The following is a 72,089-nucleotide window of genomic DNA, read 5'->3' as shown; positions in this document are numbered from 1 at the left end:
TGCCAACCGACGCAGTTCAAGTCAGACAAAATGTTCTCTCAGCTCAAGTCTGTTTATCTGGGTGTGAGGTGCCTGGAGTTGTATAGGGTAAATAATATATCGCTATTTGGTACACATGCATTTCATATGTGTTCCATGTCTACAACGATCTGTGTAAATGCAAGATGACAGGAAATGCGAGAAATGCAAGAAATGTTAAACACATACCTAAAACAAACTTTTTCATGTTATAGTGCTAACGACAAAATTTTGACTTGAACTGTATAATGTGAGAAGACTTGAAGTCCAAATATCAAATAAACACTTTCACAATAGGTTCAAGTTATAACAAGTGCACTTTTATTCAATAATATAACCAAAGAAAAAGAAATCGGATTAGGGTACGAATCTGACACGACTGCTTGTCTGGTGCAGAGGTAAAAACTGCTGATTTGTAATCAAGAGACTGCAAGTTCAATTCTGGGGCATTCCTAGATTTACCGTTCTGATTAGTGAACTGCTCTTATTGTTACTATTATAGAATAAAAACATACACTTGATTTGTATCTGGAACAGCCAATGTAAATGTATGGTACTTGTAAAGGCCCAATGACATCACTTCCGAGTTCGGCCCTGATGACGTCAGTTCTGGATCCAGCCCTGATGATCTCACTTATGCTTCTGGCCCTGATAACCTCACTTCCTCTACTCTCCCCTAAAACCGCCATCTTTGCCTCATCAAGTTCTGTTTTGGACTCGAATATGTACACCTATGTACTCTTTTGCAGCCAGGAAAATTTATACGGGTGGCTGCCCCAAACCTTTTTACAACTCTTTTGTCTCATCTTTGGCAAAGTGCAGAAATAACTCAAACAGAACACAATTCTAAACTTTTAATAAAATCTTCCTGTATAACAGAATCAGTAAACTTCACATTAAAATTTAACATTAACATAGACTTTTAAAATGAACTGCCTACATGAAATATTTCAACAGATTAGTTCACTTAATAAACACAATCCCATATTCCTTTTTCTCTTGTAGGCCTGAGGTAGTGAACAAAATGAGTTTTTTTTTGTTGCAGTTGTTCAACAATGCCGGTCTGGGATGCTGCTTGGGTGAAGTAAGGCAGCCACCATTTAACAATGTCCCTTCACTTATACAAAGTAGACCAGTTGTTTCAGATATACAGTCATCACAGAAAAAGACAAAAGACACCTCAACGTTAAGCTCTCCAGCACAGCTTCTTCCACTCATTGGTATGTCAGATGAGCTGGTGTCCTCCTCCTTCTGTATTCCTCCACCTGGTACAATGCCTTCCATCCAGCCGCCTGTCATACCCATTTGTCACTTCTCTCTTGGTACTCTCATAATCGAGGTGGTGAAATCGGTCAGCAAAAGTCTGCAGGGTTAATGGACAACCTGGAAGGATATTACTCCAAGAACTATGACATGGGTCCATCTTTGGAGCTTCCTAATCCCTCTCAAGTCCAGCTAATGTGGCCCAGTGGTTCATCTTGGAAGAGAAGCATGGCATGTGTGATGCAACTCAGGCAAACCTCCATCTTATCCTGTGTGGCTGCAAGGTCAGTTTGGTCCAGGATCAACACAAATGGTGACATAAACAGGACTTAAAGAAGCTAACAGAGCAAACTTGGGGTGGATGGTTTAATGTTACTGGTGAAGGGGAAATGGTTGATATGGTTGCAAGTGCTGGGGCTTGAGCTGCACTGATAGGTTCACCTGGCATAGCCATAGATAGATGTATTAGTGGCTTGATAGCAGCAACGGCTTACATTGGCCTTTGTGATGTAAAACCTTCAACTTTTACCTATAGCATGCACACTGTAGTGGTCACACAGGACACTGAGATTCACACTGTCTGAGGAGGGTGATTTGTTTATTTTATTACGGGGACTTCAGGAACACACCCAGCCTTGACCCAGCACACACACACACACACAGGGACACTGATAAGCAACACAATGGATCACTAAATAAAGAATATATTAATCAAATAATGCAGAAAAAAAAATGATATCAAATATGTGTATGCAATTGCCCTCCTCAGTTCCCTGTTGGTGATAATTATTTACATTCACTACACAACAAACAATAAACACTGACAACAAGCAGATGAGTGGAATAAAAAACCCCGTGAACAGCCCTCTGAAGGAAATGTAAAGTTTTGTCCTACCAGGTTGCCTTTGCAATGTGAAGATTTGATGTAATTGGGAGCTCTCCCCGGACAAAGCCGAAGCCAACCAAGACAAATCCACACCCGACAAGCAGGCACAGGAGAGCACATACATTCAGATGAAACTGAAATCCAAGGTATTTGCAGTTGTAATCCAATGGCTTGAATGATGAATAGAATCAAAAACAGACAGATGATCACGCTCTTCCCTGTGTCTTTTTGACTCCTTTTTAAAGAGCCTTCTTGATTAATCTTCTTCCCAGCAACCCCAGGACTTGTCGAATCTGCCCAGTAGGATGATACTGCCAAGGCTGCTGGGAGACATAGGCAATTTTAAGTAGCACTGCCGCAACACTGCACCAGCTACTCTAATGGTGGTGGGTGCGGTGGTGCTGTTCTTTCATTTCTCAGCAGCACAGGCAGCATATTGTTCCAATAGGTCTATAACTTCAGTCTCATAATGAAATACAGTGGAACCTCGGTTCACAACCATAATTCGTTCCAAAACTCTGGTCGTAAATATCCCCCATAGGATTGTATGTAAATATATTTTTTTTAAAGATTTTTAAGCACAAATATAGTTAATTATACCATAGAATGAACAGTGTAATAGTAAACTAAATGTAAAAACATTGAATAACACTGAGAAAACCTTGAACAACAGAGAAAACTAACACTGCAAGAGTTTGCGCTATAGCGCTACGAACCGCTCGCTAAAAACACTTTTTTTAATGAGTTTTAAGCACAGGGAAAAAATGAACATTTGAAAAATCCGTAATTTAATAAACCACCAAGAAAAGTAACATTGCAACAATGCACGCTACGAACATATCGCTGTAAACAGAAGTGAAGTTGAGGTTAAAATCCAATAGTAAAAAGTTTTCATTAAATACAAGGTTAAAACAATGCTGGAATTTGTCTCTTTAAAAACAAGCCCTTATGTGGCCAGCCCTCTCTCTCTCGCTCATGTGCGCGCGTGTGTTGTGTGTGTCTCTGTCGCATGTGCGTGTGTCTCTCTCGTGTGTGTCTGTGTGTGTCTCTCTCGCTCGCTGCACAGGGAGAGACTGAACACTTGCGGAAATCATCGGCACGCACAAACCGAAAGGGAAACTGGCAGGACACCAATTGCCACACAGCATACGATTTATTTACATAATCCAGCTCACACAGTAAAGCACTAACACAGTCCCTTTGCCACCAGTCCTTCCACCTCCACTCCTCCTCAAGAGCTTTGTCTTCCTCCTCCTGACTCAGGGCTTGAGTGATGATGACTGGATACTTTTATAGGGCACCCAGAAGTACTCCAGGTGCCCAAAGAGTTTCTTCCGGCAGTACTTCCGAATGTGGTGGAAGTGTTGCCAAATAGGGCCCTGTAAAAGTCCAGGCACCCCCTGGCGGTGCCCACGGGCCCTAGTAGGGTTGAGCTTCCAGGTGTTTCACAACCTTACTTCATAAAGATTTGTCGTGGCCCTTTGGGTTTCTAGTCAGGTTTTATGACAGTGTTTTCTCCCTCAATAGTGGGCAGCTTTTCAAAGTATTTTGTACCTGTGCTTTTGGGACTTCCCAGATCACAACAATGGAAAGCAGGTAATCAAGAATCTGTGAAATATTCACAGAGGGACTTGAACAGCATACAGGCTTGGGCAGATATGTGGCAGATGAAATTTGATGTAAGTAAATGCAAAGTATTACATGGATGTAGTAAAAATGTGTGTTTTGAATATACAATGGAAGGTGTGAAAATCAAACGTACACCTTATAAGAAGGATTTAGGAGTCATAGTGGACTCGACACTATCAACTTCCAGACAGTGTTCAGAGGCCATTAAGAAGGCTAAGAGAATGTCAGGTTATATAGCGCCTTGATGTGTGGAGTACAAGTCCCAGGAGCTTCTGCTCAAGCTTTATAACACACTGGTGAGGCCTCATCTGGAGTCCTGGGTGCAGTTTTGGTCTCCAGGCTACAAAAAGGACATAGCAGCACTAAAAAAGATCCAGAGAAGAGCGACTAGGCTGATTCCAAGGCTACAGGGAATGAATTATGAGGAAAGATTAAAGAGCTGAGCCTATTCAGTTCAAGCAGAAGAAGATTAGAAGGTGACATTATTGAAGTGTTTAAAATTATGAAGGGAATTAGTCCAGTGGACGGTAACTTTAAAATGAGTTCAACAATAACACGAGGACACAGTTGGAAACTTGTTAAGGGTAAATTTCACACAAACATTGGGAATTTTTTCTTTACACAGAGGACCACAGACATATAGAATAAACAACCAAGTAGTGTGGTAGACAATAGGACATTAGGGATGTTCAAAACTTGACTTGATGTTACTTTAGAAGAATTAAGTGGATAGGACTGGCGAGCTTTGTTGGGCTGAATGGCCTGTTCTTGTCCAGATTGGTCTATTGTTCTAAAGTGATTTGAACCAAGGATTCAGAATTGGTGAGCGACTGTGCCACCTTTTATTATATATCACACTTGTTCTTATTTTTTATTTTTTTTAAGTGTATCAGTGTGCTTGTTTTTCTTTTCCAGCTATAGTGAGCTGATCTTTAATCTTTTATTGTTCTGACTGATTTTTGACAATTGTTGATTCCCTTTAATGTCATTTCCAAGATGCAGGTGCTCCTACCTGTCAAGCCTCTCATAAGAAAATCTCTTGTTCTAAAACTGACTTGTGGTAAACCGAAACTAATTGTTCCGCTTTGTTCTAATTGATGTGAAGTCTGAAGGAAATTGATTTTTTTTTCCTGTCATTCATGGGTGATGTGATTACTTGTAAAGCTGCTGCCATCCTCAAAATTCTGAAACACACAAACATGCAGGTGCGGCTGTTTTGCCGCTCCTGTCTCCTCATCTTATTGAATTCCCTATCAGTCACTTTTTTTTTCAGCAGCCAGATGTTTAGATCTTTCTTAATTCAATTGTATGTCAGCTGCTCTAAGTAGTAGGCTGTGTGAAGGAATGACAGAAGTCTTTCCTTTGTGGAAACTTCATTTTATTGAATACATTCAAAATTCTATTTGTAGTTTCACTGTACCTCATTCTGTTAAATGATACTGAAGAGTGCCATTGATTTGTAAATTTAGACAAAAAATATTAAATTCTACAGTGACAGAACATTTTGTTACCTTGTGTGGCCATTGTAATGGTATTAGGTGCTCTTGGAGCAATTATTCAACACAGAATGATGCCAAAATTGTCATTTATATCATACAAGGCCATCAGAAACTATTCAGACTTTTTCACATTTTACACATTTAGCTACATTGCAGCCTTATACGCAGTTAATTACTACAAGAACCAGAAAGTACAAACACATAACTCCAGTCCTCACATCAGTACACTGGCTTCCAGTTAAGTTTACGGCAGAGTTCAAAATCCTACTTTTAACATCCATCCATTATCCAACCCGCTATATCCTAACTACAGGGTCACGGTGCTCTGCTGTAGCCAATCCCAGCCAACACAGGGTACAAGACAGGAAACAAACCGCGGGCAGGGTGCCAGTCCACCGCAGGGTGCACACACACACACACACACACACACACACACCACATACTAGGGACAATTTAGAATCACCAATGCACCTAACCTGCATGTCTTTGGACTGTGGGAGGAAACCAGAACACCCGAAGGAAACCGACGCAGACACGGGGAGAACATGCAATCTCCATGCAGGGAGGACCCAGGAAGCAAACCCGGGTCTGCTTACTGCGAGGCAGCAGCACTACCCACTGCGGCACCGTGCCGCCCTACTTTTAACATATAAAGACTTAAATGGGCAAAGCCGTGCTTACTTATTTGAACTTACATTTACTTAATGCTAGAATCCCTGTAGCCTATGAAAAAACTTGTAATCCCAGGCCACCTTAAATTCCTTCATACCTCTCCATTAGCGTCATTTGTTTTGCAAATGTGTCGATCAGCACGAGCAGCCTGATATCTCATCCCCGAAAGAGCTGAAGCCAGTCGCAAACTTCTCCCAGCTTAACTCTCTTTATCGTGGTGTGAAGTGCCTGGAGTTGTATTGGGTAAATAATATATCATTATTTGGAACACATGCATTTCATGTGTGTTCCTTGTCTACAATGATCTTTGTAAATGTAAGATGACATGAAATGCAAGGCAAGAAATGTTGAACATATATCTAAAACAGTAACGTTTTTCATGTAATAGTACTAACAACAAAATTTTGACATGAAGTGTATAATGTGTGAAGACTGAATTCCAAATATCAAATAAACACTTTCACAAAAGTACATCTATAACAAAACAAGTGCGCTCTTATTCAAGAATATAACTGAAGAAAAATAAATTGGGTTAGGGTATGACACTGATACGACTGCTTGGGTGGTGCAGCAGTAAGAACTGCTGACTTTTAATCAATAGGTCGCTGGTTCCCAGAGTTAACATATTGAGTACCGAACTGCTCATATTGTTACTATTATACAATAAAGCATACGTTTGATTTATTTGAGTCTGTAACTCGAATTATGTAAATGTATGGTACTTATAAAGGTTAGCGTAAAGACGTGCTATAACAGGTGAACTCAGATGATGATGAAGGTTCTACATCGAAGAAAGAGAACAGAAGCCAGGCCCGCAAGAAACATCCACTCACATGTAAGAACAACGCAACTGCACCAGGCATTAAGGTGAAAGATGGCACCGTTTGGAAGCAGCAACACGTCGGCCGTCATCCAGCCAGTCAGTCTGCCCCACACCTGTCCTTCAACGAAACAGCACGGCTTACAGAGCTTACCAACATATCATGCAAAGTTTCGTTTGCTATTATATTTTGTAATGGTTTTTACATGAAAAACATTTATAGGTTACTTATATAAAAGCCACATCGAATGTTGTTTACCTTGATTTATTTACTTATCTTCCTACAGCATAAAGCCATAAGTAGACTGCAGAGCTCCTGTGTTTGATCGACATGGGCATGCTGACAAAGTACATGTGCAATGCTACTCCTTATTCAGGGAAAGATCCCAGTCATCCCACGGGAGACTTTCGGAGACTTATGGAGCCGTTTCTGGACATCAGCAGAACTGTAACAACAGCTGAGTAAAGTGCGATAGGAACTTCCACCTGTGTTAAAAACCTGAGCACATGTTAAGATCTCAAGACGCCAGGCTGCTTATGATTCCAAGGACTAATAAAATAACAGTGGGAGGTTGTGCTTTTTAGTCACAGGACCCCGAAGCTGTGGAATGATCTACTTGCTCCTCTGAGATGCCCCTTCAGTCTCAGCTTTAAAATCAGGCTGAAGACTCACTAGTTCAATTTAGCATACCCTGAGTAGAGCTGCTCATTTGCTGTGCATACTGCATCTCTGTTGTTGGTCATTAGTACTAAAATACAAGTAATACAATATTGTGACGCGTGAGTCACTGTCTTGCACCCAAAAGATGAGGCTGAGTCTCACGACTTCAAGAAAACAGGCTTTTATTCAACTCAAAACAGGAACAGCAAGGGTATTTATTGAAGCAGGAGCTACCACTCTACTACACACAGACACAACAAACGAGCAGGGACATGGCCAGGTTAGATTGTTCCCTGCATCACCCATTGTGCAACAGACGCATTATGCTGGGAGGCAATGAGCTTGTAATTGCCTTGGTGGCGCTGCAAACCTGCAGTTTCCTTGGCGACCAACAAGCAGCCCTTGACAGATGCATCAATCGCGTTTCGGCATAAAGCCCTGTTGAGGTGCTCAAAAATCTCACAATATGTATAAACTGTTACTATTCAGTTTCTCTTCTCGGTATCCTCATATGGCACTTGGTGCCACTGCTCTACTGCCAAGTAGTTCGCTGCCTAGGGAAAAGTCATCTCAGATAGAGGTGCACTGGAATCATCAGGTGGAAGGGACCTTTAATCTGATTGGCTGGCCCAGCGCTGACTCAGCTGAAGAATGGCCAATAGGAGCGAGGTGGCTTCTTGGCCGAGGTCTCCAGGACTGTGACTGTCTTGTCTCATATCTAGCTGTGGTTCTACAATGAGCTGATGGACACATCTTCTTGTTTGTCATTTATATTCGTTAGTTTCTACTTTTGGTTTTGATGTATTTGAACAAATCTGTATCCTCATATGTGATAGTTCTGTATTTAGTGAACGGTAACATCTTTTCTTGCATTTTTCCTTGAGAATTGTCACTTGGTGACTCACTGTGCAAGAACAAACTCATTTGTACTGTTGTGTTGTATTCCAAGGTGGCCATGTACAGTAGCTCTGAGAAGAGGATTACTTGTATTCTTTTTTTGTGTGTGGTATTTTATCCTATTTTTGACACCCACTGCATGCCCAACCTACCTGTAAGGGGGGTTTCTCTTTGAACTGCCTTTCCCTAGGTTTACTCCATTTTGTTTCTGGGAGTTTTTCCTTGTTTTCTTAGAGAGTCAAGGCTGGGGGGCTGTCAAAAGGCAGGGCCTGTTAAAGCCCATTGTGGCACTCCTTGTGTGATTTTGGGCTATACAAGAAATAAATTGTATTGTATTGTATTGTCTCTGTCTTTCTCTGAATTTCCCTTCCCGAGATTTCTTCCATTTCGTTTTTTGGGGGTGTTTCTTGCTTTCAACTGTGAAGACTGGCAGTGTTGTCAAAAAACAAGACCTGATAAATCCCATTGACACATTCCCTGAGTGATTCTGGGCTGAACAAGAAATAAATTGGGGTTGCTGTTCTTATGCCAAATTTGTTCAAATTCATTTTTTCACCAGACCATGCAACACTCAATATCCCAGAATGACAACGCAAAAATAGGATATTAGAAATCTCTGAAAGTTTTTAAAAATAAAAAGAACTGATATATCATTTTGACACAAGTATCCAGACCCTTTGTTATAAGAGTTGAAATTTGGCTCATGTGATGTACAGCCCTAAACTTAATTAGTATATAAGGCCCTGACGTTAAAGATTGCTTTCAGGGCTTTTATTTTAACCATATTTAATTGCTTTTCAAATGTTTTATAGCACATTATTGAAACTATTTATAAACACTTCACAACCTTATTTTTAATTGTTTCTTAAAGTTTAGTTTTAACATTATTTTAATTATATATTTATTTCATTTTTAATGCACTTTTTAGTGTGACCAGTAGGGGGCATTCTATTTGAACCCTCTATGTTAATTGAGAAATTGACTGCAAAAATGATGACATTTGATAGAATTGTATTAATACTTATAGGTAAACAATGTTTAAACAATAAGAAATGGGCTTTAGAGTGTTTATGTGGATTTAATTGTAGAGGGTGCATATACAGTGTGTATTGAAAAGAATCACCCCTCTTTGAAATATTCCCATTTTTTTCATTTACAGCCTTAAATGAAAACACACAAACCAATATTTTTCCAGCTTTACTTACTCAATGCCATCTATAATATCCAAGTGAAAGATATCACAGCTACAGTTCAGAAATTTATTTAAAAATCTAAAACAAAAAATACTGAGATAAATAATGGATCACACACCAACCTTAAACTCCATCAGGTGTAAGTTCCCCCCATTTCCATTGCGGTTACTGGCTTCCTTCCACCTGTGATCAGTTGTAATCCGTGTGATTAGTGAAGCTGTTCCTGGACCATTCATTCTCTTGCTTGGTAGTGCAACTGACAGCAAACAACTGACTATGGGTGGCAAGCCACTTTCAAAAGATCTCAGGGATAGAGTTGTGGATAGACATAAGGCAGGAGATGGAGACCAAAAAATCGCAAAGGCTTTATCAGTCCCAAGGAGCACAGTAAAGTCCGTAATAAAAAAGTGTTTGGTACTACTAGGACCCTCCCTGGATCTGGCTGTCCCACCAAACTGGATGGAAGAGCAAGGAGGAAACTGGTAAGAGAGGTTACCAAGAGGCCAATGGCCACTTTGAAGGAGTTACAGGATTTGATGGCAAAGAGTGGTCATTGTGTGCATGTGACAACAATTTGACAAGCGCTCAACAACTGTGGATTGTTCAGGAGTGTCGCAAGGGAAAAAGCCACTTCTCAAGAAAGGCCACATTAAGGCTCGTTTGAGCTTTGCCAGAATGCACCTTGAAGACTATCTGGCCTCAATACCAAAAGGTACACCAATGCAGCTCGCCATCCACAACACACCATACCTACAGTAAACCATGGAGGTGGCAGCATCCTGTTGTGGGGGTGTTTCTCTGCCGCAGGGCCTGGGGCTCTTGTTAGGGTAGAAGGAAAAATGGATGGGGCAAAATCCTGTCAAATTCTTGAGGAAATCATGCTACCCTCTGCAAGAAAGTTGAAGATGGGTAGAATGTTCACCTTTCAACACGACCACAACCCAAAGCACACAGCAACATTGACCACATGGTGGCTAAAGGAGAAAAGAGTGAATGTCCTTGTGTAGCCCAGTCAGAGCCCAGACCTAAACCTCTCCTCAATAAAAAACATGAACACTGGCTTAAAAATTACAATAAGACCCCTAAAGGACTCTCAGACTATGAAAAACAAGTTTCTCTGGTCTGATAAAACCAAGATTGAAGTGCTTAGCGTCAATTCTTAATGTCACGTTTGGAGGAAATCAGGCACCACTCAGCACCTGCACAATTCCATTCCAGCGGTGAAGCAGGATGCTGGAGCCACCAGCTGTGTGGTTGGTATTTTTAGTGGCATTGTTGCCTTCATAAATCTTAGGAAGTTTGGAACAACCACAATTCTTCCTAGAGTTGGCCACCTGGATAAACTGAGCAATCGTGGAAGAAGGGTCTTGTTAAGAGAAGAACCTGATGATCACACGGGCTGAACTCTAGGGAGCCTGTGGGGAGATGGAAAGACCTTCCAGTGGGGCAGTCATCACTGTAATACTCCATCAATCTGGACTGGCTAGATAGAAGCCTCTCCTCAGTGAACCACTTGGAGTTTGCAAAAAGGCACATTAAGGACTCCCCCGACTATGAGAAACAAGATTCTCTGGTCTGATGAAGCCAAGGAAACCAGGCACTGCTGATTTACATTTATTTATTTGGCTGATGCTTTTATTCAAAGTGACTTACAACATTTGAGATAGTTTTTTCAAATTTGACCACAGATGGGCGATCTGACTTGCACAGGGTCACACGGTATCAGTGGTGGGATTTGAACCCGCAGCCTCATGGTTTGAAGTCCAAAGCCTTAACCACTGAGCCACACTGCCTGTACAGTAGCACTCCAACAGTAAAACATGGTGGTGGCAGCATCACGCTCTGGGGTTGTTTCTCAGTGGCAGGGACTGTGAGACTAGACAGGGTTGAAGGAAAGCTGAATGGAACAAAGTGAAGTGATATCCGCAACGTAAACCTGCTCGAGAGTGATCTGGACCTCATTCTGCTCCATAGGTTCACTTTCCAACAGGAAAAGGTCAATAATAATAATGCACCTGCACAGGGCACAATTATTTATTTAAAATCAGTGCAGCGTCACGGACCATACGTCACAGTATAAAGGACCCCCCAGTCACGTTTCTTGACACACTTCTGCTGAATGATTAAATAAAAGTCTTCAGTGTTGGTGTGTCACAGAGTGGTTGCACAGAGTTGTTCATAATGGCACACAGTTTTGTTTTAATTCCGTCCTTTGCTACGACCTCCATTTCTACTATTCTGGTTTTGCTTTGTCATTCTGCATTATTGAGTGTTACCTTATGTGGAGGAATGAATGAATATAAATAATTTTAGCTCAAGATTGCAATATTATTAAATGTCAATGAAGTATAGTGGTCTGAATACTTTCTGAAGGCACAGTGAGTGTAAGAATCCATCTGACATGTGTGCTTAAGGAAGGAAGATGCTGCCATTAATGAAAAGAAAACAAACATTTCTGAAGTATGAATGTAAAGAAAGTGATATGAAGCATTTGCTAATTTACAGTAAGTCAGTCAGTCAGTCATTTCCCAACCCACCATATCTTAACACAGGGTCACGGGGGTCTGCTGGAGCCAATCCCAGCCAGCACAATCCCAGCCAGGAAGGAATAAATCCCCGGGTGGGGCACCAGCCCACTGCAGGCTAATTTACTTTGATTTCCAATTTCTAAGCAAAACTGCTCAGTAGCCGGTAGGCAGATTTGGACACTTCATTCCTGTAGAAGAAGTAATAAAGGAAGTGGCAGAGTGAATGAAGCAAGCAAGAAAGAAAGAAAGAAAGAAAGAAAGAAAGAAAGAAAGAAAGAAAGAAAGAAAGAAAGAAAGAAAGAAAGAAAATATCAGGCAGATGAACAGGCATCACAAATGGATATATTTGTAGTACCTTCCCTGACCAGGATGAAAGGGAAGGACAGGGAAGGACTGTCTCAAGGGGATTTTTATTCCCCCAGGACGCTAGATGGCAGCTTCCCTGCATATTGGTGCAAAATTGTAGACCAGTAGGGAATAATGCCAGGTATCATAGTCCAGAAGTGCAGCCCTGGGTACTGCAAGAGGGTGCTGCAGTGAGATGCACTCCCTTTTATTTGGGCCTTCCATATGACCAATGGGCAAAAGCCCTGGCCTGCACTTGAGGAGAAGAGGAGGAGAAAAGTAGCTTGTTTTGGCTTTGTACAATGTACTTTATGTAATAAACACACTTTACTTGAACCCGGGACTGTCTTGTGTGTTTGTGTTTAGGGTTTGAGGCTCACTGGCACCCCCTAGCCTTCACACTAGTCAGATGTTGGACAATATCCAGTAAAAAAAATGCCTAATCACTGGGCAAACTCCACAGCAGAGAAAAACTTTCATAGAGTCGTACACATTGAGGAAAAACAGAATATCAAACTAGGAGGACACAGAAAGAGTTCTTAGATGCAATGCAGCATAGAAGAAGCTTGCACCATCTATTAAAGCACCATTTAATTACCAGTAGCGTTGCAGAACTACCAACTGCAAGAATCTGTGGAAGAGGAAGAAAAGTGGGAACTAGAAAGGCAATGATGGGGTCGTGTATCAGAGAAAGAGCACTGCCACTGGCATGGAGTGAGTAGAGCCTTGAATTTGAATGTCTGGAGATCCAAGCTCCACCTGGTGATGTGCGGATTTGACTCTTCATATAAGGCCATCAACATGGAACATAATACAGGCAGCTTACAGACAAGATCAAAAACCAAGAACAAAGCACATCATCAACAAAAGCAACAGTAACATAAATAAATGGCACACAAATGAACAAACGAGACTTTCAAACTCCAGCCTGATGAGGAACCGTGACTGAAACATGACATCTGGTTGCTTTTGGAATTGTCTTCTGCAGACATGGTGTGCCTTTTGTGTTGTAGCAGAGCCTTTTGTGAATGACATCTTAGATTTTATAGCAACCCTGTGTTTGACTGGGTATGACGTTAATCTACAACCAGCCCTGCATGTAGGCCCTACAACCTGCAGGGAAAAACCAGGGGGTTGGAAGCAGAATTGGCACTCCAGCCACCATAAAAAACCTCACACTGTTCCATTCCATCTGAACTGGTGTTGTGCTGAGGTGCCACCCATTGTATGGTGGCACTCAGGTCCTAATCTGGGATCCTAAGTTGGTTTTTCATGTGGTGGGCATGGCAATGTGCTGTATCAGTGCCTGCGCCTAACCTCTCCTCTGTGCTTGCCCATAAATCTAGCCAAGGCTGGATGGTAACCCCCAGTGGGGCATGTTGAGCATTTTCTGGACCTCTTTAGTGTTTCGGGACTCTCAAGACATGAGCTACCTGGATGGTATGGTGTGAGTCTATCATTTTAGTTGGTCTCATCTCAAGGATTCCACGATGTGACCCAGTATGAGTGACTTTGTGTGTGAGTGCCTCAGAGTTTGGCCCTCAAATGACGGGTGCTCCATCCTTGGCACTGCCTCCTATGAGCATAGGTTGTTTAATTTTTTATGTTTTGTAATACAGGGTGGTGCAGGGAAACAGGAAATTTTGGAACTAGGTGTTGGTGACCCTGGGGTGTCAGCAGTTGTTTGGGAGCAATGTGAACTCATTTAGAACCCCTTGCCATTATTTATAATGGAACAGTGGAGTGGTACACAACGAGCATTGGCTGTGAAAGCCTCTTATAAGAATGGTGATAAGAAACGGGTAAAGCCTTAAAAAAAGAAATCCCCAGGTGGAGCCACTTTGCGTTCTGCCCGACAGTTGATGGCAGCCATTTGACGATTGTTTGGAAGGCTCGTCGTTTCACACAACGGTGACATTCCATGGCCTCCGAGATCCCCAGATCTCACTGTTTTGTGATTTTTGTTTCTGTGGGGGCATCGTACCGCACATGTCCTCCAACCATTGCTGAACTAAAAATGAAGGACTGAAGAGGAAACCACTGGCGTTTCTCTTGACGTGTTACGTTGAGCAATGTAGAATTTTCATAACTGGCTGTCAGAATGTTGTATGGAGAAAAGGACAACACCTTCACGATGTTTTCTTCAAAACATAAAATGAATTTTGATTAACATCATTAATCGCATATCCTGTACAATACATTTCATCATTAAATGTATTTTGTAATGTGTTTATTCGTGTATTGAACGTCAATTGAAAATTTCCCATTTCCCTACAACATACAGTAAGTTGAATAAATGGCTGAATAAATGCACAGATGAATGACAGCCTTACAAAATTAAAACACATAAGATATTTTGTACTTTATATAGTACTTTATATATATTGTGAATTTCCCCTTGGGATTAAGAAAGTATCTATCTATCTATCTATCTATCTATCTATCTATCTATCTATCTATCTATCTATCTATCTATCTATCTATCTATCTATCTATCTATCTATCTATCTTATAAACTGAAATATGTAAAATGTAACATTGCTTTAACATGGCGCAGCTCTCCACTAGTCCACATGATTTTCACTGGATGTCTTGATTGTTTAACACAAACGGCCCGAATTTTATTGTACTGATGTGTTTTGTAACATTTTCGTCTCACTAGGAATATCACGAGCAAAACCTCGACGTGCTGTTTAGGTGGCAGGGTATTGCAGCCTGATGTGCGCATGAAGTAACAAGCACATTTTTGGTTCCATTGGAAAGTCATTAATGCAATACTGACATTTTCTGAAATGCCATCACAAGGGGCACATATGGGTCACATTTCAAATGATCAGAAGAAGTGGTATAGGAATAAAAAAAAAATGAATACATTGAAAATGTAATACATAATGCAACATAGCCGATAAGCCATTCTGTGACAGGCCGCTAAAGCTGAATTTTTTCAGTTTTGAACGGAAAAAGGCTTTGTGGACACCTAATCCAAGTCTGCAAAAATTGACAGAGGCAATCATAAAAAAAGTGTTTCCAGCAAAAAAAATTCTTCTAGTAAAATAGTGAATGGCATATCACTCTCAGATTTTGAACGTGGAGTGGTGGTAGTGTTGAGGATTTCAAATAAGGATCAATATGCTTTATCATTCGTTTTAATAGTATTAACTATGAAAAGTCCAGGCCTGAAGCAACTTTAAAAGGACACCATTCATTTTGTCAGAAAGGCCCTAGCCAAGCTGTGAGCCAAAGGTCATCGTGCCCTCTGAAGAAGCAAGCGGGCAGATTGTCTTTTGAGCAAGCAGTTGCTGCGCCTCTCACCGACAGAAGACAAAACAAATCTGCGTGCAGGGCCTTAGCCTGAGTGAACGCTAGGCAAGCTCTCAAGTTAGCACATCTCTATATACAGTCATATGAAAAGTTTGTCTTTCATTTCCTAGGAACATCTGAGTACTGCGGTGTTTTCTGAACAAAGATTTTTAGTGACGCAGTATTTAGTTGTATGAAATTAAATCAAATGTGAAAAACTGGCTGTGCACAAATGTGGGTCCCCTTGTAATTTTGCTGATTTGAATGCCTGTCACCGCTCAATGCTGATTACTTGCAACACCAAATTGGTTGGATGAGCTCGTTAAGCCTTCATAGACAGGTGTGTCCAATCATGAGATATAAAGGTATTTAAGGTGGTCAACTGAAAGTTGTGCTTCCTTCCCTTTGACTCTCCTCTGAAGAGTGACAGCATGGGATCCTCAAAGCAACTCTCCAAAGATCTGAAAACAAAGATTGTTCAGTCTCATGGTTTAGGGGAAGGCTACAAAAAGCGATCTCAGAGGTTTAAACTGTCAGTTTCTGTAACTGTAAGGAATGGAATCAGGAAATGGAAGGCCACAGGCACAGTTGCTGTTAAACCCAGCAGGTCTGGCAGGCCAAGAAAAATACAGGAGCGGCATATGAGCAGGATTGTGAGAATGGTGACAGACAACCCACACATCACCTCCAAAGACCTGCAAGAACATCTCACTGCAGATGGTGTATCTGTGCATCGTTCTACAATTCAGCGCAATTTCCACAAAGAACATCTGTATGGCAGGATGATGAGAAAGAAGCCCTTTCTGCACTCACGCCACAAACTGAGTTGCTTCTTGTATGCAAATGCTCATTTAGACAAGTCAGATTCAATTTGGAACAAAGTGCATTGGACTGATGAGAAGAAAATTGAGTTATTTGGTGATAACAAAAAGCGCTTTAGAAGAACACCGCATTCCAAGAAAAACACCAGCTACCTACTGTCAAATTTGGTGGAGGTTTCATCATGCTGTGGGGCTGTGTGGCTAGTTCAGGGACTAGTGCCCTTGTTAAAGTCGAGGGTTAGATGAATTCAACCTAATATCAACAAATTCTTCAGGATAATGTTCAGGCATCAGTCACAAAGTTGAAGTTACACAGGGGTTGGATATTCCAACAAGACAATGACCCAAAACACAGTTCAAAATCTACAAAGCCATTAATGCAGAGGAAGAAGTACAATGTTCTGGAATGGCTGTCACAGTCTCCTGACTTGAATATCATCGAAAATCTATGGGTTGATTTGAAGCAGGCTGTCCATCAAATTGAACTGAACTGGAGAGATTTTGTATGAAGATTGGTCAACAATACCTCCAACCAGAATCCAGACACTCATCAAAAGCTATAGGAGGACAGCGTCTAGAGACTGTTAGATTTACAAAAGGAGGCTCAACTAAGTATTGATGTCATATCTCTGTTGGGGTGCCCAAATTTATGCACCTGTCTAATTTTGTTATGATGCATATTGCATATTTTCTGTTAATCCAATAAACTTAATGTCACTGCTGAAATACTACTGTTTCCATAAGGCATGTCATACAGTATATTAAAAGGAAGTTGCTACTTTGAAAGTTCAGCCAATGAGAAACAAAAATCCAAAGAATTAAGAGGAGTTCCCAAACTTTTTCATATGACTGTATATAAAATCCAATGTCTGTATGTCTGCCCGCTTTTCACGAGAGAACTAGGTCTTGTTTTTGTCTATAATTTGCTTGAACATTCTGGTTAATTTTGCACCTTCTCTCATTGCGCTAAGTATCATAGTTTGGTTGCGGTACTGACTTATTTGTGTGAATCCCAGAGACATGGAGAGGGGCCCTACTCACTCACGTGCCAGCCTCGGGGCTTTCCTTAACTCCATTTACCTAACGAATGAGACAACTACTTAATGGATTTAGATCGGGCTTTTTTCTAGAATTTGCTTGAACATTCCGGTTGATTTTGGGACTTCTCTCATTGCGCTAAAAATCATAATTTACTTGCAGGAGCGATATATTCATGACAGAAGGGGGAAGTATGACCTCAGGAGTGAGGAAAAACTGTCCTGTTTCACCACTATGTGAGCAGAACAGCGGGGGACAGCTAGTATAAAATATATACGCACTTATTTGACATTTAGATTTATTAGGGCTCATCAATACCAAAGGCAATGCATTATGATATTAGTTAGTCTGAGTGATATAGAGGCTGTCAAATAAACGAGTCACAGACATCATAAAGGTTTGGGGCAGCCACCCATATATTGTTTACCTGGCTGCAAAAGTTGATTGAATAGCGAGAGATGTTCATAGAACTAACTGGCATTGAGACAAAATGGCATTTTTAAAATAGAGCAAGGGAAATGACATCATTGATGCCGGAACTGGAAGTGACATCTTCATGACCGGAAGTTATGTCATTGTTGGCATCGAAACTGGAAGTGGCGTCATCAGTGGCGCCAGAACCAAGCGGAATTTCCCAAGAACGATCTGCAAGAGACTGAGAGAGACAGTTACCTTACTCCACCACCCCCAGTCTGGTGTAGAATTACTATTATTTAGGCCCTTTCGTTGTTTTCCATGCACACATGTGTGACAAGGCTTAAGAGTTGATTGTCAAAAATTAGGGACCGTTTCCTGCACATGTGCCCGTGAAGTAATCAGCAGCTTGGCCTCTGTCAGACCAATGAGCAGCTGCATGACATGATGTGACAGTACGACTGTCTGCAGCCATGGGCTCTTATATTAGCGTGCACATTTATATTTAAGCTAACATTTAAGTTGATATGCGAAAGCTTCTTTATACAGTTAAGTGTTAATAACAAAAACATACAGTAGCACTTACAGTGCATCCGGGAAGTATTCCCAGCGCATCACTTTTTCCACATTTTGTTATGTTACAGCCTTATTCCAAAATGGATTAAATTCATTTTTTTCCTCCAAATTCTACACACAACACCTCATAATGACAACATGAAAAAAGTTTACTTGAAGTTTTTGCAAATTTATTAAAAATAAAAAAATTGAGAAAGCACATGTACATAAGTATTCACAGCCTTTGCCGTGAAGCTCGAAATTGAGGCTCAGGTGCATCCTGTTTCCCCTGATCATCCTTGAGATGTTTCTGCAGCTTAAATTGGAGTCCACCTGTGGTAAATTCAGTTGACTGGACATGATTTGGAAAGGCACACACCTGTCTATATAAGGTCCCACAGTTGACAGTTCATGTCAGAGCACAAACCAAGCATGAAGTCAAAGGAATTGTCTGTAGACCTCAGAGACAGGATTGTCTCGAGGCACAAATCTGGGGAAGGTTACAGAAAAATGTCTGCTGCTTTGAAGGTCCCAATGAGCACAGTGGCCTCCATCATCCGTAAGTGGAAGAAGTTCGAAACCACCAGGACTCTTCCTAGAGCTGGCCGGCCGTCTAAACTGAGAGATCGGGGGAGAAGGGCCTTAGTCAGGGAGGTGACCAAGAACCCGATAATCACTCTGTCAGAGCTCCAGAGGTCCTCTGTGGAGAGAGGAGAACCTTCCAGAAGGACAACCATCTCTGCAGCAATCCACCAATCAGGCCTGTATGGTAGAGTGGCCAGACAGAAGCCACTCCTTAGCAAAAGGCACATGACAGCCCACCTGGAGTTTGCCAAAAGGCACCTGAAGGACTCTCAGACCATTAGAAAGAAAATTCTCTGGTCTGATGACACAAAGATTGAACTCTTTAGTGTGAATGACAGGTGTCACGTTTGGAGGAAACCTGGCACCATCCCTAGAGTGAAACATGGTGGTGGCAGCATCATGCTGTGTGGATGTTTTTCAGCGTCAGGGACTGGGAGACTAGTCAGGATAAAGGGAAAGATGACTGCAGCAATGTACAGAGACATCCTGGATGAAAACCTGCTCCAGAGCGCTCTTGACCTCAGACTGGGGCGACGGTTCATCTTTCAGCAGGACAACGACCTTAAGCACACAGCCAAGATATCAAAGGAGTGGCTTCAGGACAACTCTGTGAATGTCCTTGAGTGGCCCAGCCAGAGCCCAGACTTGAATCCGATTGAACATCTCTGGAGAGATCTTAAAATGGCTGTGCAACGACGCTTCCCATCCAACCTGATGGAGCTTGAGAGGTGCTGCAAAGAGGAATGGGCGAAACTGGCCAAGGATAGGTGTGCCAAGCTTGTAGCATCATATTCAACAAGACTTGAGGCTGTGATTGCTGCCAAAGGTGCATTGACAAAGTATTGAGCAAAGGCAGTGAATACTTATGTACATGGGATTTCTCAATTTTTTTATTTTTAATAAATTTGCAAAAATCTCAAGTAAACTTTTTTCACGTTGTCATTTTGGGGTGTTGTGTACAGAATTGTGAGGAAAAAAATGAATTTAATCCATTTTGGAATAAGGCTGTAACATAACAAAATGTGGAAAAAGTGATGCGCTGTGAATACTGTCGGGATGCACTGTATTAGTTAGCTTAAATAAGTAATTGTTAAAGGCTTGCCTTTTTTCTTTGTTTCTTTCAAGCGTACTCTGTCAAGCTTGTCCGCAGCTTGGCCCTTATCAGTGAAGCTGTGTGCTGCCGCTCACTGGTGCAGTCGCCTATTATTTTAGCCTTAGCCTTAAAGGATGCTAGTTCAAGAAGTAACCATTAATTGAATTATTAATTAGGCAGTCCAGTTTTCATATAAGGGTTCCCTTGATCCCAACTTAATTGTTAAGAATTGAAAGGCCAGCGATCTTTGATAGCTCAGGAATAGGCTGTGAGAAAGAAGAAAGGTGTGATGCTCACCTCCAGATGGCAAGAATGTCCTTCCAGCCAAAGTAGTTGTTGTGAGAAGATGGACTGGGAGGGAAATTTTGTTATGAGAAGGTCTACTGAGAAGAAGATTATTATGGGGATGTCTACAGCGGCAAGGGTATTGTTATGAGAAGGTCTACACCAGGGGCCTCATGTATAAACGGTGCATATGTAGCGGCTTTAGAATGGCTGCTGGTGATTTGGAAGAAGACAGACACAGCAATACCCAAATTCTGCCGTTTATTCTACAAAAGCGTCATCCACTTTTTTCTACAAGACAAGCAGTAAAGGGCACAGTCAGCACATGTAACGTCAGGCGCTCTCTGTCTCCTGCAAAAGCGTCCTCCAGCTTTTTTTTTTTTTTTTTTTTTTTTATTTAACCATATATACACAAATATGATAAATACAAATTTAACAATTGAATATAAACAGCAACAATGAAGGACAATAATTAACGTTGCAACATACCTACAAGACAAGCAGTAAAGGGCACAGTCAGCACATGTAACGTCAGGCGCTCTCTGTCTCCTGTAGCAAGCCAAACAAAATACCAATGAGGTTGGATCTCCGCTAAACCAAACACTTTTAAAATCCACTTCTGCCGACCAAAAGTGACAACAGACCCTCAAAACACATCAACAACCACGTGGTGTGATGTTTCCACTCGGTTTCAGACAGAAAAACACTCATTTAAAACTTGTCAGCTTATACAAGAGACGGAGAGCATTGAGAAGCACCTTACCTGCAAAAGCGTCCTCCAGCTTTTGCCAGGAGCCTGCTGTACGTCACACGTGCGTCCTATGGGTGTTACATTAATTAAAGCCCCCCCCCTGCTACAACAGACAAATAAGAACTATATACAACAGATACAATGATTACATTCACATTAAACAAAATTCACAATATATAAAACAGAAGAATTTCAGTATAAAAAAATATAGTTTTGAGAATGTTCACAATAAAACAAACTAACTCAGCCACACATACACACAATGTTGCGTACGCCCATTTCCACGCACACATCATAATGTATAAAAACTAACTTGGTGTAAAGCCACACACATTCTCACTCCAGCTCAATCCATTGCGTATATAAGTTTTTCGGCTCAGTTTTGCAAAGTGGCGGCATACAGCATCAAAGCAGTGCTACTGTTTCTGTGTGGTTTCCCTTTATTTTTTAGATTCACATCCCTAATGCGGTTCTATCAAATACACTGAAATGAACCTCATATCATTTTTTAGTTCAAGGCATTTGATTGTAATCAATCCTATAACCATGTAATGGTGCACCAAATGGCCAAACTATTCCAAATACCATAGCCACTTTAGCGTTGTTACTCTCAGTGCACCACTCGGAGTATTTTAACCCACCATATTGAAGTGTGGAGTCACAGCTCTACAGCAGCTGATCGGAAAGCTCTACAGCAGATTGTGTCAAGAGTGGGAGAAATATTGGGATAGAACTTCTAGCACAAGATGCTTCAGCCATGCGCACAGTCTATTTGAACTTTGCCCATTCAGCAAACACTTCAGAGTCTTTCCTGTATGGATCTTGTGGTTCAGAAACAGCTTCACCCCAAGAACTATAAATGCACTCAATCAGTCCATCAAGCACTCCCGGTAGAACTGTTTGTACTTGTAAGTACAATGACCAAACTTTGTATTGCACAACCGGAGCCACTTATGCTTTCATATTGTATATTTTTCACTGTTTTAATCCAATTATTATTATTGTTGTTGTTGTTATTTTACCATTTTATAGGAAAATAAGTTTATGGAGGATTTGCATATTGAATCTCATTGTACCACACAATAACAATAAAGGAATTCAATTCAGTTCAATAGAACAGAGCACGTATTTATAGATGATGATGACTAGCTTCTAAGTTGAATTAGATTTCCAGGCGCTATCTTCTTGGAGCTCTTGATATGATTTTTAAGATGAAATGCAGTAAAGTATATATATTACATTATACAGATACATTTTTAACTTCATTTAAATAATGTATACTGTTAAAAATTAAATATGCGAGGATTCAGTGGGCAGCAGTAGCGATGAACTGGCTCCCCTCCCAGGGATTGTTCCTGCCATGCGATGTATGCTTGCTGGGACTGGCGTGACCCTGGATGGATAGATGGATGGAATATTTAAACATGTACTATGAAGATATTTCAATTTTCCTTAAAAATTTTGAAGAATCTGCATTCTAAACTTATAGATGGCTTGACATTTATTAAAGAGCTGATTATGTGGTGATTGGTTATTTGGAGAAAGAAAAGGGAGGACAGGAATTGGAGGTTAGTATGCTTGAAAGAGACAGTACTGCTGCAATAAATTATTTTATTGAGGGTCGCACATGGTTCAGCAAGCATCTTGCGGGAGGCAGGAACAATCTCTGGAAGTTGCGCCAGCTCGTCGTTACCACTGTGCCAGTGTGCCTCAATGTTTTAAACATGCTTTAATTTCTATCATCATGAAAATGATATCAAGTATATATCTTAGTAATATGTAACATCATGAATGTCATGTATTCTGTGTCCTGTCGGTGTATGAGAAAGCCTGTTTAAAAAGCATGTAGTGATTCACACACATAGGAGTACGTAGAAGAACACATAGAATAAGAAGAATTTAATGTGTCACTTTAGGTACGATGGGATTTGAGAAACTATTAACTTAAAATGATTTTAAGATGTCGTTTATGGCGTTTTACTTTAATGACAAAGTAAACTACATGATTAAAGTGGAAATTTCGACCTTTGTTCACACTGTGTCCCAGTTTTTTTAACTTTTCTCCGTTTCCTAATATGCTTATGACACCATGTGCATTGAGATAACTGATAGAGAAAAACAGAAAGGTTAACATATAGCGTATAATGATTTAGCAAAGCCTTATGATGGAGTGCCATGTCAAGAGGTCTGGAGGTGTGAGAGAAAAAGGAGGACCCAAGAAGTGTGTGAGGATTGTCCTGGAAATGTCTGAGGGAGTGAGGACTTGGGTTAAAAGCAGGTTTGGAGTAACAGACAACAGCAGTTCTGCACCAGGGATCTTCTTTAAGTCCTTAGCTATTTGATCTGGTTATGGGGTCACCAAAATGCACTGAAATAACTTTTCTGATCATTTCTTTTTTATTTCGGGCACTGTGCGACTTTCTGAACTTGAACTTTTGAGTTTCTCTGTCACTCTGTCACTTGATCAACTTCCTTTTGTTGTTTATATCACTGCTTAAACCAACAAATAGTACATTTTTCCTTGCCTCGAATTGATATGCGATGAAATTCTTCTTTTTCCCCATGCTTTTGCCATTGTCTTTTCACAAAACCCAAAACATAAGGGGCTATTTATATTTACTTGCATATTCAAATAGGCTTAATTCCAGGAGAAGCTGGGATGGGGAAGTAGGCACGTATGTTACTTTTCTCACTGACCGGGATTTATGGAGCGGAAGAACATGGAAGTTGGCGTAGGCACAGATTTATGCATCTGGATTTTTTTGTGCGTACGCAAATTTCCGCTTTTTTCCATACGTTAGGTTTTAGTGTGAATTCTACGCACGGTGTTATGCATGAGAGCCCAGTTGACTGTTAAGGTCATCATCACAAGAAACCTTGTACAGTAGATGTTGAAATATTGGTGTGAAAGGGAGGCATTGCATGATAAGAACTGTAATAAAATCTGTGGCTCATTGAACACTCAGGGCTCACTTCATGAACTAAGACAGGTTTTATGTGCTCTGGAATTGTTTTCTATGCTGTGCAATAAAGTGTAAATTCTGACTGCCCTTCTGAAGACTCTGCTCGTCTTTCCTGAAGATTTCTCCACAACAGTAGCTGATGAACCCAAATGCTGTGTTAACTTGGAGTTGTGAGTCGCACGTGGAAAGTAGGAGGAAAGTCAAGGCAAAGGCAATCAAAGGCCTAAATCCTGACAGCAAGAGCAGGAGAAGGAACACATTGATGTTCTCAACTGCCGTGATGACAGAAGGAGACTGCAATGGAACCATGATCTCCCCATGTCTTAGTGGTTCCCATTTGTCATGGATTGGGAAATCTTCAGTTTTTGAACTGCAGACGAATTATATTACATTTTTATTATTTTGCTCAGATGAACCAGGATGAACTGAGCTTACAGGACTTTAATTACAGGAATTGCAATATAAGGAGAAAGACGATATTCAGGATCATGGAAACTCTATAGAGGGGTAAAGCTGATTTCACACACAATGAAAATTTGAGAAAGGGTTACAGAGAATAGGCTCAGGGAAGAGACCACCATAGGAGAGGAGCAATTTGGTTTTATGCCAGGGAGAGGAGCAACTGATGCAGTCTTTACATTGAAAAACAGAATGGTTTACACACAGCGTGTATTGATTTAGACAAGCCTTGTGATAAAATGCCATGTCAAGAAGTCTGGAGGTGTGAGAGAGAAAGGAGGACCTGGAAAGTGTGTGAGGATTGTCCTGGATATGTTTGAGGGAGTGAGGACTTGGGTTAAAAGCAGATTTGGAGTAACAGACAAGAGGAGCTCTGCACCAGGGATCTTCTTTAAGTCCTTAGTTATTTGATCTGGTTATAGGGTCACCAAAATGCACTGAAACAAAAGCAAGCTCAGCAGAACACAAAAAAAGCAAAATGGAGTTGCCTAAAAGAAAAAGAAAATCAGGTGAAAACAAAGTCCCGATCTAGAACTCCAGAAACAGAGCAATCGGTCAAAAATCCTAAACAAAAAGCAGAGCAAGACACAAGTAAACTCACCACTACAAGGCACATTTGAAATGAACCACCAGGAACTGTGGGAGACCCTCCAGACTTATAAGGTGTAGGGCAATTACTGTTAGTTACTGGTCACCTCTTTGAGGACAACCAACAAAACACACAGAACTTAGAGAAGGCAACTGATATACATAGTATAAGTGCCAAGGAGAATGGGCAGGCATCCCGACTGGGATGGAAGGTGAAGTCTTGAACAGCCAGGTGACCACACTAATAGTAATAATATTAATTCATTACATTTATTTAGTATTTTTCTCAATACTCCAAGCACTACCACACAGGGAGGACCCGGGATGTGAACCCATGATCTCCTTACTGCAAGGTACTAGTGCTATCACTGCACCAGCTGTGCAGTGGAAGGGCTAAGTAGCTGGATGCACAAACCCAGCCTGCATGCCTTGTTACCAGTTGGTATAATTGCACATTGGATGGGTTGACAAAAACTAGAAACTAGGAGTAGTTCATGCATCCCATACAACAGATGGCAGTATTCCACTCTAGATATCCCAGTTTGGACACCCACAGGGATGCATGGGATTTGAAGTGCAGAAGCATAACCCTGTCAGGGTACTTGGGTGTTGCAATAGGGTACTACCTGGGAGAGAACCTCCCTCATTTCCACACAACCATGAGGTGCAACATCCCATACCATGGTACCAGAAGCATTCCAGAAACACTGACACTCACCAGGAGGTGTGGAAGGAGAGAAAGAGTATTCACTTGTTTTATAATTGTCTTGAGATTGGTTGTGCTCATTTGGACGGATGTTGATGATGAATAAAAATCTTTTATTTGAACCCGGGTCTATGTCTGAGGATTGGGGCTCAGTGGCACAATAGACAAAACCAAAACTAAATGATGTACATAATCATAAACATAAATAAAAGAATCAAACATGAACAAAACCCAAATTTGTCAAGTTTTTCAGTTGCCTGTTCCAAAAAAAAAATCCTAAAGATTGGTTTGGCAGAAGTTTCCTCTCATAAAGCTGTGCTGGCTGTTATTCAGTATACAACCCAAATCAGAAAAAGTTGGGACAGTGTGAAAAATGTGAATGAAAAAAGAAAAAAGCAAGTTATAAATTTTCCTCAAATTTTATTTCATTGCAGACAGTATGAACACAAAATAATTCATGTTTTGTTTTGTCAACATCATTTGATTTGTAAATAAATATCCATTCTTGCCATTCAGGCTTGAAACACATTTCAAAAAAAGTTGGGATGGGGGCAATTAAGGGGTAGTAATGAGGTATAATAACTAAATAATGATGTGATTTGAAACTGGTGATGTTAACAGGTGATTGCAATCATGATTCGCTACAAAAGCAGCATCGAGGAAAGGCCTACTCCTTTAGGAGCAAAGATGGGCAGAGGATCGCCAGTTTGCCACCAAGTGCGGGCAAAAATCTTTGAAATGATGAAAAAAAAACGTTTCTCAAAGACAGATAGGAAGAGATTTGGGCATTTCTCCCTCTGCAGTGCATAACATAGTGAAAAGAATCAGGGAATCTGGAGAAATTACCATGCGCAAAGACCAAGGGCGCAAGCCTAAACTGAATGGCCGTGATCTCCGAGCCCTCAGACGGCACTGCATTAAAAACCGTCATTCATCAATAAATGATATAACTGCGTGGGCTCAGGACTACTTCAGGAAGTCACTCTCAAGCACTACAGTACGTATTTACATTAGGAATTGCCAGCTAAAACTGTACTGTGCCAAAAGGAAACCCTACATAAATAGTGTCCAGAAGCACCGTCGACTTCTCTGGGCTCGGAGGCATCTGGGATGGTCCATTGTGCAGTGGAAACGTGTATTGTGGTCAGACGAATCGGTTTTTCACATCTTTTTTGGAAGAAATGGACGCCGTGTGCTGCGGACCAAAGAGGAAAAGAACCATCCAGACTGTTACCAGATACAAGTCCAAAAGCCAGGGTCTGTCATGGTATGGGGTTGTGTCAGTGCCTTCGGCAAAGGTAACTTGCACTTCTGCGAAAGCACCATCAATGCTGAGAAGTATATCTCAGTTTTGGAGGAACAAATGCTGCCTTCAAGACGACGTCTTTTCCAGGGACGCCCATGCTTATTTCAGCAAGACAATGCCAAACCACATACTGCGCGCATAACAAAGGCATGGCTGCGTAAGAAGAGGGTGCGGATGCTTGACTGGCCTGCCTGCAGCCCTGATTTGTCTCCTATAGAGAATGTTTGGCGCATCAACGAAGACCCCGTACTGTTGCGCACCTAAAACGTTGTTTGCAGGAAGAATGGGACAAACTAACACCTGCAACACTTAGTCACTTGATTTCTTCAATGCCTAAACGTCTTTTAGGTGTTGTTAAAAGACAGGGGAACTGTACAAAGTGGTAAATGCTGTACTGTCCCAACTTTTTTTGAAATGTGTTGCAAGCCTGAATGGCAAGAATGGATATTTATTTACAAATGAAATGATGTTGACAAAAAAAAACATGAATTATTTTGTGTTCATACTGTCTGCAGTGAAATAAAATTTGAGGAGAATTTATAACTTGCTTTTTTCTTTTTTTATTCACATTTTCCACACTGTCCCAACTTTTTCTGATTTGGGGTTGTATTATTTTTATAAAGGTACTTTTCTAACTTATTTCTTATTTTAGTTTCCATAAATTTGCATGGTACGGAAGTAAGACTTATTGGTCTGTAATTACCAGGATTCACATTGTCTCTCTTCTTGAAGACTGGAGTCACATTTGCAACTTCCCAGTGCTCCAGTACTTCTCTTTTCCCAAATGAATGCTCACATAGGCCTAAGAGGGCTTTGTCGATGATGACTTTCACTTCTCTGAGTTTCTGAGATTACTGGGGTGACTTTAATCCGTTGACTTTTAAAAAGACACCCTTAAAAACGATGATTTGTGTATTCATGCTAGGGTGGCAGAGTAAGTAGCATTGCTTCCTCACAGATCCAGAATTTTGCACCTGCTCATTGACCATATGGAGTTTGCACCTACATCCCATGTCTGTGTGGCTTTTTATGTCCAGTATTGTGATGAGAATTCACTTTACTGAACCAGTTCTTTGAACTACCCATTTAAGTAAAGGGAGTCTTCCACTGACTGCATCACAAATAAATAATTTAATAATTTAAATTTGTTACAGTCATGTGACTCATTCTCAAGTAATGATTTGTTCATGAATCAAATGAATGAGAATCATGCAACTTGTTCTTGGTTAACGATTCATTAACAAAACAAATGAAAGTGAATTGTGAATTTTCCTTCTGTATCCCCTGTCATGTATAAGTTTGGTGTCATTGACACCAGGTCTGGGCTGGCATTCTGGCTGGGATGGTTCAAAGTTCCTTACTCCAGTTTAACAGAAGGACAGGAGAGACCAATCACATGGATTATTTGTTCCCCCGATACCACAGGTGGAAGTCTTCCTGGGCTAAAGTGCCTGCATGGATAACCCGCAGGGCAGGCTGGGAATTGAAGTCCTGTTAGAAAAATCCTGCTTTGGTCCATGGGTGCCACCAAGAGGATCCACAAGGGCAGATGGTCCCCACTTTAAAAAGTGCTTCCAGCTGGTAGTGCGGTGACACCGGAAGTACTCCCAGGTCTGGAATTAAGGAAGCCACTCAGCTTCATTCAAGTGATTGGAGTCGGGAGTGGAGGATGGACAAAGCTCGTTTGAGAGGTGTGGAGGAGATGAAACAGAGAGAAGGAAGAAGGCTTTTTCTAATTGTGCTTGTGCAACTTTTGGAGAAGCCTGTCAGAGGTCTTTGCATTAAATAAACGTGTATTTGCACCAGGGACTTGTGTTTGTTATGTCTGGGGTTTGGGGTACTGCAACTCCACCCCTAGTGGTCACATAGGTAAAGTGCTGAATTCAAACTTGTCATGTGTGGGTAGGTGCCTGAGTGGGCACAGGTGCAGGGCTGTTTCCTGCCTTGTGCTCAATACGGCTGGGATAGTCTCTGGCCCCCCAGCCCCGGACTCTGAACTAGATCATGTGGGTCAGAGAAATTTATGTCATTTCAGATTCATTATAATAATTAACTTCTTATGCACTACCAAAGGTGTATTAAGAAATTCCATAAATTCCAACATTCACACTCAAATGCCATTTGTATAAATATAAAATATTAACCTTTAGCACATTTTAGTCTTGATACTTAAACACTTCCTTAAGGTTAATTTATAAATGTCGCTTTAGATTTCACTGTGCTTTCTAATCAATGTTTATTAAATAATGTATCCTCCCCAAATTTTCCTTATAAAGAGCCCTGTGATAGTCAATGTCATTACAGTTATTGTGTCAAATAAAACGCGACCCATAGGCTGACACTGTTGAAATATTCATGTGACTCTGCTAGTCACAAATCCTTAAAGATAACTCTAGAAATGCACTCCTGGTGCAATAAGCACACGTTTCTTTGTGAATCTTCACTTAAACACAGCATAAAATAACTGATGTGTGACATACCGACAGCTGTCTAGAGCGCCCTTCTGTTTGACTGAATTTGAGCCTAATTGCATAAAGAATAGGCAGGTGTGAGAAAAACTAAGGCTGAAACGACTAGAAGAACACCGACATCGGATGTTGGATTTCTGGGGCATTTTACCCTTTTGCCTTTTTTAACCTTTTCTTTTTATTTGCCAGTTTCAGATATAACATTTATTTTACAACTCAAGCCTCTAAGGTCAGCAGCCCCGAGTCATTTTAGATGCATTAACATGTAATGCATGAAGGAACTTTTGTGAAAGCCCAGGTCTGTGTGTCTCTCTGTCTGTGTGAAACAACTCGGTGCTTTGGGACCAATTTTGTTGAGCTGTCTGACAGTTATTCTTCATAGAAATTTATCGAGATTGAGATATTTGAACAAAATTGAACTAAAACATTGCAGTGTAAAAAATCATTAACCTTTGTATACATACCTTGGGTGACTAGCAACTTGTGGTGTCATGATTACAGCTCTCACTGGGTCATTGTATACAATATGGAAGCGATTCCCTAGGTATGTCTCATGTATTTCATCCATTACAATTTACTACCAAAAATGTGCCAAAATAGTTTAAAAGTATTTTATTTTGATTATTTATTTGCCTAAAATGTATTGGGTCACTGGTGACTCTGAATGGAGTAAAGTGTCAGTATTGTTACATGCGCATTTTGAGTGCTGTGTTTTTAAACAACACTCAAACAAAATGTGCTTTTTTCTGGATTTTTTGTATATATTCATGTTCATTACAGCTGCATTTCTATCTCGATACTTAAGATTGATGTATTTACGAGTTTAGAGAGGTAAGAGATAAGAAAAGAAATGCTCGTCAGCACAGAAAGCCCTTCAAAGTGCCCCTTTTGTTAATGGTAGGAAAGAGAGACTGCAGAAACAGGCAGCATGGAGACAAACGATGAACAACAGAGTAAGAGCAATAATTCTGATGTATCAGATCATGAATGTTCTGGGCAGGGAATTGTAGAGGGCCAAAGCTCAGACAAGAAGGAGGAGATTGTAGGTAAAGAGGTGGTAAGGAGCTGTGAAGGAGCATAAGCCACATCACCTGAAACAGCTTCTTACCTAAACCAAAGTGGACAAAAAACACAGAAGATGCCACTTATGTCCAGTAACGCCAGAGTGCAAAACAGGATGAGCAGGATGTAAACTGTGGTCTGTAATTATTGTGCTAGAGAGCTGTCACAAATTAAAGGGACAAAAACGAGCAAAAAGTTTTGGGGAAGCTTCCCTGTATAATCTCCTGCCTTGGTATCGTCAAAAAAGACTGATTTTGAAATTCAGTTGTAAAAAAAACTAGACGTGCAAGGCCACGCTGTAAAAATCCCAGGATCCTAGAAACCATGGATTCTTGCACTTCAATCAATCGATTACATCAGTTGTGCATTAGAGGTTAAGCAAGGTTCTCTTTCCTTGGCGGTTTCATTTTGCCGACGTGCTCGATTCGTTTGTGTATCAGCAGCTAAGTGAGTTTCTCTTTGGCGGCAGAGTCGCTTTCTTTGAGCTTCATGCTGCAGCTTTGCACTTCTGGGCCAGACAGACAGACAGACACACACACACTTCCACGCGTAGACATTTATATATAAGATAACAGTTGACAACCAGGTTTACAGAGATGCTTGTTAATATAGTGATCAGACAGGAATTAAAAGAGTAAACAAATTTGCTGACATATATGATTTGAAGACTGGAAAAGGAAGTGGAAGTGACATCATCGGTGGAGGACAGAAGTGACGTCATCAGGAAATGGACAGAATGACAACATCGGTGGACTACCAAAATGATGTCATCATGGAATGGACATAAGTGACATTATTGGTGGAGAATGGAAACCAGGTAGGGAATTTTTTTTCTTCGGGATGGAAGGGAAAAGTAAGGTTAGTCTTCTGTTGGTCTGTGGGAAAAGGAGAACAGGCATTAGAACTCATTTCCAACCCTCTAAACTTCGTACTTTCACTGTCTTTTGGACCCTTTGGCTGCCCCCTAAGTGTGTGTGTGTGTGAAATAGCACAATTTGACTCTGTAATATATTTTTAGTGTTTGTAGGAAAAAAGAAAATATTTCAAAAAATTTTAAAAGATGAGGATTTCAGTAATGGTTATTTGTGGTTGATTTTATGTATACAGTAGATCCCACATAATCAGTGCCCCGATTTAAAGAGGTTCTGCATTATCCGAGGGAAATTCATAAGTGTAATGTACTACTTTTCATATAATTCATAAATGCTTTGCTGCACCAAACACGTTAATTTTATATTTGCAACCTCAACTGTATTGAGTGAGCGGTCGAAGAGCTGGTGACTGTGTTTTGGTGATGTCTCTAGTGTTGACAGTGTACACATGCTCTACTGTTTCATTAACTCAAGATTTTTGCTTATACATTTCAAAGCACTGTGGTGAACTGCCATTGGAAACTGATATGGAAGCGCTTGGGGAAGATAATATTTAGTGTAAATCAAGCTACTAAAGGGGAGTGATGAGCATTTAGTTTACTCAACTGATTCTTTAAGTAAAGGGGGACTCCCTCCGATTGCATCACTAATAAATATTTAAATAATTCATGCATTATTCTGTATGCATATATATATATATATATATATATATATATATATATATATATATATATATATATATATATATACAGTATATATACAGTGAACAGGCCGAACGCAGCCCCAAGGGGAGGTGGCCGCTTCTCCGAAACCCCCTCTTAAACGGTGATTCAATGAGTAACAAATGCAATTTTTTATCTCCCCTTAGCTAGATCAGCTGCAGGCTTATTGCTGCTGCCATGCTGTGTGATCTGCATCTCGCGTGGGGCTTCAAACATTTAAAAGCCTGTAATGCCGCTGTCCTTTTGTCTCACTGTCTTGTCTCTCTTCCCCCAGACATCCTCTTCTTTATTCTTTATGTTTTATTATGCTATATTCGAATAAAGTTTCTGTTTCTTGAAAACCCTGAATGAATTTGTGCAACTTTGTGACCCAAGCATGACAAGATATATATAGAAATATGTTGTGAAATACTAGGAGTCACTGTTGCCCTGTTAAACCCAACAGACAGATACGCCGACACAGGGTAAAAGCACGAAGAAGATCCTTTAATTATTTTTCCTTCTTCAAAGTGCCTTTTAAGCACTACAGCCACCACAATCAAATAAATAACCAATAAATCACCACAATACTCTTTCCTCCACACCTCCCAGCAAGCTCTGTCCTACTCCTCCCGACTCCAGCTCACTTGCTGGGTTTCAACCAGTCCTTTAAATAGTCTGAACCAGAAGTGCTTTTGTCCTTCCGATCATGTGGCCCATCCGCACTTCCAGTTCAGATGGGAAACTTGTTTCTTCTTCAGCCCGGAAGCACTTCAGGGCTTCCATCCTCATAACTCGACAACACTTCCAGTTTATAAGGGAAGCACGACTTCCTTGGTCCTTCAGTAACACCCCCTTTGGTGGCACCCGTCAGAGAAGAGATAATGAACTCCAAGTCCCTGGATGCCCTGTGGGAATCTGGGGCACCGCTATATTCCAGGGGAGCTGCCATGTAGTATCTTGGGGCAGGCAGTGTCCAAATATAGCTGATTCACCCCATCCTTTCATTCTCGGGGCATCACGGCTGCATTGAGCTGCCAGCTGTTCATCACGATATACATACAGTAGAACCTCTGGTCACAAACGTTTCCAAACAAGTACGAATCGGGTTACAATCAAACAATTTGCCAAACTTTTGCATCTGTTCGCGACCCACTCGCTCTGGTGGCGAACAAAAACACTGGCACCCAGTTTCCCTTAGGCAAGAGAGATCACAAGAGAGAAAACATATGAAGGAGAACATCCTTCCATCCCTCAAAACTGTAACCTCCTCTCCACCCAGCTTCCTCCTCCCTTCCAAGACTCGACTCATGCAAGGTTAGCTTACTTGGTTGTTTATGGTTAGTTTTTGTATAAATTAAAGATTTTTCAAACTTAATTTTTTTTTCCCCTGAGCTTAAAACTCAGTGTTTACAGCGAGCAGTTCGTAAGGGTGTAGCCCTAGTCAGTTTTATTCAATGATTTTACATTTAATTGACTACTACACTGTGCATTCTATGGTATAATTAACTATTTTTGTACTGATAAATCTTAAAAAAAATAATTTACATACAATTCATACGGTCTGGAATAGATTACATGTATTTGCATACAATCTTATGGGGAAATTACGTTCGGGTCACGACCAAATCAGGTCGTGTCCAGAGTTTTGGAATGAATTACGGTCGTAACCAGAGGTACCACTGTATATGCAATTAGTTGTATATTTCACATTTAAGATCATAATTAAAATATTGTGTTATGTTACAGAATCACAAGTGAACACGAATTTTGTGAATTATTTATGGGTAATGATTAAAATGGATCAAATGAATGAGAATCATGTGACTTGTTCTCGGGTAATCATTTATTCACAAATCAAATGATCGAAAGTAATGCAACCGGATCTCAGGTATTCATTCATGGATCAAATGAATGAGATTGATGTGACTCATTCACATGTAATGATTTGTTCTTGAATCAAATGAATTAGAATCATGGAACCTAGTGTTGGCTAATAATTCCTTCACAAATCAAATGAATGTGAATTGTGTGACTTATTCTCAGGTAATGATTTGTTTGTGAGTCAAATGAACGAGAATTGTGTGACTCATTCTAGCGTAATGATTCAGTTCAAAACTTAAAAGTGTCAGTAATTGATGCATGCCTAGTGCAGTAAAGAGCCATTAAAAGGTGTGAGCTAAAGTAAATCTGAAAACAAATAATTGTTAAAAATTACAACAGTATTTTTATAAGGTTCAACTTTGTATGACTAAGTTGTTGAATGTGTAAAGAGTGATAAACAAATTAGTTTTCCTATTGTTTATATATTCAGTTTAAAACAATACCAACAAAAAACTGTATGAAACAAAAACAAATAATACATTCTAATATAAACGTGTTGTTGTTGAACTGTCAGTCATCTATATAGTCATATATCATATATGTTATATATCATTAATATCATATAGTCATATAGTCATTTCTATCAGATGGTTGTGGCGAGCGCCCTCTTCTACGCGGTGGTGTGCTGGGGAGGCAGCATAAAGAAGAGGGACGCCTCACGCCTGGACAAACTGGTGAGGAAGGCAGGCTCTATTGTAGACATGGAGCTGGACAGTTTGACATCCGTGGCAGAGCGACAGGCGCTGAGCAGACTCCTGTCAATCATGGAGAATCCACTGCATCCACTAAACAGTATCATCTCCAGACAGAGGAGCAGCTTCAGTGACAGACTGCTGTCACCGTCCTGCTCCACTGACAGACTGAGGAGATTGTTCCTCCCCCACACTATGCGACTCTTCAGTTCCACCCAGGGGGGTAAACGTTAACGTTATACAAAGTTATTGTCTGTCTGTATACCTGCATTGTTATCACTCTTTAATTTAATATTTTCTTTATTAGTATACTGCTGCTGGAGTATGTGAATTTCCCCTTGGGATTAATAAAGTATCTATCTATCTATCTATCTATCTATCTATCTATCTATCTATCTATCTATCTATCTATCTATCTATCTATCTATCTATCTATCTATCTATCTATCTATCTATCTATCATTGTCAGAGTTTTCATTCACCAACGTTGATAAAGTTGGAATTCAAAAGAACCATAAGTGTAGTGAGTCCAGGCCAAGGTTATTATAGTTTTGCTTTTTTATATTAGTTTTTATTTCTATATTTTTTCTGACCTTTTTTGGAAATTCAGTTTAGTTTTAGTTTTCCTTCATCGTGTATTTTTAGTTTTAGTTTAGTTTTTATTTTACAAAGACATTTCTATTTTATTTTTATATATATTAGTTTCAGTTTTAGTTTTAGTAATTATCGTATGGTTAAAGAGCTACTATGGAATTTAGTTTTTGTGTCACAATGAGACATAACTATACACATAACGGGTTTGGATATAATATCAATTTAATGTTAGTGGAAGCTTGCTACACTACACAACACACTTTACTATTTGGTTTTGTTTTTGTCTTATAAAAACAAGTATAATCAAAACCAGGTACTGAATATGAACAATTTTACACAATTTTATAATTTTTAAAATATTTTTATGTCATTTGTGCTGAACAAATCTGCGTTGACTGTTGAAACTTTTTTCTTTTCCTTTTAATGCCCAGAGTGGGCCAATTTGTAATGAACTTTAGGTGAATTTTAAGGTTTGAGAGTTTTTTACTCTAAATGTCCACAGCACACATCATATCCCGCTCCAATGACAATGTGCTTATAATGAATGCCTTCAATATTTCATTCAAAAATCTCAAACACTTGGGCTTTGTTATTTTCTACCAGCCATATTGATCTATGATTCAATCTCTGGCACAAACAATTTATAGACAGAATTTTGCACCTGCAGGCCTGGAAAGATATAAAAAATAAGAAAAGAGTTTCTACTGTGTTTGGACAGGTGTGACCATGAAAATCACAGGGGTTAAGGAAGAACAGGACTCTTAGGCTTGAATGAGTGTGCAGACCCCATCTAGCTGTATTGAGGGAAACAAAGAAAAACAAGCATTTAGTGTGAAGGTTAGGGGCAGTGAGACTTGAAAAGCCCACCATAAGAACAGTAAATCCTTAATGAGCAGAGCAAGAGCAGGTAATAGGAGTATGGGCAGTTGCAAAATGACAGCATTTGAGATTAAGAACAAAATATACATTATCTAAACCTGCTTATCCAGAGCAGGATCACAGGAACCTGGAGCCTAACCCAGCAGGTTTGGATGCAAGGCAGGAAAACTCCCTGGTATGCAATATGTATGATATGGCTGATGTTAAGAACAAATAGAATATGATATTTCAACTATCTGTTTTGGGAGAGAGAGAGAGAGAAACATTGAAAAAACAGATATTTTAAAGCATAGTTCTGCTACTGGATTATTGTCACAATATCAGGTATTTTGAGCTGTGAATATGAACTAAAAAAAGATAAATTAATAAATATAGAATAAATACAAAAACAAATTAGTATGTTTAGCTTTTCACCACTTGGTAGACTCGTTTCCCCCACCTACCTGTAGTTCAGTAGAGACATTGCCAACTCAGGGATTTTACAAGGTTTGCATTGCTTCATTGTTAAACGATGTTTTTAAAGCAAAAGTGATTGGTCAGCAACAATATGCTGATCTTGTATGATGACATTGTCAGTCTCTTGATCAGCACCGTTTTATTTTCAAAATTCGGGAGTGGTCTCCCCTAGAGTTTCTCGTGTATATGGGGATGGATATTTGAGGAGTAAACCGCAAGACAATGCTTATATTATATGCAATAAAGAACCACCAACAACAAATCAAATCAAATTAATAATATATTGAAGAAATATTATAAAACTAAAGTTGAATAAATTGGACTCTGCAGCTGCATGAATAAAAAAAAATCGAGTATGTGTTCAAGTAAAGTACCACTGCCGGTTAATGGATTTGGCCCAAAAGTTAATACAGATCTACAATTCTGGTGTAACAACCACGTGCCAAAGTTCATCCATCTATCTAGTTGCATTTTTGAGATCTCGTGTTTATACACACACACAGACACACACACACAGACATAATTCCAAAAAACTGTGTTTTTGGACTCGGGGAGTTCTAAAATGTCAAGATTCATCAAAATGTCAAGGTTGATTTTCTTCATGATTAGTATACTTTCTCTATACTTTGTATACTTTGAGTGTGAAGTGGCAGGTGAATTACTGTCAACAAAAAGCAGGCACCAGAGAAATAAACTGAAACGTTACTCACTCATGATTTTTCTGTCCATACTGTAAAGTTTTTGTTGAGCAGCACATTCCGATTTCAGGCGTTTGAATTACATCTTGATATACAACAAGTGCAAAGAAAGGCGACATGTAAATTGCTCTCTGTTTCACCTGCTTTATACGTGTATTCAGCTCGATATGTCACCACAAATGCTGTGTGAACACCCGACCTCCATCACCAGCCTCTGTTCACTGGATGAATACGTGCGGGCAGCTCGTGGTGGATGGATTTCAGTTTTACAGTTAAAAGTTATAAGGGTTAAAAACTAACAGCAAGAAAATTAATTCAAAAATGAAAACTAAAATTATGTTTAATAAATTATTATTTTACTTCAGTTAGTCTTTCCAGCTACTTTAATAGTTTCGTTTAGTTTTAGTTTTTCAATTTAGTTTTGTTAATTATTTTATTTCAGTTTACGAAAATGTTTTTTTTAATAATAGTTTCAGTTTTGATTTTTGTTTTCGTTAACTATAATAACCTTGGTCCAGGCTCAGGATTCAGGAGGTTCTTGCAAATGCACTTTAAACATTAGAACATTAGAACACTCTAGGCAAGAACAGGGGGGTATTTTTCGTACGTGGATTACTCGTTTAGCCGGATGTAATTGTTGACGATTTGGCCTGATCCTGGATCTGTCGGTTTTTCGAAACTCTTGCTGGAAGTGTTGTTATAGCAACACATCCTAATCCTCAAACCGGTTTGTTCGATGTAAACAAGGATTAGCTCACACACTTAATCAGTGTCCATGCATGGAATTCATTCAGTCATGGCTTCGCCGTTCATGAATGAGAGACCAATTGATATCGGTGCGCAAATCATACGAAGAGAATTTCATATAGAGAGGGTTTTGCGTGATCGGCAAGATCCTTTATTGCTCCCGGAGGAAATTCTTTTCGAAAGATACCGCTTTAGCCGAGGGGGAATATTGTACCTCAAAAATTTATTAGCACCTAATATTCGAAGCCAAACTCGGCGAAGTCAGGCTCTCACAACCACACAGACAGTAGGCATTGCTTTGAGGTTTTTTTGCAAGCGGCACTTTTTTTATATACTGTAGGTGATGCGGAAAATCTATGTAAAAGTGCAGTTTGCCAGGCAATTCGTAAAGTCTGTTTGGCTCTGAAATATTTCCTTCGGGTTTTCATAGTGTTTCCTGGACACCTGCGTGTGCAGACAATAAAAGAGGCGTTTCATGCCATTGCAGGTAGGTAATACACAGGCGAAAACACCCACAGTTCCATGAAGAATCTCACAATCAGCCTAACATTCTCATTACCCAGGGTTTCCATATGTGGTTGGGGCACATGGGACTGATCAGAGTGGAGTTTGATCAAACATTTATTTGGAAAATGTACCTCTCCTCCTGATGAATAATCAGACACAGTGTCTTCATCAAATATTTGACCTTCGTCAATATCTCGTTGGTCAGACACAGGTTCAAGGGATATGACATTCCCTGCAACTGACCTAACAAAAAAGAGGGCTATATGGAACATACCTATGGCACACATGGAGGACAAATATATGCAATGACCATCCTTTACCTGAAAAGAAGTGACCACTGCATCCTGCCACTGGTTCTGAGGAGGAGCTTCCCCCTGGAATGCCCTCAGAAACGGGGCGATGGGCATTTTGCTGGAGAGCCAACTCTTCTGCAGGGTTAGGTCTGGACCACGTGGACCTCCACCTGTTTTTTGCTTGTCTGCCTTCTTATTAGCTTTAAAATTAATGTTTTTTATATTATATATGATTATTTATGTCAACAATTCTTTAAATAGTTATATACCAATATTTACCAGTTTGAAGTATATTCTTGTACTTCACTTTAACCTGTTCCCATGTTCTCCTTGTGCTCACATTTGATCTAGAATTATGACATATTAAATAATAATTAATCTGACACATAGGAAATGAAACGCTGCATTCAGTAAGTACAATGCACACTACTTAGCGTTTAATTTGTTGGCCACTTTTTGCCAGCCGCCTTTTCTGGTCTGGGCTGTTTTTGCAGTGTTACCCCTTGTGTATATTAAATCTTGAAATTCTTCATGTCCTTCGAATAAAAGGTCTTGCACCGCGTGTGTGAAAAAAAAAATGCGCCCGTTCTTTCGTCATTTTGTTACAGCCTATCAATGACTTGCTGATCATGTTTTCTAGACTCAATATATATGAGCACATTCATCTCGTATGGTTAGATCCAGCTCGACTAACCTAATACACGGCTGCGTTTGAAAAACCGACCTATCCCGGATGAGTGTCACCGGCATTAACTTATCCAAGATGAGGCATCTGATCTCGGATGATTTAAGCGACGTACAAAAAATACCCCCAGGCCATTCAGCCCAACAAAGCTTGCCAGTGCTATACACTTATTTTTTCCAAAAAAACATCGGGTTTTGAAAGTCCTTAAAGTCCTACTGTCTAAAACACTAATTGGTCGCTTATTCCAAGTGTTTATCGTTTTTTGTGAAATGAAAAACTTCCTAATGTTTGTGCGAAATTTACCCTTAACAAGTTTCCAACTGTGTCCCCGTGTTCTTGATGAACTCATTTTAAAATAACAGTCTTGATCCACTGGACTAATTCCCTTCATAATTTTAAACATTTCAATCATGTCACCTCTTAAATCTTCTTTTGCTTAAACTGTAAAGGCTCAGCTCTTTTAATCTTCCCTAATAATTTAATTCCCCTGTAGCCCTGGAATCAGCCCAGTCGCTCTTCTCTGGACATTTTCTTGTGCTGTTATGTCCTTTTTCTAGCCTGGAGACCAAAACTGCACACAGGACTCAAGATGAGTCCTCACCAGTGCATTATAAAGGTTGAGCATAACCTCCTGTGACTTGTACTCCACATATCAAGGCGCTATATAACCTGACATTCTGTTAGCCTTTTTAATGGCTTCTGAACACTGTCTGGAAGTCGATAGCTTAGAGTCTTCTCATAAGGTGTACTCTCGACATCTACCAGCATCAGCGATGACGTCACACAGGACATGCACTCCCATTGAGCTCCACTGTTGATGCTCGTGGTTTGATTTTTATGATTCACTAAAAAGATGTGTTCCCCAAAAACGAATCATTCACATGTTATCCATCACCACCAAACGGGACAGAACTTCATTTAGCTTCCCTGAAACTGCCAACCTTTACTTATTTTGTTTGTAATTCTGATGCTTTTCTTTACATTTCCTTTTTGGACATTAAATGGGACATCCTCAGGGACCTGAAATCTTTTTTTGAAAGATTTTTTTTGAAATTTTTTTTGTCTGTTTGGTTCACATTACCTTTCAAATGTTGGAAGCTTATTTCTGATGATCATAACTGGGCATTTTCAGATTTTCGACACATGAATTTCTAAAGGTCCACATAGTCTCTAGGATTATAATTTGTTTTCTTTTGAAAAGGCACTTGCGCTCATGTTGAAAGGTCCTACAAACTATAAGCACTGCCCCATCAATATGAAAACTAAAGTGTGAGTTGGATGGATGGGCTAAGTATTATGACAGCTCTGGCGTGTGGGGAAGGAAAAATCTGATTTGATTTAAAAACAAGTTTCACCATGTCTCTAAACAGCTCTTGGACGCAATCACAATTCTCCTCATCTGTCGACATATTTGACAAATTTCATGTTGAGACTCCAAACTCTGAATATAACTCTACAATGTGGGGGAAGGAAAGCCACTTTGTCAGATTAATTTGTTTAGGAAATATCTTTTAACTTGGCAGCGAGCAGAAGCAAACAAAATCTCCATGGTAACAAAGAGATAATGAAGCAAGAATTTCCTTTGAACCACACACCTTTTTTTAACTCCAACGAAAGCTGTTAAAGGAAATCCCTCCTGAGTCGATCAGCTCAGCCTGGTCTATATTTAAAACATTGAATATCTAAAGATTTATCTATTGCATGTGTGAAAATATGACCAAATACACAAAGGAAAAGGGTTGGGGTGCCATCCTGTAGCCCCCGTATTTGCTGTTTGGCAAAGAAGAGATGAAATTTCAGAAGTTAGCACTGGTGCGCCTTCCTCAGCAGTCTGCTGTTCTCTGACACTGTGTTGTGTTACTAGCTGACTGTAAAGAGCAAGAATCGGAAGAGTCAGAGACAGAAGTGGGAGCTGAAGGCAGTCCGTTCTTTTTCTTCTTCTTCTTTTGGGTCCCAGTCTTCCTAGTGGGACTTACAAAAAGCAACTGGTTAAGTACTGGGGCCTCATGTATAAACTGTGCGTATGCACAGAAATGTTGTGTACGAACATTTCCACGCTCAAATCGCGATGTATAAAACCTAAACTCGGCGTAAAGCCACGCACATTTCCACGGTACCTCATACTCTGACGTACGCAATTTCTCAGCTTGGTTTTGTAGACTGGCGGCACCCAGCGTCAAAGCAGTGCTACTGTTCCTGTGTAGTTACCCTTTCTTTCTTAGACCCACATTCCTGAAGCGGCTTTATAAATACACTGAAATTAACTGCATATTGTTTATTAGTGTAATGCATCTGATTGTAATTAACCTGTAGCAATATAATGGTCCAGGGACTAGCCATAGTATTCCAAATACCATAACTGCTTTAGCATTGTTATGCTCACTGCATCTTCTTCTTCTTTCAGCTGCTCCCGTTAAGGGTTGTCACAGCAGATCATCTTTTTCCATATTACTCTCACTGCACCACTCGGAGTATTTATATCACTGTATCTGAGTGGGGAATCACAGCAGCAGCTGATCGGAAAGAGAATTATCGGTATACAGTTTCTAGTACACACTACCTCAACCACAATGCGTCAAAGCCTTTCCTGTACGGACCTCGCGTTTCAGAAACAGTTTCATCTTAAGAATTATAAACGCACTCAATCAGTCCATCAAGTGCTCCTTGTAGAACTGTTTGTACTTATAAGTACAATTACCTCACTGTAAACTTGCACTACAGTTATAATATTGCACAACCTGCGCCACTTTATAAAGCACGTATGATGACGATATCATTATTAAGATGAAATGCAGCAAAATATATTGCTTATAGTATACAGATAAAATTTTAACTTCATTTAAATAATCTGTATTGTTAATAATTAAACATGTGAGGACACAGTGCCGCAGCGCTAGCTAGTTCATGGATAGCTCCTGCCTTGCGCTGTATTATTGCTGGTGCTGACGCGACACTGGAAGGACAGATGGATAGAATAATTAAACATGTACTATGATGATATTTCAATGTTCCTTAAAAGTTCTGAAGAATCGGCGTTCTAAGCTTACAGATGGCGTAACGTCTATTACAGAGCTGATTGTGTGGCGATTGGGGATTTGGAGAAAGAAAAGTAAGGACAGGAATTGGAGGTTGTTACGTTTGAAAGAGACAGTACTTCTGTAATAAATTATTTCATTGAAGGTCGCGCACGGTGCAGCAAGCATCTTGCGTGAGGTAGGAACAATCACTTTGCCACCGTGTTCCCATGTTTAATAACATGCTTTAACTCCTATTATCATGAAAATGATATCAAGTATACATCTCAGTATTTTAATTATTCAGAGAGCTCTAATTTCACGAATGTAATGGACTCTGTGTCCTGTTGGAGGAAGAGAAAGCCAGTTTAAGAAGCACGTAGTGATTCACACACATAGAGTACATAGAAGATCAAATACAAAACAAATCATTTAACATGCTAATTTAGTTACAATGGGATTTGAGAAACCGGTAAATTAAATGATTTTAAGATGAAGTTTATGATGTTCTACTTTAATGGCAAAATAAACTACGTGATTAAAGTGGAAATTTTGAAATTAAAGTTGACATTTCGTGCTTTTTTCCCACTGTGTGCCAATTTTTTTTTCTCTGTACCCTAATAAGCTTTCATATGACACTCAGACGGTTGGCTACGACTCACCTTTTCACGGCGACTTTGATATCTGAGAACTTCTTTTGTATTTCAGCCGCTGTGTGTCTTTGTAAACTTGAGCTTTCGATTTTCTCTGACACTCAGTCACTCGATCAACTTCCCTTTGTTGTTTGTACCACTGTTTAAACCAACAAATAATATTCACTGAAATTCTTCTATTCCAACCCCCCCCCCCTCATGCTTTTGCCATTGCCTTTCACAGAATGCTGAGCTTAAAGGCTATTTATATTGATTTGCATATTCAAAGAGGTGTAATTCTAGGAGGAGTTTGGAGAGTGGCAGCAGTTGCGTGCACGTGCGTTACTTTTCACGCTGACCAGGGTTTATGGAGCGGAAGAATGTGGAAGTTGGCGAATGCACAGATTTATGCATCTGGATTTTTTTTTGTGCAAACACACATTTCCACTTTTGTCCTTACGCCATGTTTTAGTGTGAATTCTACGCACTGCGTTATGCATGAGGCCCCTGGTGCTTCCTGTTTTGCTATACGGTTGAGAGACATGAACACTATCCAGTGACCTGAGATGAAGACTGGACTCCTTTGGTACAGTGTCTCTTTGGAGAATCCTCGGGTACCGCTGGTTTGACTTTGTGTTGCTCATGGAGTCCCGAATAAGGCACATTACCTGCATTGTGAGGGAGCGTCAGTTACAGCACTACAGCCATGTGGCACGATTCCCCGAGGGTGATCCGGCTCACAGGATCCTCGTTGTTAACAAAGGTCTTCAGAGTCTTGGTGCTTCCTGTTTTTCTATATGGTGGTAAGACATGGACGCTATCCAGTGACCTGAGATGAAGACTGGACTCCTTCGGTACTTCTCTTTGTTGTTGTTGTTGTTATAGAATATAAGCAGAACAATGTGACCTCAAGAACACAGGACAGATCCAGGAAATTCAAGATGCACTCTCTGTCACGTCAAATATGGAAATTCTTGGCAATTACAGTGGATAGAGAAGTCAGAAAATCACCTTGTTTTGCCAGGATAAGCATCAGGAAAATAGACTGGAAGATGAATAGCTAGAGTTCCTTCAAAAAAACAAAACAAAGCAGAGAAAATAAAATTATCTGCTTTTCAAGCTTTATTAAAAAAAAAAAGGAACATGTTTGAGCATTCCAGTGAAGTCAGGCGTGTGATATATCAGGGAGAGAAATGTTTGCAAAGGAATAAAATTAAGCAAATGACTGAGTGAAATGATGACTTCAACTGAGCGATTTTCCAGTGTTAACTCCATCTGGTTCATCAAGCGGATTAATTAAGTAATTGTTCATGTGATTCCTCAGATAAGACAAAATGAGATCCCATTAAATTGTAAACACACCTAGTTTACCTTTCAGCACATAAAGCCTTCATTCTAATTAGAATCTGTTAAAGGATCCTCTAAAGCTCTTACAGCACAAACTGCTTAAATGCTAATGAGTCTGCTTTGTGGTAATTAATTTCAAAGGTCTTTATTAGCAACTGATCCTGTGCATGAATTTTTCAACATTTTATTAATCCAATCATTTCGTTTAAAATTAAATTTTAATTAGTTTGCATTCAACAAATAAAAACACATGTTAATATCCTGCTATATCCTGCCCTTAAATTAATTAATCATTTGGAAAGTCGATGACTAGTTAAAAGTTTTTTGTTGTCTGTAGTGTGATGGCCAAAATAATTAATGAAATGTTTTTACAAGATCACATGTTTTAAAATCTGACATATTCAAAGATAACATACAACAGGCTTCAATGGGAGCCAGTGACAGGCGGGAACTAAAACAGCAGCAAACAAAATTAAAACATCTGTGAAAAAAAATATCAAATTACTTGTGTTGCATATTATCAGTTGTCTTCATACAATGTCCGAGATGCACAAGTTATATTTTTAAAATATTATCAAATGCAGCAAATACTTCCAAAAAAATCACAGTAGAGCACAACCCGTGAAGTGCCTTCAAATGGGATTAAGCTTTTGAGTTAATGACAGAACTCTTGACCAATGAATGAGGAGACATGGCAGTATGTGGCATAGTTCACCTGCATGATGCGGCAAAAGAAGTTTTCAAACATTTTTGATCCCTTTTTGGTCCGGTACTGGCCGCTTAGGGATTATGAGGTTGTTATCTAAGACTATTCTTGTATTTCACACTGCAGTCCTGAAATGGTTTACAACACCAACAATATTTATATAATGTAGCTCAAAGTGCTTTACAAGATGAGGAAAGAAAAATGAATAAGGTAAGGTCCAATGACCAGGAGGACAGAAAAAAACAAAACAAAAAAAAAAATCTGCAGGGGTTCTGAGACCACGAGACTACCCATTCCCCACTGGGCATTCTACCTAACATACCAAACAGTTACAAGTGTAATAAAAATTGACACCAGACATCATAAAGGTTTTGGGCAGCCACCTGTATAATATCCCTGGCTACAAAAGGTTTAGATAAGAACGGAGTTGTTCACAAGACTGAGTCCAAAACAGAACTGATTAACTGGAAGCAAGAATGTGGCTTTAAAGGCCTATAGAGAAAGTGATGTCATCAAAGGGGCCGGAACAAGAAGTGATGTTGTCGGGACCAGAAGTGATGTCATCAAAGGTGCCGGAACCTGAGAAAGAACTGAGAAGAACTGAGAAAGATAGTCAGTGCACCCCGCTGCCCCCTGGTCTGAGGTGGCATCCGTCTATAGATCACTTACTACGAGTTCACTCATATTTAATAATCTGTTATTAACCAAAAAATTGTGAGGTTGATAATTAAACTATTTTTGTAATTTTGGCACAGAATATTTTAGCTGTGACAGATTTTATGCCTGGTGAGGCACTTCCCTGGACAGAAGGAGGCCTAAATGGGCCCATGAGAGGGGAAGTCTTTAACAAAGATCATATAAAACCATAAATCTACTGAGGCCAAAGAAGTGCCACTTCAAAAACCAGTGTGGGTGAAAAGTGGATGCCAACAGATGGTAACGTTATGGGGCTCTCAACAGTGAACAAAAATGTGACTTTTTAGGCTTTCCTTTCATGTGCTACATATCCCTGTTGTATTACATGGTAACACTAAGGGTCCATCTTCTGCTAATGCCGGGCATACACTGCAATTTTGGCACAATTTTAAGCCCAATTTGCAGTTGCCAACTGATTTTCTGAGTCGACCAGAACTTCAGCTACAGTATATCGTCTATTGTCTCACATGCATTATGAGAGGGGTTTGTGACGGTGCGGTTCCTGCTACATGCTCCCTCTTCCAGATTTGGGAGTCTTTAACACTAGAATTACCAGAGCCTACGAAAAAACTCGTATATCCGGCCCACCTTAAATCGCTTCTTAAATCCGTTCACACCTCTCCGCCAGCATCCTTTGTCCTCTAAATGTGCTGATAAAAGACAAGCTGCCAGCAGCCGGCTATTCCATCCCCCCACCGACTTAGAACGTGAGCGAAGTTTTCCCAGCTCACGCCTTGATTGATTATGTGGGAGTGAAGCGGACTTTTACAGTGGAAATAAGAGATCATTATTCTAAAGTAATCTGTGTAAACACATTGTTAAAACAGAAACTTTGTCATATTTTAGTAATAAATGTTACAAAATGTAGTAGGCATAAACTATAGAATGTGTAAAGCCCGAGTTCCAAAGATCAAATAAACACTTTCACAAAAAGCTTCAAGGACAATACAACAGCTTCTGTGGCGTAGCGCGCTAAGATTTGCCGCTTCTCAGACCTGAGTTCAATTCCCCGCTAGGGATAAATTGTTGCTTTTTTTTTTTTCTTTTTAACCTCAAACGGACATAAAATTTATAAATTGGTATGCACTGTCAGTTAATGAGATCGTTATATTTTCATGTGGGATGCTCCTTTTAAAATATTTTTTTAACAATTGAGACTGCAATTAACAGGAACAACTGTCCTTATAACTGTTATTTTTAAGATCCATAACACACAGACAGACGAGCACTGCGTAATAGGGAGACAGACAGGCAGAGATATATAAATAAACAGGGAAGGCACATGTACTGAAAGAAAAAAAAAATCAACGTGCGTCGTTGTTACTTAGAGAGTCAGATGGGTGGAGGGGTGATGTTAGAGCGGGTGAGCTCATTCAGTGCTGCAGGAACAACGCACGTTGATCTTTTTTTTCTTTCAGTACATGTGCCTTCCCTGTTTATTTATATATCTCTGCCTGTCTGTCTCCCTATTACGCAGTGCTCGTCTGTCTGTGTGTTATGGATCTTAAAAATAACAGTTATAAGGACAGTTGTTCCTGTTAATTGCAGTCTCAATTGTTAAAAACATATTTTAAAAGGAGCATCCCACATGAAAATATAACGATCTCATTAACTGACAGTGCATACCAATTTATAAATTTTATGTCCGTTTGAGGTTAAAAAAAAAAAAAAAAAAAAGCAACATTTCATCCCTAGCGGGGAATCGAAATCAGGTCTGAGAGGCAGCAGAGCTGTTGTGCTCTAAGAGGCAAATCTTAACGCGCTACGCCACAGAAGCTGTTGTATTGTCCTTGAAGCTTTTGTGAAAGTGTTTATTTGATCTTTGGAACTCGGGCTTTACACATTCTATAGTTTATGCGTACTACATTTTGTAACATTTATTACTAAAATATGACAAAGTTTCTGTTTTAACAATGTGTTTACACAGATTACTTTAGAATAATGATGTCTTATTTCCACTGTAAAACTCCACTTCACTCCCACATAATCAATCAAGGCATGAGCTGGGAAAAGTTCGCTCACGTTCTAAGTCGGTGGGGGGATGGAATAGCCGGCTGCTGGCAGCTTGTCTTTTATCAGCACATTTAGAGGACAAAGGATGCTGGCGGAGAGGTGTGAACGCATTTAAGAAGCGATTTAAGGTGGGCCGGATATACAAGTTTTTTCGTAGGCTCTGGTAATTCTAGTGTTAAACCCAACACCATCAGTAATGTAACCAGGCAAATGGGAACAAATCAAACTCAGAGCAAGAGGATGGTGGAAAAGTGCTTTTATTAAAAATAAACCAAACCAAAATCAACAGTGTCCATAGTGCAGTTCTCCAAAATGCTCCATTAAATAATCCATAAAAAGGGTAAAAAATCCAAATGTTTAAAACAAGGCTAAAACGAGACTAAACACCTGCAGTCATCTTTGGGATAAATCAGCCAAGCACAACTCCTCAAATGTCTCCGCAGCTCACCCATGGCTAGCTCAACTGGAGAGACTTCAGCCGCCACAGTCCACTCACTACCGACCCCCATCTTGGCTGCCTTCGGCAGCGTCTGCCAGACAGCTCGGGTCACTTGTCCTCCCGTCTTCCTTCTCGCACACATAGTCGTCCCTTGGATCCCTAGGGAGGACACCACCTCGATTGAACCCACTCCTCCACATAATCAGTGGGCACAATCAGTCCCTCGAGTGCTGATCCTTTGATCCGATGTGGGACCCCTGACCCCGCTGACCTCTCTCTTTCAGCTGGCTGGCACATCCACTCTCTTCCACTGCACCAATGCTGCACTCTCGTTCTGCAAACCTCTCTTCCTTTTGTTTTGTTTTCCATTCTTTTTAAATCCGCTCTATCTGTGTTGGCCCGTAGTTATATGACACCGTTGGCGCAGCGGCTAAATCATGCACCGCAGAAAGCCGATTAAGCAATTGAGAACAATCGCACCCTCACATGCAGGTGTGTCTTACCTCATCAACTCCCCGTGGCTGCACGAGCGCGCCCACAGAGACTGACATGGCCAAATGGATTATTTTAAAAACCTGGCAATTCTTTCAGAGCCGCGGACCCGCTATATCACAGGGTTACAATTGCATCTTATGATAGATCTGTGGTACAATCATAAGAATTTCTGTTATGTCAGAAATTTTAGTAGATTTTCTTGTAGTGTCAGCCGTCTTAAGTCTGATTTTCTGATTTCACTATAAAATTTCACTGCGCATTGTCACACATGTGTGTCAAATCTTCCAGGTTTTCCTAAAGTAAGTAATACCACTCAGGGACAAGAGGGGGCACTGCCTCTACCAGTCTTGTCTCCTTCTTCCCTCTCAGCCTCAAGAACCCGCCCCTTTCAGGGTGCAGAGACAAAAGAGGCCCCTCCCCTCCTGGTCCACAAGATATAAAAGAAGGCCACTCCAGGAGGATGGTGTCTCATTTTGATGGTGACCAAGCAACCCATTAATTACCTCTGTGTAAAAGAACGTCAGATTGAAAGGACTTATTCCTTTTATTTTGTCGTAATTAAATGGGGTTTTTTGCCCACTTGGCACCACAAGCATTCTACTTTTGTCCTGCATTAGCATTTAGCCACGCTACAGCATCAATAACAGTATATTGTACAGTACATTAGGTTTTGGCATTCTGGTATGGACTTATAGTGGACTAATAATATTAGTGGCAGGTAGAAAAAATAAATATTCTGCAAAAAAAGTACTCAATTATTTACACAGTACTTCTGCTGCATAATATTAACCATCACCAATATAACTGCGTTTCCAAGGCAAAGCCGGGTAATAAAGCTAGTATCTACGTATATAAAATAAGAAAATAGAAATGCAGCTGTAATGAACATATATAGTGTCATGTCTGTGGATCACCTTATAGGTTCAATGCAGGTATGCAATACTGCTTTAGGAAAAGACGCGGTGCTGTCACTAACACTCTTGGCTCTTCCCTCTGCAGCTCTGAGAAGATGCCCCGTGAGTATGAACGACTCCATCTTCCTTCCTCCGAGATGCTGTGCCCCTTCCGGTCTGAACAATATCAGGTAGTCTCAGTCTAGACCCAGACCTACTGAAGCACGGAGCTCCACAGACAGACCTTAGTGAAGAGTCATCAGTGGTTACTTCTTTCTTTACTTTGTGCTTGCGTCATGAAGAGCCTGTCTGTTCTGATAAGAAAGTCTCATTTTTGTCGAGTTATTAAAAAACTGGGTGGCAAAGTTGGCACCCCAACTTTTCTTTGGACTTTGTCCCTTACAACATGACAACAGATACGAAGAATTAATGAAAAAGCTTGTGTTGTTTGAGCCGCTGTTTACAAATGCAGCATTTGAAATGTGCATATAAAAATACTGACACTTTACCGCATTCAGGATCGCTAGTGACCCACTATTTTTTTTTTCCCTCTCTCCGGCCACTTCTTCTAGCTCTTCTGGGAGAATCCCAAGGTGTTCCCAGGCCAGCTGGGACACATAGTCCCTCCAGCGTGTCCTGGGTCTTCCCCGGGGCCGCCTCCTGGTTGGACGTGCCCGGAACACCTCACCAGGGAGGCATCCAGGAGGCATCCTGATCAGATGCTCGAGCCACCTCATCTGACTCTGAATCTGGTAAATAAATGATTATAATAAAATTATTTGAAACCATTTTGCCATATTTTTGGTAGTAATGAAATGAATGAGGCATATCTGGGGACCTGCGTCCACACTGTATCATGGGACCCCATAAGAGCTATAAACATGAGTTCCTGTGTCGCCTATGACCTGAGGTATGAATACAAGGATTAAAAGTTGTTACTCAAGCTAACCATTTTGTGCATGGGTAATAAGATAGAAATACAATCACGATATTCACACAAACTGGGACCAGTCTCCCAGAGTTCTCTGGGAGTGCCACCCTTGATAACACACAGTGTGCATTTCAAGACAGTTATCAAGACAAAACAAAATTAGCAGCTCACACGTAACACTTTATGAAATTCACACAACCCATCAAGGATTTGAACCCGTGGCCAATGAAATCAATGCTCTTTAGTAGTTACCGACACAACACTTTTGTTACAGATTCTGAAGTTGACTTTTATTTTTTACCATATCTGCAAAGGTCATGAGCAGTAATTATAATTTTACTTAAAATGTTAATCCCTAGTAGCTTTAGGCAGATTGGGCCTTTAAACGCACTACGGCGCCACCTCCAGTCCCCCCCCCCCCCCCCCCCCCATTTAATTTAGCTGGTTGTGAAATTCTTGGGGCAGCACAGTGGTGCAGTGGTAGCGCTGCTGCCTCACAGTATGGAGACCTGGGTTCACTTCCTAGGTCCTCCCTGCGTGGAGTCTGCATGGGTTTCCTCCCACAGTCCAAAGATATGCAGGTTAGGTGCATTGGCGATCCTAAATTGTCCCTAGTGTGTGCTTGGTGTGTGTGTGCCCTGCGGTAGGCTGGTGCCCTGCCCTGGGATTTGCTCCTGCCTTGCTCCCTGTGCTGACTGGGATTGGCTCCAGCAGACCCCCGTGACTCTCTGTTTGGATATAGCGGGTTGGACAAGGACTGACTGACTGACTGACTGACTGACTTAAATTCTTGGCTGCTGTTTATTTTTTGTGAAAATTGCAGTAACAGTTCGAACGAGGCAAAGAATATGAAAGGCTTTATTTATTTTAAGCTTTTGGAATTCAGTTTTGAAAACAAATGCGGTTTTTGAAAGGAGCCAATTTTTAAAATTTTATATGAAGTTAAAATGTATTATCAAAATCTTTTCATATGAATTCATGTTTTCACTCATTGCATTTCTTGAGATTAATTTTTAATGTTTGATTACATTTCAAAGACCCACTTTTCAGTTACTATTGAATGTGACAGATGACTCATATTGTAATCATAAAAACAACTTCTTTCTTTCTTTCTTTTTTCTTTCTATTGTAAACACAGTGTAAAAGGCATTATATATCATAAGAATGGAATGATGGGAGGAAGTTGCACCATATTACCATTGGCGTTTAAAAATTTTTCATTAAATCTTCTGATACCGTCACTAATGTATAGCACAATGGTGGCTGCATTATGTTATGAGATGTTTATGTGGAGACCACTCAGAATTGAGGAACGGATAATAGGATTCTTTCAAAGATGTCCTTATAATAATAGTAATAATAATTCATTACATTTATATAGCGCTTTTCTCAGTACTCAAAGCGCTATCCACACACGGAGGAACCGGGAAGCGAACCCACAATCTTCCACAGTCTCCTTACTGCAAAGCAGCAGCACTACCACTGTGCCATCTGTGAGTCCTTGAAGAAAATCTGCTCCAGAGTGCATGCCAACTCATACTGGGGCGACGGTTCACCTTTCAGCATGAAGATGACACGAAGCACACAGCCAAACCAACACTGAAATGACTTTGGGTCAATTTTCTGAGTGTTTTTGAGCGGCTCGGCCAAAGCCCAGACTTAAACCCCATAGAACATCTGAGGGCAGACCTTAAGATACCAGTTTACAGATACTTTCCATCCAGTCTAATGGAGCTTGAGGAAAGAATGGAATAAACTGCCCAAATCAAGGTGTGTAAAGCTTGTAGAGACCTACCCAAGAACACCTTTGCTGTAATTGCTGCCAAAGGTGCTTTACTCAAAGTAATGAGTTAAGGGTCTTCAGAGAGCAGTAAGGGGAAGTGGCTGAAGTCTGTGAAGCTAAAGAGAGTGTAGTCAGCAGAAGAGATGTGTGGGGTCACTGGAGCTGAACCTTGTTCTGTGTGGAGTCAGTAGGACTAAACCACTCTGAAAATACATTAAGAGCAGCAAGGTTACCAATTCTTGGTCTACGGATGGCTTCCCTATTAAACACCCTAGATTGGTCCTCTCTATCATTAACAAAAAAGACACCAAACAAAAATAAAAATGAATAAACTCTGGAATTTCTTTCTTTCTCAGTGCTTCACAATGAATCACCCAACAGCTGTACTTAAAGACAATACCATAAAAAAAAGAAAAAGGCCTGCAACCACAAGAGTGTGCCACTGAGCCCTAAACCACGGACACAGTAATGCCCAAGCACAATTCCAGGTTCAAATAAAGGGTTTTTATTCATTACCAACACTTTTCTTACACAAACACCAGTCAAAATGCACCAATAAAAATTCTCCTTCTTCCTCCCAGAGAGTGTTGCCCTCTTCCTCCCGACACTAACTTGATGGTGGGCTCTCTCTTAGAATCGACCCAGGAGCTGCTTCTGGTGTCACATCCAAGTCATCCTGAGGAAACCAGGGTGGTCCTCCCCCAGCAGTGCTCTCTGGTAGTGCCCAAAGACCCTGACAAGGCTGTGTTTCCAGACTCCATCTCCCATGGCACCCTGTGAGTGTCCTAATCGGGTTCAGCCCTGAGGAACACTGCCACCTGTTGTGTGGGGGAATGAACTGCTCCCGGTAAGCCTTCTCACCCAGTCCACCCATTATGGCCTCCTGGTTAGGCAAGAATCTGTCCTTCCTCCCTGGCACCTACAAGCCATACCAATTCATTCAAACCCTCCAAATATATACAGTACATATCTTATACTTATGCACATATGTTCCTAAAATCAACCAACATATACAGTACACCCTCGAAATTCGCAGGAGTTACGTTCCTAGAGCACCCATGAATTGTGAAAACCCACAAATTATGGATATGGTTAAAAAAAAGCCTATTTTTATAGTTTAAACCCTAAATATGCCCCTAAAACACTTTAATTTCATTTCAACCTCAGCTTAATACATTACCTAAAATAAAAGAATGTAAAGGTAAACCCGTATACTGTACAGTACTGTACTGATATGTCTCCCGCGGTGCCAGAATGTAAAATATCGATGTTATCGCTATATGTACTGTAATTCATGCAAGCACGTTTTCATTGCCAGAAGCCTTAGAAGGTGCAGGGCATTTCGATGGCATCTTGGGGCTTTAACCCTTAAACTGCCACATACTTGGGGGTTAATGCATCCCTGGACAGCAAATACTTTTTTGCTGCACTTTTTAAGTAAACGTCACAATTCACAAAGAAAAAGTGAAATTTGAATTGAACACATTTTTTTTCATGCAAAGAGCATCACAATTACTGCAACAAACGATCATTTTACACACTGCCAATGAACTGTAAAAACTATTAAAAAACTATGCACAAGGTGCAACTGATGCCATGGATGAGATTCAGTAAATCACCGAGCCAACTGTGCTTGAACTGGCTGCACGCAAGCACACAGAGGCCAACGCTGACACTCTCAGGCTAGTCTAGTGCAGCGGCGCAATCCCAGAGACTGTGAGGCTGCAGTGCTGCAGGAGCCGGCAGTGGTCATGAGCTGGCTGCTCAACGAATGTACGGCACGGAATGATCAGCTCTGTCGTGCTGGTAAATTGCACTGGGAACCGACTATAGCTGGTTGTGGTGTTCAATGAATGTATGTCGCCGATTATACTCGGCTCCTACGTGTTGGCAAATGGCACTGGGAAACGACTGTAGCCGGTTGTGGTGGTTTAAGGGTTAAGAAGAACAAAGCGGAAAACACTCAGCTGGAAATGTGTCACAGGGCATCCATCAATCAGCAGCAAGAAGAAATGAATAACGCTGTAGCGTTCACACCGTCGAGAAGACAGCGATTTATTTATTTTTATGGTGGAGATTCCAGGGACGCACCCAGCCTTGGCCCTTGTTTTTGGAGACAAAAACAAATAGCAAATAAAGAATGTAATGAAAACAAATGAAAACAACAATACCACCCCTGTTCCCTTTATGGTGATTATACGTACATTAAATACAACAAAGCACAAACAAAACACAGTAAAGTCCATGAAAAATGGCAACGGATGAAATATAATGTTGAAAATAGATAGTCCAGAGATCGTTGAATGGGAATGTAAAGATAGTCCTACCGCTAGTTCCTGAAATGGTGAAGACGGGTTCAGGAGCGTTCCTTTCTTCGCAGGATGGCCATGAATCCACTTACATGTTTACAAGAAGACGGCAGACAATCCAGACCCCAACCATAAAGGACCAAACAAGTAAGTACAGGTAACCCAACAGAAGGCAGGCAGACAGGAACCTGAAACACAAATTACCAAAACTTTTTTTTATTTTTTCTTTTGGTCACCAGCCCCCTTTTCAAAAGCCACGCTGACATCCTTTGACCCCAACAGCCCCTGCACCCTCAGCAGAAGACCAATCAGAGCCACTGCAGGGACTGCTGGGAGTTACAGTTTCAAATTCTAGTAGAGTACAGTGCTCTCGGATTGGCTACTTTCACCATCCCAAGCCGCATTTTCCTCTACGGTTGCTTCCTGTTCTCTCTACAGTGCAGTATTGCCACAGAAAAAAAGCCATAGAAAATAGCGGAGGATATTTGCGGTTTCCGCTAACAATTATTACTTAGGTTCTAAGGAAATATCTGCAAATGACTGAGGCCACAAACCCATAACTGCATCTTTGTGGGGGTCTACTGTACCACAAATGATGGATGCATAATCACATCTCGCAATCCCAACAACACTTATCTCAATTAACTTTTACACAAACGTCCCAAATAACCTGCACATGAACTTGACAACACTTATCAAGATTAAAACAAACCACACACGTCTCACAAAAAACAAAGATTCCAAAGAGCGTGTATCACAATTCATATCTCTTTATACTTCATGGAACATGACTTGCACAAAATGCCACACATAAACCCCGTCAACACTTAACACAAACCCTACACCTCAACGATCCTCTGTAATAAATCGAAAATCCTATGCACAGCATCAGTATGAATCCACAAGAAAACAAAACAGGAATGATGCTGTCCAGGATGAGTGCGATGAGAGGTCAGTTTTTAAAATGACAATCGGGACCCAGAACAGGTACAGGTGGGCAGGACCACACTTCACTCCAGGGTTGTTAGGGTTGCTTGGCAGATCGTGCACTTCCTTACAAATGAAAGCAGATCAGTCAGGTGCGTCATTCACACCTCGGAGGAGACAGCGTATCACACCTGTGCCCAGTCAGGCCATATTAAAGGAGCCTGCATGGCAGGGAGGAGGGGATCGGGGAGAAAAAGAAACAGAAAGGAAACGGAAAGCAATGAGAGTTGGAGAGGAATTTAGCAGACCCTAAGAGATTCTTTTAGTACTTTAGTAGTAAAAGAACAGTCAAGGAGGAAGGGGAAGTGCATCAGAAATAGTAAAGGAGAATTTAAAGATACAGACAATGAAATAGCAGATGCCCTAAACTTGCATTTTTCTGAGGTCTACGCCACAGAAGCTGTTGTATCGTCCTTGAACCTTTTGTGAAAGTGTTTATTTGATCTTTGGACTTCACACATTATATAGTTTATGCCAACATTTCGTCATTTACTACTAAAATATGAAAAACGTTTCTGTTTTAACAATGTGTTTACACAGATTATTGTAGAAACGGAACACACATGAAATGCATGTGTTCCAAATAACGATCTATTATTTCCACTCTAAAACTCCAGCACTTCACTCCCAGATAATCAATCAAGGCATGAGCTGGGAGAACATTGTGCACAGTCTGTGGTGGTGGGGGATGGAATAGTAGGCTGCTTGCTGCTTGTCTCAATCAGCACATTTACAGGACAAAAGACGCTGAGGGAGAGGTGCGAACGGATTTAAGGTGGGCCGGATCTACGAGTTTTTTCGTAGGCTCTGGTAATTCTAGTGTTAAGGAGGTTTGACATATATTTTGAGGAAGTCACTGAGCACTGGAGAGATTCCAAAGAACTGAAAAATGACAAATATCATCCCATTATATAAAGAGGGTGACAGGGCAGATCCAAGCAACTATAGGCCAGTAAGCTTAACGTGCACCACAGGAAAATTAATGGAAGAAATTATTAAGGATAAAATTGAGCAACATATAGCAAAGACAGGAGTTATTAGGAACAATCAGCATGGGGTCAGAAGAGGGAGGTCGTGTTTTACCAACATGCTGGAATTCTATGAGGAGGCAACAAAAGGATATGACCAAAGTGGAGCAGATGATATTATTGATCTGGACTTTCAGAAAGCATTTGATAAGGTGCCACATTAGATGGTGGGCATCAAACTAAAAGAAGTGGCAGTTCAGGGTGATGTTTTAGGTGGGTGCAGAATTGGTTCAGACACAGTAAGCAGAGGGTGATGGTGCGAGGAGCCTCATCAGAATTGGCTGATGTTAAGAGTGGTGTTCCACAGGGGGCAGTGCTAAGGCCACTGCTATTTTTAATATATATAAATGATTTTTATTTAAGGAAAGGAAATTTAAGGAACAAGCTGGTTAAATTTGCAGATGATACCAAGATAGGTGGATCAGCAGATAATTTGAAAGCCGTTATATCATCACAGAAGGACTTGGATAGCATACAGGCTTGAGCAGATTTGTGGCCGGAGAAATTTAATGTCAGTAAATGTAAAGTATTACACATAGGAAGTAAAAATGTTAGGTTTGAATACACAATGGGTGGTCAGAAAATCGAGATGGATTTAGGAGTCATAGTGAACTCTAAGCTATCGACTTCCAGACAGTGTTCAGAAGCCATTGAGAAGGCTAACAGAATGTCAGGTTATTTAGCACCTTGATGTGTGGAGTACAAGTCACAGGAGGACATAGCAGCGTTAGAAAAGGTCCAGAGAAGAGCGACTAGGCTGATTCCAGGGCTACAGGGGATGAGTTATGAGGAAAGATTAAAAGAGCTGAGCCTTTACAGTTTAAACAAAAGAAGAAGAAAAGGTGACCTGATTGAAGTGTTTAAAATTATTCATTGAATTAGTCCAGTGGATCAAGACAGTAATTTTACAAATTCACAAACTGCAACCTTTTCAAGGTATTATTTATTTATTAAGTTATTAATTGATTGACTCTTTCAATCACTACACTGTTTGCACTTTTGTTTGTTGGATTTTAATAAAAACTAGCCAACCCGCGGCGTAGCATACGCCACATAATTATGTATTGATGGGTGAACACTTCCTGAAAGACACAGTTGTCCAAATGGGGTGGGTTTGAGGATACGACTGTAGGTGAAGGAAAAGATGGAACTCTGGAGAGGGCAACATACAATTGTCCGTGACTGACAGTTGGAGGACCGCCGTCGCACACTCATTCAGCGATTCACATCCGTGACAAACATGATTTTTCTTAGATGGTCCTGTCGCGTCGACCCTCGCACTCGAAGCATACACACTGTCTGGTCATGTGCCCGCTCACAAGAGCAACTGACAGAGACCTGCCCACCAACTGTAAGACCATGGGATACCCCTCGCAAACTGTTTTACACCCTGCATACAGCGATTCACATCAAAGCATACACACTGCCTGGTCATGTGCCAGGTTGCAAGAGCAACTCACGGAGACCTGCCCACCAACTCTAAGACCATGGGATACCTCTCACAAACTGTTTTACACGCTGCATGCAGCGATTCACATCCACGACAAACAAACTGTTTTACACGCTGCATACAGCGATTCACATCTGCGACAAACATGATTTTTCTTAGATGGTCCTGTCACGTCGACCCTCGCACTCGAAGCATACACACTGCCTGGTCATGTGCCCGCTCGCAAGAGCAACTCAGAGAGACCCGCCCACCAACTCTAAGACCATGGGATACCTCTCGCAAACTGTTTTACACGCTGCATGCAGCGATTCACATCCACGACAAACAAACTGTTTTACACGCTGCATGCAGCGATTCACATCCACGACAAACAAACTGTTTTGCACGCTGCATACAGCGATTCACATCCGCGACAAACATGCCTCTCCTTAGATGGTCCTGCCGCGTCCACCCTCGTTCTTGAAGCATACACACTGCCTGGTCATGTGCCTGCTCGCAAGAGCAACTCACGGAGACCCATCCACCAACTCTAACACCATGGCGTGTAAAACAATTTGCGATGGTGGATGCGGTCGTGAGTCGTAACCGAAAACAATAATGAAAAGCTCAGAGGTGCATGTGGAGTGTAGCAGAAACGAATGCGAATGACACCCTGTTTTGTGAGTTTCTGTGTCCGAGTTGGTGGGCGTGGCTCTGCGAGTTGTCGTTGTATCCAATGACGCCGTGTTTTGTGAGTTTTTGCGTCCAAGTTGGTGGCCATGGCTATGCGAGTTGTCGTTGTATCCAATGGTCTTAGAGTTGGTGGGCGTGGCACCGTCCTGCATGCTCCATGGGTGTCTTGCTCGCTGGCGGCTTAGTAAATTATATATATAGATACTGACACTTATACACCAACCCCTTGCTGAATGTATGTGTCCTCATTTGCCCGGCTCATCTCAGTCTATGACTATCGACAGTTACGAGTTCGAGAGGCTCCTGGAAGTGACATGGGAGTGTGGACCCGACCTGGACTCTCCATCCAAGACTGAACTTAGTAACCCTTGATACTAAACTGTGGCACACTGAAGCTCTTCTGCTGCCAACTCTTTGGCTTCTACCTGAACGTCTGAAGGCCATTTAACCTCCTTAGCATTAGACCAGAGCGTCACTTGGGTTTTAAAAACAGTACTAAAAGCATTAGCTCCAAGAATCATTCGCACAACGGTATAGATGTGTCAAACATAAGTGTTAGATACGAGGATTACTCGGGCTGTAAAAGTGCCAACAGTGCAGGAAACGACGTAAGCATGTCTTACATAAGCGACAGATCCGAATGTTACCCAGGCGACAGTACAGACAAGTCTTCTCCAAGCCTCAAAATGGCGTCTCGTAAGAAACTTTTTCAGCAGCCCAGTTCTTGACCACTCTTGACTGTGATATGAGTAGTGATGATGAAGTGAATTATGAGGAAAGATTAAAAGATCTGAGCCTATACAGTTTAAGCAAAAGAAGATTAAGAGGTGACATGACTGAAGTGTTTAAAATTATGAAGGGAATTAGTCCAGTGGATTGAGACGGTGACTTTAAAATGCGTTCATCAAGAACACTGAGACACAGTTGGAAACTTGATAAGAGTAAATTTCGCACAAACATTAGGAAGTTTTTCTTTACACAAAGAACGATAGAAACTTGGAATAAGCAACCAAGTGGTGTGGTAGACAGTAGGACTTTAGGGACTTTCAAAACTCGAATCTGTCTTGAGGCAGTGAAACTGAAACAGACAGTGAAATTGAAACCGATTCTGATGAATCCGAAAGTGACACTCATGTCAATCACACATGTGCAGTGTGCTGTTGAAAAGCTGATCCGTCTGGAAAGGAAATCTGCAAGGAATCACGTTACTATTGTGTATTTCACTGTGCTTCAAGGTATACCACAAAAACAACACATTTTGATAGTATACAGTATATGCTTTTAGCATTATTACTATTATTATAATCTGTATCATTATTATACTTTCTACACTTCTGACTTTGTACTTTTATGTGTTTTGCATGTTTAACACTAGAAAGATCAATTTATTTATGTAATTTTCATTTTTCAAGCCAAAGAATGCAATGCTTTTTACATGTTTTTTCAAGAAAAAATGTAACACTAAGGAGGCTATGAAATTTAAACAGAAAATCTCACCCTAACAGTTTTCCCCCTAAATGATCTCACAGATGTTTTAAAGTATAGGCAGCTGCCCTTAGTTAATGGTCCTTCAAACTTTCCCAAGCCCTTAACTTCACCCCTGAGCCCCACTGGCCTTCTCTGCTCACTTCGGCCTTCACAAAGACCAAAGGGTGCCTTTCCTGTCCATAACAAGCACCTCTTCTGTCTGCTCAAGGCTAGACAATGAAATGATTTTAATAATTGATTGTGCAAGAGCCGTAAAACACAAGACAATCTCGTTATGTAATCAATAAAAAATTGAAAGACTGCTGTTTAGAGCTCACAGGGCACACAATATGTTGGCTCTCCTCATAAATTTTTCAGGTAGGTTAACTTCTCAACGCTTTAATACTTCCATATAAAACAGGCAAAGCAATTTAGCATCACATTCACTTTGAACTTCACTGGGCAGTCCCTCGTCACCAATGAGAAGCCTTGGCATTGCTATGATGCTGCTGACGTTCCGTGTGACACTTACAAAAGCTGGGCCTTGGGAGCCCAGGGAAGTGTCCGTTATAGTGTCCTTTGTTAACCCCTGTGTGAATACGGACCAAATCATGAATGGGCCCGGTCATCCTATTAGGCTGCCATTGCTGTTGGAGAAAACTCACCCCTGCGGTTTATCTGGTTAAGGCCAAGTAGTTTGTCATCGACAGGGGATCTCAAAGTCGGTCCTCGGGGCCCACTGTGGCTTCAGGTTTTTGTTCCAACCAGATTCATAATCAGTGACAACAGCTGATAACACTGAGCTCATTTAATTAGCTGGTATTTTTTTCCCTCATCTCTTATTCTACAGAGAGAAAAGCACAGCAGCACAATTTTTACATTTATAAGACATTTAGAAATATTTCTGTTTTTGCTGTAGATTGAAATGCTTAACTCTCTTTTGTTGATTTCATTCTGTTTTGCCCTTTCTCTGTGCATTTTACTCCATTCATTGTATCTTAATGATGACAATTAGAAATGAGCAGAGCCGACACCCGGGAAAACAACACTGAATTGTGAAAGGCTGCAGCCACTTTAACGTCAGACCAACTCCTTAGTAAATAACAGAATAAGTAAACAGTTAGAACAGAAAGGAAAATGAGAATGAAAATCAAGATGAAAATATTGTTAGAAAGAAAAAAAATACATTATTCCCATACAACTGCTTAGTACATTTTAATACTAGCTAGCTATACTAAAATTAAAGTCTATCTATCTATCTATCTATCTATCTATCTATCTATCTATCTATCTATCTATCTATCTATCTATCTATCTATCTATCTATCTATCTATCTATCTATCTATCTATCTTATCAGTTATATAGTGTCTTTCACATCTATCTATCTATCTATCTATCTATCTATCTATCTATCTATCTATCTATCTATCTATCTATCTATCTATCTATCTATCTATCAGTTATATAGTGTCTTTCAGGACTATCTATCTATCTATCTATCTATCTATCTATCTATCTATCTATCTATCTATCTATCTATCTATCTATCTATCTATCTATCTATCTATCTATCTATCCTGTCTTACTGTTACTCTGTGTGTCGATTGCTTTGGTCTGGAGTGGCCTTTGTGCTAGCAGGAGAGTGAGTGTAGCTTTTTCTTTTTTTCCTTTTTTTTATTTTATTCTTTTTTTTTTCTCTCTAGTAATTTCTCTTAATTTTTAGCTGTGTTATTTATATATAGTTATTATTTCAAGTTTATATAGTATTTTGTTTTTAAAAAGAAGTGGCTAGGATGGCTGTGTCCCGAGGGATACAGCCAGGCCTTTTGCCACATGGCTTTGAAAACCTTAGCAGAAGAAATGGCATCAAGTTGATTGTTGATCCAGTAGTTTCATTAGAGAAGTGTGTTACTGAAATTGGAAAAATAATTGGATGTAAAAACATTATTTCTGCTTCACGAATGAATAAGGCAGTTGTGGTATTTCTAAATGAGGAGGCCTTAGTTCACCAACTGGTTCAGGAAGGCCTAGTTATTAATGGAACCCTCATTTCTGTTTTGCCGCTTTCAACTCCTGCAAAGAGGATTATAATCTCTAATGTTCCTCCTTTCTTGAAGAATGAACTGCTACGTAATGAATTGAGCAGGTATGGTGAGATTATTTCTGATATTACTTTGATTCCTTTGGGGTGTAAACAGCCAGAATTAAAGCATGTGGTTTCATTTAGGAGACAGGTTTTTATGCTCCTCAACAGAGGTTACAATGAGTTAGATGTTGCTCTGAAATTCAAAGTTGATGGATGTGATTATATTGTGTTTATATCTTCTGAATCAATGAAATGTTTTAAATGTGGCCGTGCAGGGCACAAAGCAGTTGATTGTAAGAGAACTGATGGAAGTTATTCTATGGGAGGTAACATACATGTAGTGAGGGAGTCAGATGTAGAGGATGAGTCTGAGGACTCCAATGCTGAAGATCAGCAGACTGTTATCTGTGAGGTATCCACAGGTACTCTTAGCTTGACTTCAGGAAGTTCTGAAAATCAGATACCCAGTTGTAGCTCCACAGTTGAAAGGAGTGAAATAAAGAAAGCTGAGACAAAAATGCCTGAAGTGGACAGATTGGCTGAGGCCGAGTTGAAGTCCTCTAATCTAAATATACATCAGGCTGAAGAAAAGGGCCCAGCTGAGGCCGAGGTTATGCAGCTTATCAGAGAAACGTCACCAACTGAGGTGGATGACATTGAAAATCTGAATGCTGCTGCTGCTGCCTGTGAACCATCTAAGGTGGATGAGCGGGCCGAGGCCAGTCCTGAGTCCACAGTCCACAGTGAAGCTGCTCGCCCTCTCTTGAATCTCAAAGCTGTGGCAGAAACTGAACCAGGCACCACTTCAGGTAGTGCAGTTAGGGAAGAAAAAGCTGGAATTGTTGAGGTAATGAATGCTGAAGAAGAATGGACGACACTCCCCAGAAAGAGGAAAGAAACCTCAGATGGTGGAGTAGGTGCAAAGAGAAGTAACAAAATGAACCTGACAGAGGGGGCTGACGTGTCTTTAAAAAATCGCTTTTTAAATACCAGAGAGGTGACAATTAGCCCAGAGTGTGAGGAGAGTCAGCAGGGTGGTGAGGATAGTGACTCTTGCATGTCAAGTGACAATTTAACTGGTACTCTTGGAAAAACGGAGTACAGCACTGAAAGCATTCTGAGGTTTCTGGATTTTCTTGAAGGCAAAAGGAGGGTCAATGTTGTAGAACATTTTCCTGACCTGGAACTTTTTTTGGTTTCAGCCAAGCGTGTTATGCGTAATGCTGTTCCTTTGGGTATGGAAAGAAAAGAATTTAATCGTTTAAAGAATGTTATCAGCAAAGTTAGAAAGTCTCTCACCTCCAGCACATAATGGCTCCACACCAGTTCCTCTTTGCTTCATTAGTTAAAGTTCTTGTTGTCATTGCTGCTCCATTTCTATTCTTTCTAATGCCTGCTCTCTCTTTGGGCTCTTTGAACGTTAACGGCTGCAGAGACTCCTCAAAGAGAGACGTACTTTTTCAATATTTAGAACAGAAAAACCTTGATGTGATTTTTCTTCAAGAAACTCACACTGACCCAATGAATGAGTCGGAGTGGCAGAGGGACTGGGGTGGCATGACGTTTCTGAGCCACGGCTCCAGTGCCAGCGCAGGGGTGGCAGTGTTCTTCAGTAAAGCATTTCTCCCAGAGTCCATCGACTGTATTGAGCAAGTTAAAGGCCGTCTAATGAAGGTTGTTGTTCATATTCAGGGGAAAAACATTATTTTTATAAATGTCTACGCTCCAAATGAGAGCAAAGAGAGAGTTTCTTTTTTTCTTTTGTTAAAAGACGTACTCGCTGAGTGCAGTTCAGAGGATGTCGTGTTCTTAGCTGGTGATTTTAATTGCACTGAACATGCAGTGATGGACAGGAATGGTGCTGAGCCTCACCCGGGGTCAGTCAAGGTGTTGCAGTCGGTCCTTCATCAGCAAGAACTTGTGGATGTGTGGAGGGAGTTGAACCCGACGGCGAGACAGTACACATGGCTCAAGGCCTCCAGTGGCATGTTATCTATGGCAAGGCTGGACAGAATTTATACTTTACAGCACAATTTGAACCTCATTTTGGGCTCTTGCCTTCTGCCCACAGGGTTTTCAGACCATAGTTTAGCTCTCACTCGGTTTTCTTTGGGGTCTGAGAGTAATTTTAAATCTTTCTGGCACTTTAACTCTAAACTTCTTAAAGACTCTCTATTTCTTCAACACTTTCATCTCTTTTGGGACAAATGGAGACTCAGCAAACGTGAATTCTCATCTTTGAAACAATAGTGGGACATCTCCAAGGTCCAAAATAAACTGTTTTGCCAGTTTTATTCTGAACATTCTTCTAGAAAGGTCACCATGGCCATTAAAGAACTGGAAGAGGACATTGGGCTAATTCAAGCCAAACTGGAAACCGGTTTTGATGCCATTTTGATCGAGTCCCTAGAAGACAAAAAGGATTCTCTGAGATCCCTGCTGGATGAACAGGTGAAGGGCGCTATTGTCCGGGGGAGATTTCAGAATATTTCTCACATAGACGCCCCTACGTAGTTTTTCATTTCTTTGGAGAAAAAGGTTGCTCAGGCAAAAATCATTCACTGTCTGAAAACTGCTGATGGGACTGAAATGACAGAGACCGAGGAGATCCGGGAATTTGCTTTAACATTTTACAAAGACTTATTCTCTGCAGAAACCGTGGACTTATCTTCAACCACAGAATTTTTCTTTGATGACTTACCATAGTTGACTCCATCCACCAAGGAAATACTCGACCTGCCACTATCGCTGAAGGAGCTCACCAGTGCTCTTGGGAGTCTAAATCAGAACAAAGCCCCTGGGATCGATGGACTTCCTGTTGAATTCTACAAGTCCTTTTGGGATATCATGGGTAAGGACTTCCTGACTGTGTTCGTGGAGAGCATCAAGGATAAAGAAGTTGTCGGAGAGCTGTTTTGACTCTTTTGCCAAAAAAAGGGGATCTTTGCAACATTAAGAACTGGAGACCAATCAGCCTACTCTGCTCGGATTATAAAATCTTTTCCAAAGCGTTGGCTCTTCGTCTGAGGACTGTCATGAACTGCTTGGTGGCCTTCGATCAGTCATACTGTGTCCCTGACCGATGCATTTTTGATAACATTTTCTTTGTGCGGGATTTGGTATCTGCATCTGAGACTCTTGGGTTTAAGGCGGGTCTCACCTCATTGGATCAAGAGAAGGCATTTGACCGGGTAGACCTCCAGTATTTATTTAAAGTTCTAGAGAGGTTTGGTTTTGGTGAGACCTTTCTAGGATATATTAAATTAATGTACACAAATGTGTTTAGTGTTTTAAAAATTAATGGAGGATTGGGAGCCCCATTTTCTGTTACAAGGGGCATTCGTCAGGGGTGTGCACTCTCTGGTATGTTATACTCACTGTCCATAGAGCCCCTGCTCCACAGACTTCGCCAATTACTTCATGGCCTGTCATTGCCTGTGTGTCCCACTGCATCCTTTAAAGTGGTGGCTTATGCTGACGATGTCACAGTTGTCATCACTGAACCCAATGATGTTGTCCTGCTGCAGGACTGTTTACAGGTGTTTCAAACGGTTTCATCTGCCAGGGTCAACTGGTCCAAATGTAATGCCTTTCTGATGGGCAAGTGGGACTGTCCTCCCCCAAGCCCCCCAAGTGGTTTAACATGGAACTCTAAGGTGTTTAAACATCTGGGAATTTACATTGGGAAGTCTGGAGCCACAGCTGATAACTGGGAGGGCTTAATTGATCAAATTCAGGGGAGACTGAAGAAATGGAAATGGGTGGTCACCAAGCTCTCTTTTAGGGGTAGAGTGCTGATTAATAATAATTTAATCGCTTCAATGCTTTGGCATAAATTTAGGTGTGCAGATCCTCCACTTTGGCTATTAAAAGAAATTCAGAGAATTTTGCTGGATTTTTTTTGGGACAAAATTCATTGGGTTAAACGCAGTGTGGTACATCTGCCTGTGGATGAAGGTGGTCAGGACTTGGTGGACATTCTGTGCAGAATTGAAGCTTTTAGGCTGATAGATTTACAGCGTCTCTTGTACGCCCCTCAGCCTTTACTGTGGAGGAGTTTGGCTTTTACTTTTTTTCATAGGGTTGGTAATCTTCATTTTGATATGCAACTCCTTTTCATTGACATCAAGCGATTGGCGCTGTCTGTACTGCCCGTTTTTTTACCGCAATATGTTATTAATTTGGCATACTAAAGCAAGCAGAGTGGGAATTAATCTGGACTCAGTCTTCTGGTTACTTGAAGAACCAGTAGTATGGAATCCAACCTTGGAGTTTGACTCGGTCAGTTTGAACTCCTTGCTTATGAACAAAGGCTTTACTAAAGTAGCTGACTTTATTGATCCGGTCAGCAACCAGTGGAAGTCTGAGGCAGCTGTGACACATGAGCTCGGGATTAGGTCTGTCCGCTTTGGGGGGTCGATTATTAACAAACTACAAGTCTCTTTAGTGCAATTGGGTGCAGGTCCCCTGTGTGAGGAGTTATATCTCTGGAGATCTCATAAAAGAGGCAGAACCTCCTGAATGTGACATTAGAATTAAACCAAATGTAAAAGATTTTATCAGGCATAAAAACTCAATTTTAAAAATTAATCACATGAATGGAATTTTGTTCCAAGATTTGTCAAAAAAAGAATTGTATGACTGGTGTCTTAAAGTGTCCCATTTTATACATTTGAAGGAAATGACTGATACCCTCTGGAGGAACACTCTGTGTCTGCATGACACGACATCTCCAGCATGGAGGACTTTATATAAACCTCCCATTGAGAAAAGAGTTGGGGACCTGCAGTGGAGGATTCTACATGGAGCACTAGCTACCAATTCATTCTTAAAAACCATTGGCGCCAGCACAACAGATCAGTGTCCATTTTGCCTTCAGAAAGAAACAATTTATCATTTATTTCTGTATTGTACCAGATTACAACCATTGCTGAATTTCCTTGCTTTATTGTTGTTGGATTTGGGAATTGTATTTAATGAACTCATTGATATTTTTGGAATGTCGGTGTCAAGAATTCGTAAAAGAGAATGTTTACTTTGTAATTTTTTGTTTGGCCAGGCCAAGATGGCAACTTTAAAAACAAGAAGAAATAGAGATAAAGATCTGAAAACCACTGACGCCCTATTAATGTTTAAGGTCCTCCTTCAAAGCAGATTGAAGATTGAATTTGCATATTTTAAACTAATTAATCAATTAGATATATTTAGAGAAATCTGGGCTATAAATGATGTCTTATGTTCCATGGAAAATGAATGTCTGGTACTAAAGTCTGAGTAGGAAAACTTTACTTTTAAATGTTGCTGAATTGTGGCTGTTAATTTGACTGCAGTTGTGTTATAATTGTTAATAAAGGTCTGTTTAAAATCAAATATCTATCTATCTATCTATCTATCTATCTATCTATCTATCTATCTATCTATCTATCTATCTATCTATCTATCTATCTATCTATCTATCTATCTATCTATCTATCTATCTATCTATCTATCTATCTATCTATCTGTCTGTCTATCTATCTATCTATCTATCTATCTATCTATCTATCTATCTATCTATCTATTATATAGTGCCTTGTTTTGACTACATTTACTCTTTCAGTTCTCTACCAGCCTTTGGCAGAAGAAAGACAAGTGTGAAGAGTTGGGCGCCTTTGGCCAAACTCTGTCTAATGATTGCCCCGACCAGGTCAGAACAAAAAGGACAAACACAAAAGAATGCCGTTGTTCCTTCTTCAGTCAGAGCTTCTGAATACGGCGATGCTTCTCACATCTTATGTACCACATGTGGCAAAATAGTTGGGACCCCTGGATTGGAGGTGGAAGTGACGTCAGTTGTTCTGTCAGATGCCTCATGTCTATAGTTCAAAGAGGAGAAGCTATTAACGACAGTGCCACCTTGCATGTTGGAGTGGTATTGCACTTTCATCCAGAGCCCTGAAGACTTTCCTTGCACACTCATGTCTGGCAGTGGATTTATGAAGGTTTTGCTGAAAGTATTTCTGCCAGGAAACAATCATTAGCATTTTCTTCTATTAATTTGGAGCAATGTTTCATTTCCTTTCATACTATTGATTATCAAAGTGTTGTGAAAATATTAAATTTGCACCCCAATGTCAAACATCAACAGTGAAAGTTCTGTAATTACAGCTGAGCAAAAAAAAATCCACATTAGTCGAATCTTTCCATATCGTTGCACACCATAATGAGTCCCTGCCTTCCCATATTGTTCTATGGCTTCTCGCTAGATGCAAAGTGCTTTATAATTGGACTCCTATTATAATTATAATTATTAGTCCTGTGTTTTTTAAGGCCTTGAGTTGATATGTGGGGCGGTGGAGAGGGGGAGTGCTGTTTAGCAAAAGACATATTGACTTTTCAAGACTTGCAGGAAGAAAATGTCATGAAGTTAATGAAACGAGAATGAAAGTTTTGGTTTTATTGTTCAATAGAGAATTGTCTCAAAAGGATGTTTCAATGTACAAATACAACAATTCTTAACCAAATTTAGGACAAAGTTTGCCTGTCATTAAAGAAAACTGTCTGGCAGGCAAAGATCTTAAATATATCCCACAATGGAAAATCACTTCAGTACAATTTGTTCTTGTTAGGTGCCCTGCGCTGCCATCTCACAAATTCAGTGCTTGTGATTCGGGTCTCAAATCTCCTCTGTGGACTTTGCACCTTCTCCCTGTGTCTGAGTGGTCCTACCCCATGTTTCTGTTTTTTCTCTATCGCCCCCTAAAGAATTTGAACCTGGCACAGTGTGAATGAGCCCTTTAATGGACTGTCAGGGTCGATTCTAGCTCTGCACCCAGTGCTTCCAGGATCACCACCTCCCTGAATTCAGTGAAGCCTGTTTGAAAATGTAAAGTAATGTTATGTTATGTACTGTAGGTACCCTTCTGATCAGCCCGTCTTCAGTTTCCTTTATTTGTTTAAGTAAAGAGTCATCAAAAAGAACAGCCTGGTTTGAATGTTTAACGCCCCTTTAAATGTGGATTAAACTTAAATGACCTTTTACAGATAAGATACAACTGCTCAAAAAAAATAAAGGAACAGTTTGAAGACACATCTCTACTGATATGGACTGATATGATGATGTGTTAGGAATGAAAGGATGGCACATCGTTTGATGGAAATGAAAATGATCAACCTACAGAGGGCTGAATTCAAAGACACCTCGAAAATCAAAGTGATGAAGAAATGATGCGGCAGGCAGGCTCGTCCATTTTGCCGAAATTTCATTGCAGCAACTCCAAGTTGCACTCAGTAGTGCTTGTATGCATGCCTTAAAATGTCTCGGGGAATACTCCTAATGAGACGATGGATGGTGACCTGGGGGTCTCCTCCCAGATCTGGACCAGGGCATCACTGAGCTCCTGGACAGTCTGAGGTGCAACTTGGCAGCGTTGGATGGACCAAAACATAATGTCCCACCCAGAGGTGTACTGAGGTCAGGTGAGCAGAGCATGGGGGCCAGTCAATGGTATCAATTCCTTCATCCTCCAGGAGCTGCCTGCGTACTTTCATCACATGAGGCCGGGCATTGTCGTGCACCAGGAGAAACCCAGGAGCCACTGCCCCGGCATAGGGTTTGACAATGGGACTAAGGATTTCATCCCGATACCCAATGGCAGTCAAGGTATTGTTGTCTAGTCAGTAGAGGTCTGTGCGTCACTCAATGGATATGCCTCCCCAAACCATCACTGACCCACCACCACACCGGTCATGCTGAACGATGATACAGGCAGCATAACGTTCTCCACGTCTTCTCCAGACCCTTTCACGTCTGTCACGTGTGCTCAGGGTGAACCTGCTCTCATCTGTGAAATCCTGCCAGTGGTGGACCTGCCAATTCTGGTATTCTATGGCAAATGCCAGTTGAACTCCACGGTGCCCACTAGAGGGCCACCCTCATGAAGTCTGTTTCTGATTGTTTGGTCAGAGACATCCACACCAGTGGCCTGCCTACTGGAGGTCATTTTGTAGGCTCTGCCAATGCTCATCCTGTTCCTCCTTGCCCAAAGGAGCAGATACCGGTGGGTCCTGCTGATGGGTTAAGGACCTTCTATTTGGGACCCTGTCCAGCTCTCCTAGAGGAACTGCCTGCCTGTCTCCTGGAATCTCCTCCATGCCCTTGAGACTGTGCTGGGAGATACAGCTAACCTTCTGGCAATTCCACGTATTGATGTGCCTGCCATCCTGGAGAAGTTGGACTACCTGTGCCAGTTCTGTAGGGTCCAGGTATGGCCTCATGCTATCAGTAGTGACGCTGCCTGCAGCCAAATGCAAAACGAGTGAAAAAACAGATGAGGAGGAAAAATGTCAGTGGCCTCCCTCCATCTTTGAAACCATTCCTTCCTGTTTTGGGGATCATCTCATTGTTGCCCCTCTAGTGCACCAAAGCAGCTGAAACTGATGATCAAGCTCCTCTGCTACTTAACTGACCAGATCAATAGCCCACAAGTGTCACTGACTTGATGACATACCCAAATTAAAAGGTGATCCTTTCATTTCACATATATGTACAGTATATATATCTGCCATATCTTATACTGGACATGAAGGAGTGTTGGCTGGGACACCATGGTTGTTTAAGGGAGACCAGCCATCACCTTCACAACACTTCTTTGGCTTAGACTGCTGAGGATGAGTAGGAGTTATAAAGCAAGGCGAGTGAGCTGAGTGTGACACGTCTCCACATCTGACTGTTTATGTGTCATCGCTCCTGCATTTAAATGACCTTGGGATTCACCTTGTTGTCCTGGGATGTTTTGAGTTGCTTTTTTTGTGTTCTTGATGGTCCTGTCTGAGAAAGTCAAGATATACAGTAAAACAAACATTCATATTCAGCTTGTCATCTAGAAGGGATGGAACCACAGTCACAGTCATGGTTTGATAATAACATGTAAGGGTTTCATTGGCAATAGAATGAGCCAACAGGATAAAAATTCAAATGTGGTGCAATTAGAAAGGAAGAAATACAAGAAATAAGTAGCTTCACACTGAGTAAGGACTCTGGGACTGGCTTGTTGTTGCAATGCAGCAGACTGAACAATAGAAAAATATGGAAACCAAAGGTTCAAGAAAAGTCCACACGATAGATAGATAGATAGATAGATAGATAGATAGATAGATAGATAGATAGATAGATAGATAGATAGATAGATAGATAGATAGATAAAATGCACTATATAATAGATAGATAGATAGATAGATAGATAGATAGATAGATAGATAGATAGATAGATAGATAGATAGATAGATAGATAGATAGATAGATAGATAGATAGATAGATAGATAGATAGATGCCATCTATCTATCT

This window comes from Erpetoichthys calabaricus, chromosome 1 (genome assembly GCF_900747795.2).
Source record: "Erpetoichthys calabaricus chromosome 1, fErpCal1.3, whole genome shotgun sequence".
NCBI lineage: Eukaryota > Metazoa > Chordata > Cladistia > Polypteriformes > Polypteridae > Erpetoichthys > Erpetoichthys calabaricus.
The sequence above is the reverse complement of the archived record's forward strand: the minus strand, read 5'-3'. Positions refer to the sequence as shown.